Source organism: Papaver somniferum, chromosome 2, assembly GCF_003573695.1.
Source record: "Papaver somniferum cultivar HN1 chromosome 2, ASM357369v1, whole genome shotgun sequence".
NCBI classification, from domain to species: Eukaryota; Viridiplantae; Streptophyta; class Magnoliopsida; order Ranunculales; family Papaveraceae; genus Papaver; species Papaver somniferum.
This window is the reverse complement of record NC_039359.1, coordinates 69058763-69130851: the sequence shown is the minus strand read 5'-3', so window position 1 is coordinate 69130851 and position 72089 is coordinate 69058763. Positions and strand designations below refer to the sequence as shown.

At 37.0% G+C, this 72089-nt stretch overlaps 1 long non-coding RNA gene across 1 annotated transcript; it reads left to right on the top strand.

The window, feature by feature from the left end:
* Window positions 1–29003: 29003 nt before the first annotated feature.
* Window positions 29004–29897, top strand: LOC113347954. Its single transcript, XR_003359356.1, has 4 exons — window positions 29004–29171; window positions 29306–29388; window positions 29561–29618; window positions 29785–29897. It is a non-coding gene; the product is annotated as an uncharacterized LOC113347954 (long non-coding RNA).
* The last annotated feature ends 42192 nt before the right edge of the window (window positions 29898–72089 follow it).

The following is a 72089-nucleotide window of genomic DNA, read 5'->3' as shown; positions in this document are numbered from 1 at the left end:
ACCACCATACACATTGTAGTATTGTATATTTATTCTTGAAACTCTTGAAGTGTCCAAGCGATACCTTTTTAATTACTCACAGTGGGTCTTTACCAAAATAAGAACGTATCTGCAACACAAATAGACCAACCTGTTTCTCACAACGGTCTTGCACTTCAACTAGCTCCGATCGACTTCAAATGGTGTATAAAAAAACAACTCTTCGATTGAACGTCATCGACAAGAATCAAAAGATTACAAACTATCTAGCTTCTCCATCGGAAACAATACGAGAGAAACTCCAAAAAACATTGTTCAACCCGACATAATGTCAAACTTCAACACAGATAAACGAACCCCAACAAACTGTGTCGACAAACTGTTTCTTATACAATAATAAGAATCCATAGCTCCACCACAAACAATATCACATCTCATCCAATGATCCATGTCCTGCAACTTATTTGTAGCCACATGCTTCAAATACTAAGACTGAAAATCAAACTCTTCACTTATGGAACATATCAAACCCTGTCCAACGGAAAATATTTCCAAAACGAAACCTACTACGAGATTTCCCCAAATCCTTATTGTAACAAACAACTAAGGCAGAGCGAGTATGACTTCATCTTCACATTCTTCAACTTCAGGTTAAAGACAAGCAGCAACATAATCCAACTGATGACGATTGATAACCAAATTATTTTTTCCTTGGTTTGGAACAATAATGAGACTTTGACATGCTTATATTCCATCTTTACTTCCACAAACATACAAATAAATATTTGTATCCCAACTACAATATTCTTGCCTTCTTGTGTCTTGTCAAGCAAACACCGATTAATTGAAAACCAATCTACGCAGGTCTTTCAAACGGTTCCAAGAATAGTACGAAGTATAGAGAATAAATAAACTTACTTGAAGCAATGCATAGGGTTTAAGCTCCAATAAGTATCAATGTCAAATCTCCAATGTAGAGCACCACAAACATCAAGACAACAATTCTTGACCATATCGAATGCAGATCATCTTATATTAACTTGAAAACATCAAACTTTGTATCTTTTTTCCCCAAAACTGATGAAATCAAATCTCATATTAACTTGAAAACATCAAACTCTGCATCTTCGGAAGCTGTAACATCAAATCCTCACATACTTGATGAAAACAAATCCGTTGTCTTCGAAATTTTCTTCCAATCCAGAAAACCCAAAACTTCTCTCTTCAAATCTTTTATCCAACATATAGCTCTGATACCAATTGTTGGGGCAATTGGTATCCAACACAATGCTCTGATACCAATTATTGGGGTTCAGAGCCATCTACGTGCTAATCTTGCGGAAACATATTAGCTAACAAGAACACTTGATCTCTCGGATTTCTCCATGAACCTTACTATGATCTAGGATAAGAAGAAGAGAAAGAGAACCACATATATGCAAGCCATAAATAAAGCAACAAGAAGAAAAGTACTCATGGATTTAACGTGGTTCAAAAATATACATAACGTGTGTGATATTGTCTACATCCACCAAACAGCTACGATCTTTTTATTTATTACAGAATTACCACTGAGAATTACACAACTGATTGACTAAATCAATCCATCGACTCACCACAACGTGGCCGAACATAAGAACTCTCACAAGCACTCTATAAGATCCAAAGTAGCATCTTCACCCATACGGGATAATGTTTACCACATTATCTACCACAACGAGACGATCTTCTCTGCACACCCTGATATAGATTATCATGGATGCCTTCAACTCAACACCAATAATCTAATCCAGCACAACCAAGATGATCTTCTCCTTAACAAGATGTCTTACCAACATCGATAAGTATCCCATAAACACCATAATGATGTACTCCTTCCACCATTAGGTCTCTCATATAACCACCTCAATAGGTGGGATGAATCCCTCACATCTCTATGAGATTTACATTGAGGATTCCATGACTAAAACACTTAGCCTAGACCTCCTTATATAGGAGTCACAAACTTGGTTCCCAAGTACTAGCCTCCTTGGTTTAGGAAACCAACTCATACTAGGAAACCATGATCCATTAGGCAACCCATATGATATATGGAAGTTGACCGAATTTAGGAAACCCACCGTTTCCTTACAATTATCCACCTCGGATCATGCATTCATGCATGAGAAGATCAACTTTTATCCCTCTATCTTCTAAACATCGACTACACCATCACTGTTTGCCTACATATCCTCAATAGGAATCAAACCGAAATGTAGTTCATCCAAATTGTTCCATTGAACCTCCACCAGAAGAGAGCAAACCAAACTTTAACGTCACCAACTCAGACTTAACAATCCAACCTACCGGTGATTGTACAAAATCTCCACCACGGTGAAAAATCAGACCATCTCAACAACTATCATCATATGATCATCCGTTATGCAACATCTTGAGAAACACCTTACTCCTTTATGTTCACAACTCCATATTGATTGGCACCATTCTAGGTGTATTGCATGCCAACTCAATCATACCATACACGATCGTTGTCCATATGCTACCAATCGAACTTAGTTACAGTCATTATGCGCCTTTGAGCCTTCAGTACCTCTTGAACTTGCTCCACCATGAGCGCAGCTCCATCTTGTCCTACCTTGCTCCACCTAAGTTAATGTTCCACTATTCTGAGCCACTAACTCCAAGTTGCGCACCACATCTGTTAGGGCTGACATCCATAACTACTCGATAAACAAATGAAACTACCACAGTAGCCTCCATGCGTCTGCCTAAGAATTACCTTAGCAGAACCATAGTCTTCATCTTCGTCTCTAAATTCCCGCCGAGTCAATTGCTTATTTAAACAACTGATCACACACTTGCTCCTTTCCACGAGCATGTCCACGAAATCGAGTTAACGAGATACTTCAGGTTAGTTTATAATAAACCAGCCTCCATGTTAGCTTCCAAGAAACTAAATATCTTGTATGTACCAAAGCATATTGAGCATGACTCTAACTGCGCACCAAATACAACCAATCTATAGATCATTTCCCTTGCGTTCCAATCTCGAGCTCATCTCTATGAGTCTTTCTTTACAAGCCTATCTCCGATTGGATCATGATTCTACGACCATATTTCCCCAATTGATTTTTACTCCTTTAAAAAAAAACTAATCATATCTTCAACCATTGCATACATACCAAACACGTGTCCAGCTTCACAGAGACTTCAACAACTGATACACCAATCATCTTCTACATCACTTCAGCAATCTCAACGGGCTTTGACAACAATGTCTATTTTACGAGCTTTAACATAATTGTCAAGATAGTCTTTTATCAATTTCTTGAGCAAGCATGTAGTTTTGACTTCATGACAGTCAAACCACAATACAATCGTATTCGGATAGAACTGTGACCATCGTCGAAGAATTTACTGTTACCCTTGTAACAATACATAATGTCACACATTCTCTCTTGTGCATATCCATTTACCAATCTTGCTCCAAACGTACATCAATGTTCGAAATCTGATAGTCCGTCCTCACAAAGACCCAATCACACCCAGCCATAATCTGAAACCTTCGGTAACTTCCTCAAGCTCCAAGAAATTCAAGACGTTGTTGTTTTTATAACTTGACGGAAACTATATCGCTGCTGAACAAAATTTCTCAATAGAAATTTCTACCTTCATCTCTACAGGCTCTGTCACTATTGAAATCAATTTAAATAACTATAGAAGATGAGCAAACCCCCAAATATTATCATTGTTATGATGTTGCTCTCTCCAACAGAAAGTCTCACACTGATCATCGGGAAATAAAATAGCCAATGCATAATAAAAGGTTGATGGAAAAATACGCCAAAATTGTAGCCCACTCGAATTCATGCACCGTGTTTTCTCCAAGTAGTATGTGCTAGCTCCCGTAGCCACACCACCATACACATTGTAGTATTGTATCTTTATTCTTTAAACTTTTGAAGTGTCAAAGGGATACATTTTTAATTCCTCACAATGGGTCTTTACCAAAATAAGAACGTATCCGCAACACAAATATACCAACCTGTTTCTCTCAACGGTCTTGCATTTCAACTAGCTCCGATCGAGTTCAAATGGTGTATAAAAAAAATAACTCCTCGATTGAACGTCATCGACAAGAATCAAAAGATCAGAAACTATCTAAATTCTCCATCGGAAACAGTACGAGAGAAACTCCAAAAAACATTGTTCAACCCGACATAATGTCAAACTTCAACACAGATAAACGAACCCTAAAAAACTGCGTCGACAAACTGTTTCTTATACAATAATAAGAATCCATAGCTCCACAATAAACAATATCACATCTCATCCAATGATCCATTTCCTGCAACTTATTTGTATCCACATGCTTCAAATATTAAGACTGAAAATCAAACTCTTCACTTCTGGAACATATCAAACCCTGTCCAACGGACAATATTTCCAAAAAGAAACCTACTACGAGATTTCCCCAAATCCTTATTGTAACAAAAAACTAAGGCATAACGAGTATGACTTCATCTTCACATTCTTCAACTTCATGTTAAAGACAAGCAGCAACATAATCCAACTGATGACGATTGATAACCAAATTATTTTTTCCTTGGTTTGGAACAATAATGAGACTTTGACATGCTTATATTCCGTATTTACTTCCACAAACATACAAATCAATATTTATATGCCAACTACAATATTCTTGCCTTCTTGTGTCTTGCCAAGCAAACACCGATTAATTGAAAACCAATCTACGCAGGTCTTTCAAACAGTTCCAAGAATAGTACGAAGTATAGAGAATAAATAAACTTACTTGAAGCAATGCATATGGTTTACACTCCCGTAAGTATCAATGTCAAATCTCCAATGTAGAGCACCACAAACATCAAGACAACAATTCTTGACTATATCTAATACAGATCATCTGATATAATTTCATTCCTTTCGAAGTACGCTTTACTTTGCTTTTTTTTTTTCCCCAAAACTGATGAAATCAAATCTCATATTAAATTGAAAACATCAAACTCTGCATCTTCGGAAGATGTAACATCAAATCCTCACATACTTGATGAAAACAAATCCGTTGTCTTCGAAATTTTCTTCAAATCCAGAAAACCCAAAACTTCTCTCTTCAAATCTTCTATCCAACCTATAGCTCTGATACCAATTGTTGGGGAAATTGGTATCCAACACAATGCTCTGATACCAATTGTTGAGGTTCAGAGCCATCTACGTGCTAATGTTGTGGAAACATATTAGCTAACAAGAAACACTTGATCTCCCGGATTGCTCCATGAATCTTACTACGATCTAGGATAAGAAGAAGAGAAAAAGAACCACATGGATGCAAGCCATAAACAAAGCAACAAGAAGTAAAGTACTCACGGATTTAACGTGGTTCAACAATATACATAATGTGTGTAATATTGTCTACATCCACAAAACGGCTACGACCTATTTATTCATTATAGAATCACCACTGAGAATTACACCACGGATTGACTAAATCAATCCATCGACTCACCACAACGTGACTGAACATAAGAACTCTCACAAGCACCCTATAAGATCCAATGTAGCATCTTCACCCATACGAGATAATGTTTACCACATTATCTACCACAACGAGACGATGTTCTATGCACACCCTGATATAGATTATCATGGACGCCTTCAGCTCAACACCAATAATCTAATCCAGCACCACGAAGGTTATCTTCTCCTCAAAAAGATATCTTACCAACATCTCCATACGAATACTCCATAACGATATATCTTCCAACATCGATAAGTATCCCATAAACACCATAATGATGTACTCCTTCCACCATTAGGTCTCTCACATAACCACCTCAATAGGTGGGATCAATCCCTCACATCTCTATGAGATTTACATTGAGGATTCCATGACTAAAACACTTAGCCTAGACCTCCTTATATAGGAGTCACAAACTTGGTTCCCAAGTATTAGCCTCCTTGGTTTAGGAAACCAATTCATACTAGGAAACCATGGTCCATTAGGCAACCCATATTATATATGGAAGTTGACCCAATTTAAGAAACCCACCGTTTCCTTATAGATAGCACTAATATTACAAAGTGTCATTCCTACTTTTCAGATATTGGGATTATTTGGTGTGTGCACATAGAATTCTGCTCGTCAAAAATTTGCAACGACTATACCAGTTACCAATGACTAAAGACAACGTGATAAACAAAATAGTCAGACACGCATACAATATGGTCACATCACTTATAAGTGTAAAAGGCACTCAAAGTAGAAGATTGGACGAAGAAGAAAAAGAATAAAAAAGTCCAACACACATATTTATTGATCCCACGGTTTCATTGAAAATCCAACGAAAGAAAAAACATACAACAACATTAGAAAATTAATTAGACATGAGCAACCTACAAACAAACAGACGCAAGCAAACACAAAGATAACCATACATAAAGGATCACCAAGGTCGGAACGCAAGAAATTAACTCTTAAGAAGCCAATGCAAGGAGTTCTTGGTGATGTTCAAATTCAACCATGTTTTCCTCTTTCAAGCTTACCCGGGCTTCTATCCTATCCCCTGAACTTTTATAAAGTAGCTTAGGAATGCTAGCCCAACTGAGTTTTCCCCAACCAAAGTCTGATTCATATATGGGGTACCTACACCAACTGCTGAACATTAAAAATGTTTAATGATCATCATTTGATGTCCCTTCCTTAAACATCTGTTGCAACTTCATATGGTTGCATGAGATTGCAAAGTTGTTTTTCATGGCTTTCACGTGCTCATTGTCGACCAACTTTATGGAATCATTGATCTTGGACACCAATTATGGATAGTACTTCCTTTGATCATGAAAGCCGTTGTTACTAAGGCTGCTACCAGTTAGGTTACGTGATACTTCTGCAACGGTATTATCAGTCATATTCCCGAAACTTGTAGTTGCAGAAAATACTACAACCACATCCATACCAGAATCTAAACAATACACTAAGAAATCATGATGAAAATCATTTACTTATTCATTAAGATAATAAATTGGATACAAGATAAAGACTCGACTTGATCTCCAAATAAAATTTCTCTCTCCTATTTTCTTGTCTAACACACTCTCTGAGATCCCTCTCATTAAATGATAGCCCTTCCCTTTATATAGGATTTTACATAGTGGATAACAGCTAATAGATCCCCTATTTTCGGAATCACTGTGCGTTACAATCGCTCATATATATTCACTCAACTTCGCACACTTTATACTTCGCACAGATAATCACACTTTACTCGTGACTATGCTGACATCATCAAATACATCATCTCAATTTTCCTATGTGCGATGATCTTCGCGTGTATTAGATGATCTTTGTTTCGCATACATAATGAATGTGCGATATTTCACTCCTACATTTTGCCTCTTCTCATGTCGTTCTCTTTACAAAGTGAACAATATGAGAAACTTGAGATCCAAATTATCGCACATGTTCATTTTGATTTGCCGACACCTTTCCGCAATTCCAGCCTATTTATCTGCACCTGTCAATTCTTCTTCTTTTTATCGATATATCCTGTTTCTAACAGGTCATCTATTTTACCTATTTATTGATTTATCCTAGAGAAATAACTTCTTATTCTCTTCTGATTTCATTTTTTCTTTCTAACTTCTTCGAGGTTATTTTATATTTCTGCTACTGCTTCTATGATTCATTGCTGCTACTGCTGCTGTTACTGTTGTTCTTTCACTATTATCTTCATGGATCTCGACTCAAGGTTTGCATATTATATCAAAATCAAACCCTCGTTCTTCTGATAATCATAATTATTGATTATAATTGCTAATCTAAATCATGATTGTTGATCTTATGATTAACTTAATTCCCATACTGTTTGCAGGAAAAACTCTTCCTCAGGTGGCCTCAAAATAACCGTTTCCAACCCTAAATCCTCTTCAGACACCAAAGGCAAAGAATCTCTCAAGAGGAAGACTTCGCACAACAAAGGAGTAAAAAATATCTTATTTTTTCTCAAAAAATATTGTTGCCTCTATTTCTTATCTGCGTTGTTTTCGCAGGATTCCGATTGTGAGATGGGCGGTGGAAAAGGACCGAAACTTAAGAGAATTCGCAAACCTACAACTCTTAAATCAATTATTTATATTCTTGAATTTGGTGTTGCGAACGTCACCCCTCCAACTCCTTTAGAAAATACAGCTCCAACTAATGCTCATCCTACTCACGCGAATCTTTCCGTTACCCTCGAAGAAATGCTTTCTCCCGAAGAGAAAATTGTTGATCAAGGAATAAAGGACACCCTTACTCCAAAGTGTGATGATCAAGGAATAAAGGATACCCCTGCTCCTGCCTCTGCGGTTTCTTCGGACGCTGTTCAAACTATTTCAACCTTTGCGAACACTCCTTTGCTCGCGAACACTGATACCATACAGAATGATATAAATATACCTAACCCTGTGAATTTCACCATTCCTTCTCCTTCTATTTCTTCTTCCTCTTTTGTATTGGAACCTCTTTCTCTTGATAAGAAAGCTTTGGATAGTGTAAGATTTGCTTCTCAAACTTTACTTGGCATCATCAATTCTGCTCAATCGTCTACTAATGATCCTCACCAACTTCGCTTTTGTTTTTCTTTGAGTAAATTTCTATGCGGGTTTCCTTATGACAAAGATACTAGGGATGAGATCCATTCTCAAATTGATCCAAGTTTTCATACCGCTTTAGATGTCTTGGTAAGTGCCTCTTGTATATGTTTTCTTGATCATAATATCTCTATTACTTATCCTTATCTTTTTTCTTTTTCAGGAATCTCATCGTAGAACGATTTTAGCTGAAGGACGTTTTGAATCTAGCTGCTCCCAGTTAGAACTTTCGCACCAGAAAACTCTTCTACAAAAGGAAGTCAGTAGACTGAAAGGAGAGCTCCAAGTTGCAGTTCTTGATTCTGAAGGTCTTCTCAACGAAAACCAAAAACTTAGAGGTATTTTTCTCTTTATTTACTGTATCTTATAATGCATTTCTTCGCTTATGCACATCTTTTAAAATTGTTCATGCATTTATTAAGATTTAAACCAGAAGCGAGTTGCAGAGAGATTCACTTTTCAATATATTGTTGAAGATACCCGTGCGAATAATGAGAAGTTGCAGATCCAATTAAATCAATTAGATAACCAACATTCATATTCGCTTGACCAGATTAACAATCTAACTCATGAAAATAGTCATCTTACTCGAGAGATTGAAATATTAAACTCTCAGATTTCCCACTTATCTAAATTATTGTACAGTGTTGATTTAAGATATCAAACCTTATCAGAAGAAAACCATAGTCTTTTTATGGAGAAACGCTCCTTTCTAAAGAAGGAAGCAATGTTTTCGCATCAGTACTTAATTCTTCAGAAAATAAATGATGATCAAGAACAAGATCTTCGTTCACTAGAAATTCAGCACGAAGCATCATTTAAGTAATTAAATACCCAGAATGAAAAAATCATCCAAAGTAAAATAAACTTGACTGTGAAGATGAACCAGCTTCAAGAACAGTATGATCAATTGAAGCATTATCATGATGTCCTTAAGAAAAAGAATAGTTCCCTCTATGTTGATGAAAAGAAGATTCGATCCCGTCTCAATGGTTTGGTTGGTGATGATTTTGAAAAAGCTATGGAAAGTATGAAGAATAACACTCTTGCCTTTTCTAAACTATGCGAAGGTAGTCAGCTAGGGTTGACTGCATTATTTTGCTTGTCTTCTTTGTTTATTTCTTTTGATTTTATTTATGCGAATTTTTTCTTCCGAATTATGATCCTATACTACTCTTTGCAGGCTATGAAAAATCGAATCAATCCACTATTTCCCAGTTGAGGTCTGACTTAGATAAAGTTCGCAATGATCGTGCGAACCTGGAGATATCTTATTCAAATATGGAGGTTTCTATCACTTCTTCTCGGGACCGGGCGCCAAGAAGATTCTCATATATTCAAAATTTCATGGAAATTAATGCCAGAAATATTGAGAAAGAAGTTATTCGCAAGGCTCATGTTAAGGTTCAGACTCTCGTTAACCAAATCCTTCTGAGCAATTCCCCCTCTCTCCAGTAACTGTCCCTCCACTTAATGTAAGAGAGGACGAGGAGTATCCTGAGGCAGATAGTGACTATGAGTTTGTAAGAGATGATGAAAAAGATCATGAAGATAATATTGATGAAGAGGATCAACTTGAGAAGAACAAATCTGGCAATGTGGATTCTGTTTATAGGGATGGTGCTGAAGTTAAAGACCCGAATCCAAGCCACAAGATTGATGCTGAAAAGTCTTTAATTGAACAAGATGTACCTTCTGACAATGTTTAACTTTCGTACCTTTTATCCGTATTCCCTTATTATATTTTGACATATTTTGAACTTGTTTCTTGATCAAGAAGGATAATATCTTTTTATTTTAATTCCCATACTTGCCTCTTATTATATTTCTTGTAAGAAACAACTGTGCAAATTTAATTGTACTGTTATCATTTTCTGATTCCATGCGAAACAACATTAATTTATATATAACTTTTCTCTTGAGGTCTTATTTTTCCCGAATGTATCATTTATTTCTGTGCGACGAGATCGCAGACGGTCATTTCACCTAAATGTAAAGACCCATTGATCTCGCCTAATCATATTCTTGTATTATTACCTCTGCAGGTTTCTTATGTGCGTAAATATGATAAGCCTTAATACTCCCATGAGTAAAAAGCCTCATGACATTTACGTCTTTTGACACAATTCAGCTCCCTAATGGAGGGTACCGTCCTTATATTCCCCCTGGTTGCCCCTTCAAGGAAGCTTACCTCTACCGGGTTAATTAAGGTTGGCTCCTCTCATCCGGTAATACAACAACAAATTCATTTCGTAGTCTCTTATCTCTCCACCGATAAGGTTTATGGTTACGAGACTGCACCCTAAGTGGGGTATCTTCGGACCGAGTGCATCATAGTCAGGACTTGTCAAGAGTGGCAAGGTACGCTCCAGACGCCCCGGGCACTCTTGACTCAACCGTGTACCTCGGCGCCCTGATCCAGTTTCTGCACTCCTTAGGAAAAATATTATTACCCCAATCTTTCGATTTAGGTATCTTTCCTGGATGGGCATTTTCGTTTTTCTCACCCCAAATCTCCATGACTCAAGTTCCAGGGTCGATGTAGCTACCCTTTGAGTCATGCTTACCAGGTTTTCCCCGATTATGACGTGCGATAGGTCTTACTTTTTTCCTCTTGCATTTATGTGAACTAGGTTGTACGCCACATTCGGATGCCTAGCCTCCCTAATTAGAGTTTTTATTTCTATCACCTTCTATTAAGGTCTTACTTAAAGGTCTTACATTTGCCTTTTTCTTATGAAAGAATTTCTTGAAACTGAGTGAAATCTTCAAACGATCTGTCTACTAGTATCTCCCATCTATTTGAATTATGGTATGTCAATAAATCTTTAAGATTCTCATGTTCTTCATCTACATCCATCATATCTTCTACATATTCATCTTCTTCCAATGGAAATTTTCTAGGAACTCTGCAATAACCTGTGACTTAGGTGAAGATAAAACCTCATAACTAATCTCAGAATTCCCCACTCGAGCATTCCGTCTTTCAATTCTCCCCGATCTTTTTGAATTCTTCATTGCAGGCTCAATTGGCACCTTTGTGAACACCTTAATCTTATGAGCCTGGAAGTATATTCGAAGTTTGAAGGATGCATAAACCAGCGCGAGAATTAGTTTTTCAATCTTGGAATATTTTTTCTCTGCAGAGTTGAACATTTTACTTATATAATATATAGGCTTTTCTACTCGTTGATCCGAACGTAACAAAACAACACTTAACGCATATGGTGTTGATGCCAAATATAGCAACAGATCCTCTCCTGGATTTTCTTTCTGCATAATGGATAAATTCATCAAGTAATTTTTTATATGTTGTAGAGCTTTGTCGCATTCCTCTTTCCATTCAAATTTTGTTCCTTTATTTAATATATTGAAAAAGTGTTTGCACTTATCAGAAGAACGTGAAATAAATATCCCCAACGAAGCTATCAAACCATTTAATTTCTGAACATCTTTTACCGTCGCAGGAGGTGGCATATCTCGCACTACTTTTACATTTTCAGGATCAACTTCAATTCTTTCCTTTGATACTATGTATCCCAAAAAATTTCCCGACGACACTCCGAAAACACATTTTTCTGGGTTTACCTTTATATTGAACTTTCACATCTGTTCGAATATTTCCTTCAAGTTATCTACATGATCCTCTGCTTCTTTACTCTTTACTAGCATATCATCCATATAGACTTCCAATGTTGTATGTATCTGTTAGAGCATTGCTCGGTCGAACTCGCATACATTGTTATCTCAAGAATGTTTGTCACTGTTAGTGATCAAAACTATAAGTCTTGATTTCTAGTCTATTATAGCTAATCTCGGACTATGATAGAAAGGGTAGTGGAGCTCAAGGACTTCATGGCGATTCATCATACAAGTAGAAGAACTACTCAAGGAACCGGTGGAACTTCTCGACAAAAAGGTATGTGAAGACTTGAACTTATCTGTCACTCAAAATTTTATCTACTCTATCTCCTACTCTTTGAGACAAGAAGTCATATGCTATATATATAGACTTGGATTATACACATTTGGTATTTCGAGCCGAGTATATCTCGTCTATCTATATCTCGAAATATGTGTTGGTAAGCTTTTCGCTTTAACCAAGTTTATCTTTACCATGTGACGAAAGTCATAATATGTTTCAATCATCTTGAAAATTGCTTTGACGAGAAATGGTGTAACAACTATATAACATCTTCTAAGAATGTTTCAATGATTGAAATGGCGGCCACTCATTAAATATGTAATTTTAGAAATTTTCAAAATAACTTTTTTATCCATTAAAGATGTAATTAAGTCGGCGGTACAGGAGGTAAATTTTGATTGACTTCCTTCCTTAAATTGTGGAGCATATAAATTGTATACTTTTTTTACTTAGTTTTGATTTGTTTGGAGGGAAATTTCGTGATGTTTCGGATGGAGGTGTCGACCCTTTTCCTTCTTAGTAACTGACTAGCTAAATCACTTTTCTTGCAACTGTGCTTAGAAGTTAATTGTGGGTTTCCATATTTGTGCCAATTTGTATAGGATGACAGGAAAGGTTCGACCAATGATATATGGAGATGGGTCTGTGAAGAAAATGGTGCAGCAGTTAAGCATGGACATAAATTCCATGTAGGTTATAGTCATAATTTCGAAGGTGATGGTATCATGTACAATGGATCATAAGCTTAGTAAGTCAGAGGCAGAGATACCTGTCTAAACTCTTGATGATGATTTTCCTGAAATGGGTAAGTTTTAAAGTAAGTTGAATAATTTTATTGGGATCTGCTTATTTTATATACGAGTTCATTCTTTCTTTGGTGGACATTGAGTAAGGTTTTCTGTTTGCTTTGCTTAATTATTGTTTCGATTTTGTTTTATTATCAGTTGGTTCGCGAATGTAATGGTGAGAGATGATTATTTCAATACTAACAAGCACAAGAAAGAATAAGTTGGTTTTGATTTTTAGAAAGTAAGCCAATGAGCTTCTGCAACTTTCCCTATGGATTTTGTTTCTCTGGGTTGGTAGAGCATGGTCGTTTACTAACATCGCATCTTTCTTAGTTCTGCTGCATCTTTTAACCTCTCCAGATTTGGCAGCAATAAGCTTCTTGCTCATAGTTGAGGTAGGCATCGTTCTCTTTAATTACTTCAGCTGGACAACTGTGCTTAAATACTAGAGAAATGTTTAAGATTTTTTCTACTGGAAATTTGTTTGTTGCAGGTAGCTCCATGGTTCCTTATATTGTTTTTGCGCATCTCCAAATGTTGTATGTATGAAATATGGCTCGAGAAAGACCAGCCAGGTGTCGGTATCATTCATATGACCAGTCCTAATTGAACTGTGTTAGTGTTTCTATGTATAATCTATAGTGATCTAAGAGGCATTTGGATTCATACTAATCCAACTTTAGTTAGAAAAACAAAACAATAAGAGCTAGAGAAATCACTCGACGTTCACTCGGTGTTTGTCAGGTGTCGTTATCATTCCTAATTGAACTGTGTTATTGTTTCAATGTCTAATCTGTAGTGCTCTAAGAGGCATTTGGATTCACACTAATCCAACTTTAGTTAGAAAAACAAAACAATAAGAGCCAGAGAAATCACTCGACGTTCACTCGACATTTGCCACCATCACTTATATGTAGTCTTATTCATGCACTCATGGATCACCAAAGCATATCCTTTTGTTGGAGTATATGGATCGATAAACACCACATATGTATATCTAGGATAGTCTCATATGGAATAAGAGGAACACCATGTGGTGTCTAATAAGCTTGGGCATCTCCATACATAGCACTGAGTCCTTTTAGATTAAAGCTCCACACCTGCAGGTGGTCAAGTGGGGACAATATCGGTGTTATGTGGGCGGGCCCAGAAATAGGGTCCGACGGTCCGTGAAGATCTTAACAAAGCGCAGGTGGAGTCAGATTCAAGGTGGAGCAGGCAAAGCCCAAAATAGAGCTGGCGCTCAATGTGGAGTTAGTGTCGCACCCCATTAACTCAGGTGGAGCAGGGTTCTAGGCGGGCAAGGTTGTGCTCAAGGTGGAGTTAGTGCTAGCCTTCCCATTAACTCAAGGTGGAGTACGGTTCCAGGGTGCGTAGAGAAAATAATCATGTTCGATGGGTAGCACATACGGACAGTGATCATATGGTGGAGTATGATTGGTTTGGTGAGGTGGTTTAATCTCGCCAAGATGGAGATTGTTGGAGTATGTGGCTCGATAAACACCACATATGTATAGTTAGGATAGTCCCACATGGAATAAAAGGAAGTACATATGGTGCCTAATAAGCTTGGGCATCTCCTTACATAGCACCGAGGCCTTTTAGATTAAAAACCCCACCAGGTTAAGTAGAGCGAGCATTCATATTGTCTCTTTATTTTTGATGTTTGCAGGGTACACTTGAAATGTGATAGAAACAGCCATGGAAGCTATCACAAAGCTCAGTTCAACAATAATTTTGAATTAAGAATGAACTCACAGTAGTAGCTAAACTTTGAATTGCCAATTTATATAAGTCGAATTCATACTTTGGCCAATTCTTACATGTAAACTGTTTTATTAAACATACAGGTAAAAGTTATATTCCAAATTTTGTACGTGCTGATTACAGTATCCCTTCCCCCTTTCTACAAATTTTGTTCGTGCTAATTAATTAGACTATAGCATTCTCCAAAATTAGAATCTGACTAATTAGAATTTGATGAAATCCCATGGTAATTTTCTTTTAACTTATGATATACTCGAGTCGAACCAGTTCCAAGCTTAAGGATATGTGGTTGACATTTGCAACTTGAAGAATTCCCCTTAGGCTCTTATCAGTGAACAAATATGTGGTTTGTGAAAGTACATTTATATAATATGCTTAACTTATAATTAAACTAAGTGATTGATATTTACTTTTCATGGTTATCAGAAAATAGGTACCGTATTGAGCATGAATACACCTTGCTTCTTACCAAATGTGAAGTGGCCTCTTGGTTGGCAAATTGGAGGATACCTCGGTCCTCATGTAACCTTGGCCATACGTTTTGTGTTTCAATATCTTTTAACAGTTCGTTAATGAGTCGGTAACATTTGTAATTTCTTACTCAGGGTTCTTACTACCGTTTTGGCAGAGACATTTCAGATGCTCACCACAAAGCTTGCTTTTATATGCTGGGACTCACATTAGTGGCACTGATGGAGAAGCCGTATCTACACAGGTTTTATCTCTCTCTACCATTTCATCCTATTTATTACACATCGCATCACTATACATTCTTGAAATTCCACAATAAATGAAAGTATAGCATGACTATGATTCAGCTATTACAAGTACATGAAATGTAAATTAAAAATTGACCTTTAGCAGTCTCGATTTATACCACAGTTCTAACTTATTTTCTCTAGATACAGGTTTCATGATCTTCATCGATATTAAGACACTAAATTCTGATGCATTCTTGAGACTGGGTGTGGGAGCATCAAGTCGGTCTGGATGTGGCCATTGAAGCCGAAGACCATGTTCGGTGATCTGGAAACATTCTTGAGGTAATCACTTATATAGATTCTGAAGAAGTATGTTACTATCAACGTCATGCGGATCGGGGCATTTTGACTTTATTTTTAACGGCGGGGCATTTTCACAAAATTATCATCGAAATTGGGGCATTTTACCTCTTTGCCCTTCTTCAAAAAAAGCTGAGATAGAACATAAGGTGGAGTTCATTTTTAGCACTCTTATATAGATTTTGAAGAAGTATGATGATAAGAGTGCTAAAAATGTAAAGAAACACAAGGATTTTTTACATGGTTCGATCATTGTGATCTACATCCATGATTCTTCACTAGTGATTGTTGTAATTACATGAATAGAATATTTAGAATCTCCATTAATGAGTATTTGGAGCTCTAGATCTAGTTTTTGAGGAAGAAGATGATAAAGAAAATAAAGTCTCTCCCTCTACAAAACGTGTGTCTCCTCTCTTTCTCTCTCCTGCCTTTCTCTTTATATAGGTGTTTATATAGTGGATGACACGTAACATGTAGTGGGGTACAGCTAATAAAACCCATATTTTCGGATCTAACGTGTGCGATGTTCTTGCACGGTCACATTGGTACTTCTCGCACGTACTCTTCATGCTTTTAGTGTGACTTTGTGATATCATCATTGGTATCTTTTGTGCGATCGGCTTCGCTTGGTAATGAAGTGACGTTACCAAGTAATCCTTCTTCTCGTCTCTCACTGTAAAACCCTAAAGTTTTTTTTTTTTTTTTTTTTTTTTTTTTGTCAAAGACCCTTTTCTGGATTCCTTTCTTCCTTTTCCTTTTGAAAATGATTGAATGATTGAAACTAGAGGTGTAAGTGAAGCGTAGCTTATTCTCCTCGATGGTTAGAAAGTAAACCCCAGACGCGCACTAGAAGAGGGTTTGCCATTACAGAGTTGGGATTTGTCCCCAAACTTTTGAACCAAATTTTATTACTTCCATTTTTCATTGGGCAGTTGGGGATTATCATTAAGAACAGAACAGCAAAAATGAGCTTTAAGCTGGTAAAATTTATGTTCTGACAAAACTACGATTGTCCAAGAAAATTGTACATAAGAGAAGAACCATTTATGTTACTACTGATACAATTCTCAAACAAACACGAGAAAATTAAACACGAAAAAATAAAGTAAAAAAATTATCCAGCATTTCATATGGATGAAGATCAAAAAACTATCCTTACCTTTTCGCTTTTATCAGCAACTATCATCCCTAACTTCAAGTAACTGGATAAATGATTACCCGATTTCACAAGGAGAAATACCAAGAGGAAAACTCAAGAATCAGGTCCATCACTTTACACGTGTTGGTAATGATGCAACTTGTATATGAATACTTTCCCAGCTGCGATGCCAACAGCCATGAAACCTCCACCAGGACTAAAGTCCAGACAGCGAGGAAAATGTAAGGGCCTATTTGCAGGAGGCCGGTTCGAGAAAACAGTATAACTCGGAATGTGAACAAGTTTTAAGCTGTTCTTCTGCATGCTAGAACATATAGCCAATATCTGTGAATCATGGTTGAACTTCAGGAAATAAACTTTCGTGGTCAGATTCTCTACAGTTTTGACAGGTTTTCTCTTCCCCTCTAGGAACTCGCTTTTATTGTAAATATTCACTATCCCGCTATCTGAACCAGCGGCAAACAAGGATCCATTCGGGGATGTTGAAAGGGAATGTCCGGTCATGCAACCTTCATCTACAGCCTTGTGGATGCAAGTTCTTGTTCTCAAATCCCAATGGTAGATATGCCCGTCACCCCCGGAACTCAACAACTGGCGTCCACTCATTAAATATGTAATTTAGAAATTTTGAAAATAACTTATTTTAATAAATTGTAAAATTAAGTTCATAATTTAATCATTCGTACGTTCCTTTCGAAGTTTGATGATACACTTGTGCCCAACATAGGAATTGATGGTCCATTCTTAAAACTCCTAATCCGTACATACTAATTAGTGCCGAAATATCTCAATACAAAAATTCTTAACAAACTTGAATGTAGACTATATAAAAACAGCTCTCTCACAAAATTCGCAAAATGGTGAGGCCCAAAAGTGGCCTAAAGGATCCATACCTTCATGTGAAGAAACAGTTTTCACGTGTTTTTTTTTTTAATTTTTTTCTCGATAAATAAAATTATATTAAGAAAGAAGGGCAATTACAAACTTGCAATGCAGAGAGCTACCAAACAGGGAAAAGTAAACCCAAAATTAGTGCCACCAAACAAAGGAATGCAAGAATCTTTACTGGTAAGAAGAGATTGCAGAGGCTATCATCGTTAAGTCTAAATTTAGTGCCTTCCACTAGGCTACTACTATTTATTCCGTCGCTGGTTACCGTCTTAATGATGTAATATCCAACAGGAGGACTCTATTTTTTGATTCTTCTTAGTTAGTTTTGTCCGTTTTTTGGGTTTTTCTTTTACATGGTTTTTTTGCAGCGTTTCATATAGAAGTACTGAAAAACTTCCTAGACCTAAATGAAGATAAGGACAATCTACGATTACAAGAATCAAAACCCTAAAGCATGTTAAAGCAATCGAGATTATTCTGAGTATGAAAATAAAATCTAGATTGCTTTAACATGCTTTAGGGTTTTGAGTTGAAAAATAAAGAAGAAAGAAAAAAGGTGGAGGCCATGATTTAATTCTGTAAATCTGAATTTTTGTAGACCCAACGCTCTGGATGAAAATATCAACCCAATTGACATTCAACACAAAACTTGAAGAACTTTATTCCAAATGAAGCTCACCGTTATTTCTATTAATGCCTAGGAAATCTCCACAATTACATATACTTGTGCTTGGGTGATATATTACAAGAGGTGAGGTGGCATCAGAGTTGGAAGATGAAATTCTTCCATCCTAAATTTTGTATGTATTTAATCAAAAATTCTTCACCGTGGGAAAAAAACACACATGAACCGTGTACTCTTATCTTTCTCAATGGTGGCCAAAAAGTGGCCTCTGTTAATCCCAAAAAGGTGGGGCCCATCTTTTCATGTGAAAAGTTGCTTATGCGTGTTTTTTTTTGCGTTCCGAGAAGAACCTGTTAATTGACATGTTTGTTCGTGCCACAATTTTGTGTTACTTTATTATTATTACAGACGTAATTTCTTGCTTCCTCACGCAAGTAAGAAAGCTCAAAACCACCAGAAAAAGACACAACACATTACAAACACTCCGTCCCAATCAAGAATCCAACTAAATAAAAGACATACAATAACATATTAAGACTTATTTAGACAAGAGCAACTTACCAACAGTCAGACTTAAGCAAACACAAACATAACCATTCATAAAGGATCAGGATCAGAAAGATCGAAAAGAAAGAAATCAAATCTTAAGTAGCCAATGCAAGAAGTTCCTCGTGACGTTCAAATTCAACCATGTCTTCCTCTTTCAAGCTCACCCAGGCTTCTATACCATCCCCTGAACTTGTGTCGATAAACATAACACAATTTTTTAAAAGTAGCTTAGAAATGCTAGCCCAACTGGGTTTTCCCCAACCAAAGTCTGCTTCATATATGGGGAACCTACACCAACTGGTAAACATTAAAAACGTCTTATGATCATCACTTAATGTCCCTTCCTTCAACATCTGATGCATCTTCATATGGTTGCATGAGATTGCAAAGTTGCTTTTCATGGCTTTCACGTGCTCATTGTCAACCAACTTTATGAAATCCTTAATATGGGACACCAACTCCGGGTAGTATTTGCTTTGATCATGAAAATCTTTCCCCATTGTTGATACCAGTTAGGTCACGGGATACTTTTGTTATGGCACTATCAGTCATATTCCCGAAACTATTAGCTGGCAACGGTGGAATCGTCCAAGTCCTCAAATTTATTGCAAATGCTGATACATACTGCACCTGCTTTGGATCAGAAACAACATTTACATCAGTGATAGGGGTGACAGTATCGTCTATCTGTTTTACTATGAATTGATGATCCACATCCATGAAGCACATCCATATAAAGGATGTTAATGCTTCAAATCGTGTCGGTAGCTGCTGCACGTTATGTTCTTGCTTATCGAACTGATGATCTGATCCGTTATTGGTATTTACATGGATGCACTTTTCCTTAAGTTTAGCTATACTAGAATCCTTGAAAACAAATCTTTTTCTTAGTATTTAAATTCGATCTGGTACAAGTTGGACTTCTGCAGTTTCTTTATCTTCGTGGTCGTTGAAACTTGTTGGTGGGAAGATGGATGAAAACATGTAACAAGGCTTACCAACGGCTGCAACCTTTAGTTCATCATCATGTGTGCTAAAACCACCACGAGCTGTGGCTGCCCAATCCCTCACAAAATTAGCGAACGAAGACGCATCAACTATCTTGTGTGAGTAAGAGAGACAGACAACCATTCCACCACAATCGAAGACATTAACTTGGATTTTTAAGAGAGCATCGGAGTTCAAGTGTAATACCGCTCGCCTAAATGCTGACCCAGTCCATCCATAAGGCTCATAAGGTAATAACGGTTCCATAACCTCAATGTCGGAACCGGAGACTTGTATAACCTGAGAGACTACTCTACCGACCACTCTGGCCTCGATGTAGTGTAGGAGTGAAATATCGCACATTCGTTATGTATGCGAAATAACAATCATCTAATGTGAGCGAAGACTATCGCACATAGTAAAATTGAGATGACGTATTTGATGATGTCAGCACAGTCGCGAGTAAAGTGTGATGAACTGTGCGAAGTGTAAAGTATGCGAAGTTGAGCAAGTGTACATGAGCGATTGTAACGCACAGTGATTCCGAAAGTAGGGGATCTATTAGCTGTCATCCATTATGTAATATCCTATATAAAGGGAAGGGCTATCATGTAATGAATGGATTTTTTAGAGTGTGTTAGACAAGAAATTAGGAGAGAGAAATTTTATTTGGAGAACAAGTTAAGTCTTTGTATTATCTTATATCCAACTTAAGATCTTAATGAATAAACGAATGATTTTCACCATGATTTCTTAGAGTATTGATTCTTGTATGGATGTGGTTGTAGGATTTCCTGCAACTACATTTTGGCGCTAGAAACAGCTTGGGGTGATAAATCCTATTGGTTAGTTTATAGAATCTTGGAAAGTTAGATCTGGAAATTCTGGAGAAGATAAAGATGAAAAGTAAAGAATCTATAGAGAAAGTAAGAATCATGAGGATACGAGGAAGAGGTAGAAATATACAGTGTAATTCTATAACTAAAATGTCACTCTTCGATGCGGATTTTTAAGCAGGAATAACAGGAAAAATACACAAACGATATTATAAAGGAAAGAAAGTGGAGAAAACGGAGATAATGTTTGCAGCAAATGAAATTCCGGAAGAAAATTTAAAACGGACAGAACCGTTGGTAATTACAGTAACAACTGAGCGAAGAGAAAACAGTGAAATGATGAAGAAATCAGAGGAATGGGCGATTAATAGAACGTTGGTGGATACAAGAAGTGTTGTTGATATCTTATTCTATCGTACGTTCAAGGCCATGGGATACAAAGATGCCGATATGACATGTCCAACTTACAATGTGCATGGATTCAATAAAGCAGTGACAAAACCAAAAGGAGAAATAATGATGCAAATATTGTTGGGAGAAATAGAGACGAAGATAACATTATGTGTGATTGATATAGAATCACCATACAACATGTTATTGTGTAGACCATGGGTTCACGCGATAAAGGTTGTAGCGTCAACACTACATCAATGCATTAGATTCCCAATTCCAAGCGGAATAGGCGAAATTAAAGGAGATGTTATGAGTGCGAACACTACACCATTTTTCCCGATTAGCAACAAAATTGTGCAACAGCTCTTACGCAGTTGCGAATTCGCAACTAAATTCAACTGCTCAAATATTAGCAACTGTTTGTTGGAGTTACGAAATTTGTAACTGCAGACAAAAGTTGCGAATTTTTAAGCCATGTTGCAATTCACAACTGCTGACCATACCACATGTGCTTCCTGTTTGTGTGCAAAGTAACACTAGAATTCCACATTGCGACGAGTTTGAGTGGTTGGAAACACTATTTTTTACGGTTAAGATTTTCTATGAAATATTTGGACGGTTTGATCAAATATCTCACCTAAACCTTATATTTATCCCAAACGAGAGAACACTTCGCCTCTATCACTCTAATCCATCTTTCTCCTTCTCCCTCACCTTCACTCCATTTCAGTCTCTGCTTCAAAAAAAAAAAAAATCACGACTCTCAGTTCTGCTATCGCCGAAACACCACCACCATGAGAAACCCATTAAACGCAAACCATTTTATCTTCGATTTTTCTCTGAAAACCATTTTCTCTTCAGATAACCAACCACCAATAAATCTTCGAGAGAAATCTTTTTCTTGATTATATTGTTCTTCAGTCCTTCTCTTGAAAAACCACCATTATTTTCAGTTAGAAAAGAGTTTTTGGTGAATACTTCCACACAAACTATGTGCAGAGAGCGGTTCAATTTATATTAAACACTATCAAATAATCTGTTACAGATTTGGTAAAAGAATCAAAGACTGAGTATGCCAAAAATGTAGGCTTTAGAATCTGACACAAAACTAGGTCAAGAGACTTGGTGTGCAGTCTTTCTAGCAGAGTCTTCAGGAGTTGGCTTAACACCTCCCCTCAAGTTGAACTGCAGCTCGCGAAGTTGCAACTTGCTACGTAGAATATGAAATCTCGGCGATGGAAGCCCCTTAGTAAAGATGTCAGCAATTTGGTCCCGTGAACTGATGAACTTGACATGAAGTAGACCAGTAGCCACACGTTCACGGACAAAATGATAGTCAATCTCAATGTGCTTTGTGCGGGCATGGAAAATGGGATTTGAAGTTAAGTACGTGGCTCCTAAATTATCACACCAGAGCAATGGAGGTGAAATTGTGAAACCAAGCTCCCGCAGCAAGGATTGGATCCAGATTATCTCTGAAGTAGCTATTGCAATTCCTCTATATTCTGCTTCAGTACTGGACTTTGACACTGTCTTTTGCTTGCGTGCACTCCAAGAGATCAAGTTTCCTCCAAAATAAACACAATATCCACTAGTTGAGCGTCTGTCATCCAAACTTCCAGCCCAGTCTGCATCAGAGTATGCCTGCAAAGAGAATTCTGAGGAAGAACGAATATGCAGATCATAGTTCACTGTATTTTTAAGATAACGAATAATCCTTTTGACCAATTCCCAATGTTCCTCAAATGGGTCATGCAGGTATTGACAGACCTTGTTAACTCCACAGAAATATCAGGTCGCGTTAAGTGCAGATATTGCAGTGCACCCACAACACTGCGACACAAAGTTGAATCATGAAACCTTTTTGAACCTTGCTTCTGAATTTTCACATTCACTGCCAGAGGTGTGTTTACCGGCTTTACCCAATCTAGCTTTGTCTTGCGCAGAAGGTCTGCAACATACTTACGATGTGATAGAATCAGTTCAGAACCCTGCCTTAGGATTTCAACCCCCAAAAAGAAAGAAAGATCACCCAAATCCTTTAGTGCAAACACAACACTGAGATCTTCAATTAAGCCAGAGATCTCAACTGAATGTGAACCGGTTACTATTATGTCATCAACGTAAACCAAAACGTACAATGTGGAATCCTGCGTTTGACGGATGAAGAGAGAAGTGTCAGCTATTGAACCCTTAAACCCCAACTTGACCAGGTAGTTGCTTAGTTTTGAAAACCACGCTCTAGGCGCCTGTTTAAGGCCATAGAGTGATTTGTGCAGCTTGCAGACATGGGTTGGATGCTTCTCATCTACATACCCCTGAGGCTGCTGCATATACACATCCTCTTCCAGATCTCCATGCAGAAAGGCGTTCTCCACATCCAGCTGTTCGATATACCAGTTATGCATTACAGCAATTGACAGCACAAGGCGAATAGTGCAAGGCTTTACCACTGGTGAAAAAGTTTCACCATAGTCAATTCCTAGCTGTTGGTTATAACCCTTGGCAACTAGACGTGCCTTTCTCTTGTTGATTGAACCGTATGGATTCTGTTTAACTCGATACACCCATTTGGATCCCACCACATTCATACCTTTTTCATATTTCACCAGAGAGTATGTGCCATTTTTAATTAATGCATTGATCTGAACATCCATTGCATCCCGCCATTCTGGAATTTTCCTTGCTGCCGAGAAACAAGTTGGCTCCATGAAATCGTCATCAAGCAGAAGATGCTTGGATGCAGTCAATCACATTTTTTGAATAGGCTTGTGTATACCGGCTTTTGCACTTGTGACCATTGGATGGGATATTGTACTTTGGACTTCATCATGTATAGGTACAGATGTAGCTGGCAGAGTTGAAGCAGGTGCAGAAGTTGAAATTGCTGGACTAGCCACAGAGGAGATGGTTGCATCAGAGTAAGCCAAACTTTCTGAGGCCGATGCTGAAAGATGCAGGTTGTCTGATGTATGTGCGGCATTAGGCTGTGAAGCATTACCCTGAATTACAGTAGTATTTCCTATTACAAATGGATTCTTAGAGAAAATACTTGTGCTGGATTGTACAATACCTGGATTTGGAACTGGGGATTAATGCTTGAGAGGCAAGAATGGGAATGTAGATTCCTCAAAGCGCACATGTCTAGAGATATAGATTCTGTTTGTTTCTCTGTCTAAACACATGTACCCCTTATGTGCATTGTTGTAGCCTATAAAAACACATTGAGTTGACCTAGGTTCTAGTTTATATTTATTATATTTCCTGAAGCAAGGATATGCAAGACAGCCAAAAACTTTCAAGAAGGAATAGTCTCGTAGTTTGTTGAACAACAGTTCTAATGGTGTTTTCGAGATTGACACTGAATTTGGTAGCCGGTTTATAAGATAACATGCAGTAACAAAAGCATCTGCCCAAAAAGACCTAGGCATATGAGCATGAAACAGTAAGGCCAAACCAGACTCTGTCACATGTCTGATTCTTCGTTCTGCCAAACCATTCTGAGGTGAAGTGTGAGGACATGAAAAACGATGCTGAATGCCAGACTCATTTAAATAGGAAGTAAATTTTTGATACTCAAGAGCATTATCAGATTGAATTTTTTTTATCTTATCACAAGTGAGATTCTCAACTTGTTTGCGAAAGAGAATAAAAGTATGTAATGCATCAGACCTTAGAACTAGGGGAAATATCCATGTATAGTGAGAATAGACATCCATAAACAAAATGTAATAACGAAAACCAGTTCTTGATAAGGAGGGTGAGACCCATATATCTGAAACAATTAATCTCAACGGCTTATTATAAACTGTTTTACTCAAAGAAAAAGATAACTTCTTGCTTTTACTCACATGGAAAGAATGACAGAAGTCAAAGTTTTTATTGGTTACTGGAAGTGAAAATTGACGACATATTTTGGACACAGTGCTAATCATTGGATGTCCTAGTCGCTGGTGCCAAAGAGGAAGTGTATAGGTCACCATAGCTTCAGGTTTTATTGAGTGCTGAATCAAATCTACCCCTTCAAACATATAAAGACCATTCTTGTTAAACCCTCTCAGCAGCATTATCCCCGTGCGCTTGTCCTTTACAACAAAGAAACCAGCATGAAACTCAAAATAAACATTATTGTCTCTACATAATTGTGATACAGACAACAAGTTTGTCTTGATTATAGGAAAATGATAAATATGATTCAATGCAAAAGTTCGAGAATTAAGCGTAAAAGATGCATTACCAACATTGGAGATTTCCAGTGCATTACCATTGTCTACATGAACCTGCTCAGTGCCATTGTATTCATGAGGAATGGACAGATTTCTCATATCAGAAGTGAGATGGTGAGTTGCACCAGAGTCTGTCACCCACTGATTCCCAAAATGGTCTCCAGGTAAAGAAATATAGGCCTGCGCTGGACGCCGGTTGTTGGTTTGTCGTAGCGAAACCAACATCTGTCACCAAGATGGCCCTTCTTCTTACAGATCTGGCACTTGTCAACGAACTGAGGAGGTCTCTGATTCTGCTGCTGACGAGCATTCATATGATTGTTGGAATATTGATATTTTTTTTGGACTTGATTCTTCCGTTGATCACCACTGCTTGTAGAGGGAAAGTTTGTGACAGCTACATTTGCTACTGGAGACTGCAGTGATGACAACTGAGACTCTTGGCGCATGTCATAGGTGTTCATATGAGAGTAAAAGGTATCTATGGGCATATCCTCAATAGTGCTTAAAGCAGTGACAATAGGATCATAGCTTTGGTTAAGGCCATTACTAATGGCTTGTTTCTTTTCATTTGTTGTTACAGCACAGCACAGCCAGATTCTTTTCATTTGTTGTTTAGCATCATTCAAATAGGTTTTGAGAGTTTTGTTACCTTTTGACATGTTGTGCAGCTGCTTTTTCAGATTCATCTGATGATGAAAAGTTTTTGGGGCATATTCGGATTCTAGTTTATCCCAGACATCCTTAGCAGTTGTTAGGTGAGCTACATTACTTAAAACTTCATGTGTCAGAGTTGAATTGAGCCATCCAACTATGAGAGAATCCTGATGCTCATAAGCTGTATACGCAGGATTTATATCTTCACTTTCAGGTAACGTCTTTGCAGGAACTTGTTTTGTTCCATCTACAAATCCACTTAGATCATAGCCTTTTAAGATTGGTTTGAACTGTGCCTTCCAGAGGATATGATTTGTTTCTGTGTGTTTTAATGTGACAAGGTGATGAATCTGCACTTGTCTTAGGGTATTTGTTGTTTCTGCCATGAATTGTTTTGGTGTTTTGAGCGGAAGATGGCTTGGATCAGGCTGATACCAAGTTAGAAAAGAGTTTTTGGTGAATACTTCCACACAAACTATGTGCAGAGAGTGGTTCAATTTATATTAAACACTTTCAAATAATCTGTTACAGATTTGGTAAAAGAATCAAAGACTGATTATGCCAAAAATGTAGGCTTTAGAATCTGACACAAAACTAGGTCAAGAGACTTGGTGTGCAGTCTTTCTAGCAGAGTCTTCAGGAGTTGGCTTAACATTTTCTTTTCGTGCTTGATTTTCTATAGGAAAAGTTAGGGTTTGATTTTGAAGTTAGGGTTTACAATTGTTTCGGTGGAGTTTTAGGTCGATTTAAAAGAAGAAGAATCTTAATTGAAGAGTCTACACGGTGGTTTTGTTCTAGGGTTTATTTCTGGGTTTATTAGTAAAAAATGATTTTTTAGGGTTCAAATTTTGGGTTACTTTTGCTGTTTTGACTGTACTTGAAGTAAATTGGGTTTATAAGTGGTGGATAATTGAAGTAATTTGAGTTTATAATGATTTGTGGTGGATGTAATTGAAGTAGTTGGGTTTGTAATTGTATGAATTGTCTAGTTTTGCTTGTGAAATCATGATGTTCATATTTTTTGGGTATTTGATTGTTAACAAATTAGGGCTTATGTTTAGAAGTGTTAGGACATGTTTCTAGGTTCAGAAGGACATAGCAGGATGGGTAAGTCAGTTTCAATTTTGGGCTAATTTTAAACCATGAAATAAGTTAAACAAAGTTTGTTGTCTGCCATTGATAACAGGGATGAACGATTAAATATTAAAGGTGTTCGATTGTTTGAAACAGATTAAGAAAAGTTTCAGATTCTTCTATATTTTCATTGTAGAACAAATGAATAAGGTATTGAGATTTTTATTTTGTTGATTGGGTTTGGATAAAATGGTATAGGGAAGAATAGAACACTCAGCTGTAAATACCAACAAACCATTTCTCTTCTATCTCTTTTAATCTCCTTATTGATGTGTTTGATTAGTTAATATTGCAGATGTTTCTGGGGAAAAAAGAATCTTTGAATATGTTTCATGTGAAACCAAGTCTAGGTACCTTGGTAAGTAGCTGAAGAATCTACATTTTACTGGTAGAATCAAGTAGCAAAATTAAAATTTGGGTGTGTATTATCCTTGGTACTAAATTTGGAATGTGGTTTGATTTGTAGCGATCAAGGCATATCAGTATTCGTCGATTATGAGTGTCACATGGATTGCTAGACAACACCATAGGTTATGATCTTAACATGGATATTCAAAGGACTATATACTGTATAGTCTATGTCAGTTCTTTGGTGCATCTATATGTGTGGTTGGTCTTTGTTTGATGCTTTTGTCGGATTCGGACGGTAGTGGCTCATCAGTTAATTGCTTTTCTTAGTTCAATCCAGCTGATTAAGTGAGCAAGTGAATGGATTTATATAGACTTCAATGATTGAAATCGTGTTAAACAATATTGTTTGTACAGTTGTACATGTACTAATTGAAATCGCTTTCAGGTGGGTCGGCTCCCCTTCTTGGTGACGTGCTTGTCAACGCTGGAACGCTTCTTTGTGCACTAAGTAATGTTGGAGAGGTCAGAAGTCATTTTGGAGAGGTCAGAAGTAATGTTTGTGCACTAAGTAATGTTGGAGAGGTCAGAAGTCATTTTGTGCTCATTTTCATTCATAGCTTGTCACTTTTGAAAGTCCTCTGGAATTAATGTTAAGTCGATAGCTATTGTAATTTTCTTTACCTTCATAGTTTTTGGTGGTCATGAAAAACAACTTGTTGCTGTCATTTACTCGCGTAACTTGTGGATCCTCCTCGGTATATGCAGGAATTTTTTGCTATGAAAGAGATCTTACTGAACTTCTTGCAATTCTTGGTATATTCGGAAAAAAGGGCTTGAAGTGTACTGATGGACAGATTGATATACTTGTTGAGGCATCGCGGCAGTGTATTGACTATTTATACAAATTTGGGGATTTTGATTTTTTTTTTTTGTAGAGTACGTCAGTACACATAAAAAAAGAGAGGGAAAAACCCTCGGATACCCTTCTTTAATGGTTTTGTGGTTTTGTAGTTTCAGCACCTTGCTCAGGCACTTCATCAGCAAAAGAAAACCTTATCATGTTTTTATATCCATTTTGTGATTTGCAGGATGAAGCACATTCTCACTTCAATACTGTTGGGATGATTAACTTATGGAAAAGGAGTGTATGTTGCACAACATGGGCTTGTCAAGTATCTTCTGTGGTTTCAGGTATGAGCGTGAATGCTATTAACCGATTGGTTGTCTCACATGGTTGTAGCTCACTACAATTTTCCATCTTAAATATACCCCGAGTAACCAGGTATCTTAAAAGCTACTAACTGATTCCTGTCATCCTTTTGTAGTTAACATGCTTCGTTCTGTTATAGTAACCATGACAGATAGCAGGGCACATAAGTATTTTTACTAAGCAAATTCCGTTCTTCAGGTGCACTGCCTTCATAGCTTCAAAATAATTTCCTTATTGTTTTGCTAGCCTATCCTAGTTCTTTTACAAAGGGACGATTTCCATGTATATGATAGTTTCAGAGTACCAATTGTATCCCACAAGTTTTTTGGTACTTCATTTTGATGAGTATGTCAATTGCTTGTCACTGCAGATCCTGATGGGAAAATCACAAAGAACATGAAACAGGAAGCCAAAAGTGTAGGGATAAGGTACACGGATTATATTATTATAGTCATTAAACAATCTTTGTTGCATTGTGTCTGTCTTAGGCGTTGAAGTATATTTGGTTCTTTACTTTTACTGCTCTCTTCTTCTTGTTTTGCATGTCTTTGACTTCAAATTATATATGATGTTCTTCTATTTGTCTGCTTGCAGGTTGCAAATCTCACCTTGGATACTGCAGAACACACAACTAGTATATTGAGAAGTTTGCTAACCACCAAAGTGAGCAACGTGTCATTCTCCCTTTGTTTATTATTCATTGTGCCTAAGTTCTTTTTGTGGCTTGTTCAAATAGAATACTTCTTTTTTTCAAACCCACTTAATATCTCTTAATGAGTTATGTTGATGTGTTTTATATATTTTGGCCTGAAATATATGCCTGAATATGCGGGTAATTTGGCATGAAAATGGAACGCTTCTTTGGTTAAAAGGCAGTTAATGTCTCTCTGAATAAGTTACATATATGTGTTCACTATTTTGGCCTGAAATTGGCCTTCCAAGGAACTCTTGACTAGGTCAACCAATGATTGACTTGACCTTTTTCTTTGTTGTTGCAAAACTTTAGCAACGGCAGTAAACAATTACTAAATTTAGAACCAGAATAAAACTATCCTGTCCGATTAAGATGGTCCGGTCTAAGTTTTTTTTGTTCCAAATTTCGCAACTGCTTGAAGCTGTTGCGACAAAAATATAGCAACAGCAGCCAACAGTTGATAAACAAATTCGCAACAGCCAAAACCGTTGCAAAGCCAGAAAAAACACATGGGTGAACCGGAAACCGTTGCGAAAAATTTCGCAAGGCCTAGAAGCTGTTGCGAAAAATATGCAACGCCAGTTTCGCAACGGCTGGCTGATGTTGCAAGTCCCTTTTGCAACAGCGTGTATCCGTTGCTAATCCTGGAAAAATGGTGTAGTGAAAGATTTGCAACCAAGTAGATGTAAGAAATTATGAAGTACGTGCAAAGAAGCGAAAGGATCGCTTGAGAAAAGTGAAGGAGTTAAAGAAGGAAGAAGAGTTTCGGATATACATGATTAGAGAGAATGAAGGAAAAGGAATACCAAGCGAGATACCAGAGAAGGAAGGTGAACCAATTCAAGAGATTAAGGAGTCAACACCAATGGGAGAACCAAGAGAGAATTTCACTACTTCAGAACCAACAAAAGAAATAAATGTTGGCACAAAGAACCAAAAATATTAAAAATAGGAACCAAAATGGATAAAAAAGAAGAAGAAAGAACAATAAATATCTTGCGAGAGTATAGTGACATCTTCACATGGGGTATGGAGGAGATGCCAGGAATAGATCCGTCTGTTGCATGCCATAAATTGGATACTAAAAAGAATGCAAAACCATTTAAGCAAAGAATAAGGAAGATCGCAACAACATATCATCCTCAAATAGAAGCAGAGTTACAAAAACTGTTAGAGGCAGGGATTATAAGACCAACAAAATATCCGGAATGGATAGCAAACATGGTCGTGGTGCCAAAGAAAAATAAGGGGATCAGGATTTGTATAGACTTCAGTGACTTAAATAAAGCATGCCCGAAAGACAGTTCTCATTTTCCAGACATCCCGCAGATGGTAGAATCAACATCAGGAAATGACAGACTCTCGTTGTTGGATGGATATAAAGGTTATAATCAAATTCCTTTGGCTGAAGAAGACCAAGAACATACTTCCTTTTTCGCACCAAGAGGATTATACGAAAATTGCCATTTGGATTGAAAAAATGCGGGTGCGACGTATCAGAGAATGGTATAGAAAGTGTTTGCGAAGTGGATACATACAACATTGGAAGTCTATGTAGATGATATGCTTGTAAAGAGTAAAGAAGCAGAGTATCATGTGGATAATTTGAAATAAATATTCGAACAGATGCAAAAGTTTAATATCAAGGTAAACCCAGAAAAATGTGTCTTCGGAGTGTCATCGGGAAATTTTTTGGGTTACATAGTATCCAGGGAAGGAATTGAAGTTGATCCTGAAAAGGTAAAAGCAGTGCGAGATATGCCACCTCCTGCGACGGTAAAAGATGTTCAGAAATTAAATGGATTGATAGCTTCGCTGGGGAGATTTATTTCTCGTTCTTCTGATAAATGCAAACACTTTTTCAATATATTAAAGAAAGGAACAAAATTTGAATGGACAGAGGAATGCGACAAAGCTCTGCAACATATAAAAAAATTATTTGATGAATCTATCCATTATGCAGAAAGCGAAGCCAGGAGAGGATTTGGCATCAACACCATATGCACTAAGTTTTGTTTTATTACGTTCGGATCAAGGAGTATAAAAGCCTATATATTATATAAGTAAAACGTTCAACTATGCAGAAAAAACTATTCCAAGATTGAAAAATTAATTCTCGCGCTGGTTTATGCAGCCTTCAAGCTTCGCATATACTTCCAGGCTCATAAGATTAAGGTGTTCACCAAAGTGCCAATTAAGCCTGCAATGAAGAACTCAAAAAGATTAGGGAGAATTGAAAGATGGAATGCACAAGTGGGGAACTTTGAGATTAGTTATAAAGTATTATCTTCACCTAAATCACAAGTTATCGCAGAGTTCCTAGCCGAATTTCCATTGGAAGAGGATGAATATGTAGAAGATATGATGGACATTGGACGTAGATGAAGAGCACGGGAATTTGAGAGATTTATTGACAGATCGTAATTCAAACAGATGGGAAATACTAGTAGATGGATCGTCAAATATAGAAGGAAATGGAATTGGTATTGTATTCATGTCACCAACAGGAGCGCGAATGGCTTACTCATTCAGATTAGAGTTCGCATCCACAAATAATGAAACTGAGTATGAGGCAATCGTACATGCATTGAAGTTAGCAATTGAAATGGAGATAGAAGATGCGTGAATAACTAGTGACTCACAATTGGTAATTCGTCATATAGAAGGTACATATAGTACAAATGAACCATCTTTACAGAAATACAAAAAGTTGGTCATGGAATTAGCAGCACGAATTCCAAAAATAAGTTGGAGACGCATAGGCAGAAAGGACAATAGGTTCACAGATGCATTGGATTTCATACCTTCCATGTTAGTGGATCCAGTTGCGCGAGACATAAGGATACACACACTCTTTTTAACATCTATAAAGAAAGAAGAAGAAATAGAAAAAGATATGATGATAGTAGAAGACAAGGAAGAAGAACAAGTGAACTAAGACAAAGATTGGAGAACTGAGATTCATTTATATCTAGACAAGGGAGAAGTACCAAGAAAAAGGTCAGAAGCATACAAGCTAAAAAGTCGTGCGACGAATTATGAATTAAGGGAGGGTATTCTATATAAAAGATCATTTCTTGGACCTTTGCTCAGATGTCTTACGCGAAAAGAAGGAATGGAAATCTTAAATGCATTACATTATGGGGATGCTGGAAACCATACCGGAGGAAGGTCACTCGCATATAGAGAAAAGATACAAGGATATTATTGGCCATACATGCATGAAGATGCAAAACAAGTATCAAGGCCATGCGAAGAGTGTCAACGTCATGGGAAGAAAATACACGCACCTGGACCAATGATAAATACGTCAGCAAATTCATGGCCATTTGGAAAATGGGGAATTGATATTGTGGACCCATTTATACCAGGTACAGGACAAAGAAGATATATATTTAATCGTCACAACAGACTACTTCACAAAGTGGGCAGAAGTAAAAGCAGTTCAACATATTCGTGATAAAGACATATTCACGTTTATTTTTGAGAATATCATATGTAGATTTGACATCCCTTCACAGTTAGTATCTGATAATGGAAAGAAAATTGAGGGAGAGAATATAGAGATGTTAGTCAATGAATTCAAAATTCAAAGTGGAAAGTCTACCCCTCTATACCCACAGAGTAATGGACAGGTAGAAGCAACCAATAAAACAATCGCAGACATATTGAACAAGAAGTTGGAAGGACACAATAAAGGGTGGTGCGAACAAGTACATAATGTAGTATGGGCATACGTAACAACAGTGGGAGAAGAAAAAGGAATGTCACCTTTCTTTTTGACATATGGGGTAGAAGCAGTGTTACCAACAGAGGTCATTATCCCTACAACAAAGAAAGAATCTTGGGAGAAGAATCTAAGTGCGGATTTAATTTTTAACAAAACTTGATGATCTGGAAGAAGCTAGAGAGGTCGCGCTGCAACATATGGAAAATTATCAAAGAAGATTAGCTCGAGAATACAATAAAAGAGTTAATATAAGAGAATTTTAACCAGGAGAATTGGTGTTGCGCGAAATACTGGTTTATCAGAAAGGAGGAGATGGGAAGTTGGAAAAGAAGTGGGACGTACCATATATAATAAAAAGAATTGTTGGAAATGGAGCTTATGAGTTGAGGGATCCTGAAGGAATAAATGTAGGATGCATATTAGATCGTCCTTGGAATAGGTTATATTTGAAGAAGTATTATCCATGAATACTTGCGATACAAATCGCACAGATGAAAAGAAAGTGAAGTTATGAATGAAAGATCAGATTTTTGAACATGGATGTAATATTCAAGTCAATGAATTAGTTTGAAGATTTCGCTCATTCTCAAGAAATTCTTTCATCAGAAAAAGGCAAATGTAAGACCTTGAAATAAGACCTTAATAGAAGGCAACAGAAATAAAAACTCTAACTAGGGAGGCTAGGCATCCGAATGTAGCGTGCAACCTAGTTCGCATAAATGCAATAGGCAAAAAGTAAGACCTATTGCACGTCATAGTCGGGGAAAACCTGGTAAGCATGACTCAAGGGAAAGCTACATCGACCTTGGAACTTGAGTTATGGAGATTTGGGGTGAGAAAAATGAAAATGCCCATCCAGGAGAGACACCTAAATCGAAATATTGGGGTAATAAGATATTTCCTAAGGAGTGAAGAAACTCGATCAGGGCGCCGAGGTACTCGGTTGAGTCAAGAGTGCCTGGGGCGTCTGGAGCGTACCTTGCCACTCTTGACAAGTCCTGACTATGATGCACTCGGTCCGAAGAAACCCCACTTAGGGTGCGGTCTCGTAACCATAAAACTTATCGGTGGAGGGATAAGAGACTTCAAAATCAACTGGTTATTGTATTACAGTATGGAAGGAGCTAACCTTAACCCGGTAGAGGTAAGCTTCCTTGAAGAGGCAGCCAGGGGGAATATAAGGACGGCACCCTCCATTAGGGAGCTGAATTGTGTCAAAAGACGTAAATGTCATGAGGCTTTTTACTCATTGGAGTATTAAGGATTGTCATATTTACACACATAAAAAACATGCATAGGTAGTAATACAAGAATATGATAAGGCGAGATCAATGGATCTTTACATTTAAGTGTAATGACCGCCTGCGATCTCGTCGCACAGAAATAAAATATAAATTAAGGAAAAATAAGACCTTTACTTAGGAAGGAAAAATAAGACCTCACGAGAAAAGTTATACATAAACTAATGTTGTTTTGCAGGGAATCCGAGAAAGATAACAGGATAAATAAATTCGCACACTTGTTTGTTACAAGAAATATAATAAGAGGCAATTATGGAAATAAAAGATATTATCTTTCTTGTCAAGAAACAAGTTCAAAGTGTATCAAAATATAAGAGGGGAATTAGGATAGTTAAAAAATAAGAAGACTAAGCATTGTCAGAAGGTACATCTTGTCCAACCAAAGACTTTTCAGCATCAATCTTGTGGCTTGGATTCGGGTCCTTAACTTCAGCATCAGTCTTATCAAAAGAGTCCACGTTGCCATATTTTTCCTTCTCGAGTTGATCCTCTGAAAAGGAAACATCATTATCATCTTCATGATCTTTTTCATCATCGCTTACAAATTCATAGTCACTATCTGGCTCAGGATACTTCTCGTCCTCACTTATATTAAGTGGAGGGACAGTTACTGGAGAAAGAGAGTTGCTCAGAAGGATTTGGTTAACTAGAGTCTGAGCATTAACATGAGCCTTGCGAATAACTTCTTTCTCAATATTTCTGGCATTGATTTCCATGAAATTTTGAAGGTATGTGAATCTTACTCAAATAAAGAGTTACCGAACACAAAGAATCTTAATGAACCAGTAAGATTCTAGTTCACTATTAATTGTGAAAACCTGGTATAATATTCCACATTTACTAGTATAAGATTCTAGTTCACATTTAGAAAGAAGACAAACAAATCATAAGAGAAACAAAGACTAATTGTGAAAACCTAGTATAAGATTCTAATTCACTATTATTTAATCAAACATGACATTTCAAAACAGTATTGAAAAAACGTTCTTGAAAACAACAATCAATCAAAAAGAAACTAATGCAATTGATCATCAAGTAGTTATAGAATTCTACCTGAGCACTAGCATTGCTGGTGCTAGGATTGCAGCTTAAACCAGCCATTAGTGTCTCAACAGTGACCTCAAGAGTATGAACACGATCTTCCACAGCTCTAGTCTTCAGCACCTGTTGGCGTAACTTCTCCCTAGGAACTGTAGAAGCAATCAGTTCAGTCTTTGATATCCCACCTCCCATTCCTCGAACAAAGCCTCTATCATCTTTTCCATGCACCTACGAGGAAGTAAAAAAAAATCATTTATCTAGCAACTGACAAGTTTTTTTTTTTTTTGCAAACTGCAATACGAAATCATATGCACCCACCGTGGCAACTGCATCTTTGTCCAAATGGTTTCCTCTTTATACTGCTCAGTTTCGTTCAATTCCCTTATCTTTTCCTGGAAAGTTACTCATATGATACGTAAGTGGAAAACAAATTTCAAAGAAAACAAATATATGCAAGTCAATCAAAAACCAACAAAGAAAAACCACAGGACTTGCAACATATTCTTTGCATTTTATTTCATAACAATCCGGGTCCATTAAATCAAGTTCTTCTTGAGGGATTTATTTGTAAACATGGGTTGCCAAGTATGCAGCAGATCTTGAAACACTGCCGGTTGGACTTTGTTGCTCCATCACATGTCGACGACGAGCAATGCATCCTTTCCAGTAGTATGCAGAACTTTCACTTGCTTTCTTGATTCCTTCTCTATTTCCCTTAGTTTCTGATCCTTGGCAGTAGCATACATATCAACAAAGGCTTCCCAATGCTCTCTCCTAACACCTACAGGTCGATTGTGATTTTTCACAGCAATAGTATCAAACTTATCACTTCAATTTCTTAGTTTAGTCTTTCTGTTTTTCCATGACTTATTTTCCATCCTTAAAGCCTTCACCTTGATGATTTCAGGTACCTTGTACTCATTCTTAAGGCTCCTCCAAATTTCTTCCTTATATTCCGAAGTTACTATCCTCCAATCCTCATAATGTGGTGAGACGACACTCCTATCTATCACCCCAAGTATGGAAGCATATGGCTTAGAAATATCTTCTATTAGTTGGCCCAAGGAATTGAATGAGATTTCTGGAAGTTGATCATCTACTGAAAACACAACAATTTAGATGTTAATTTATAACATAACATATCACATAAAGGAAACTGAAAAAACAGAGTTGTATATTATACCGTTCATGTTTTCCTCGGTTTCGCCAGGATCATCATCTTCCTGATGAAAAGTCTCATGCCATTCATGTACTTCAGGTTGATTTCCATTACCTTGGATTGGAGAATGGTCACCATGTGACGAAGACACAGGTCGACTCCCTACACTTGGAGTTGCAGTTGTGTTTGCATCATCAGTTGATGGAGAGCATTGTGAATCGAGCAAACCCCTCGGCCAGTTAACTTCATTTGAGGTAGGAGTAGTACTTGGCGACCTAGTACTAGCAGACCTAGTACTTGCATAACGGAATCGGCTGGTACCTCCAACATGAATTCTCATATCTGTATATCTGTATACATGACAACATAACACAAAATCTTAGTCAACTTGGATTAAACAAACTAAGCCAACTAATATCCCAATACCAGTTTCAGTAATCATGTTTGTAATATTTACATTTTAGACTTCCATACCTAAATCAATAATTTCAGCAATTGGAGCATAAAGTTAAGAACTAAAAGTAATGCTAAAGTTAGAGGTTGGGCTACAGCAATTAAGCTACACCAAGGACCTTAATTGAAGATATAAGTCAGGCTCGATGGTTTGTTGACATACAAGCATCATTTCATGCAATTGTGTTAGCTATTTGGACTGTGGGAAAGGTCAGAGGTTAGCAACCTGCCTTAATGCCGATTTCTATTCTTAAAATTGATTATATTTGTAGGTACAAGTTGGTAAATTTTCCCCATACAACATCATTTTAGGCAGGTTTTAGATAGATGGGGTGATTCATAGCTTATCCTTGCAAAATATAATAGATGAGAGACCAAAATCATTATACCTGTAAAGATCTTCCTGCAGCTTAAGCTATTGAAGATCAAACTGAAATCTACAAAAAAAAAAGGATAATAATTAGAACCCACTGAAAATAATCAACCAAATAGCAAAACAAGTTAAAAGAAAATAAAAAATTCAAACCTCAAATTCAAACCCTAATTACTATACCTGATTTTGTTTAGAAAATCAAACCATAAAAGCACTAAATTCACAGACGTAGAAGGTTAATCGAGTTTCTATTCGATAATTAGATAAACTTAATGGTGGAGTTCTGATTCATGGTGAAAGGTTTCAGAGAGGTGGGTTTTTCTGCTGCGGCTAGGTTAGGGAAGGAGACGTAAAGAGAGAGAGAAATGCGAGGGGATTTATATAGGGTCGATAAAAACGAAGTTGATATCCAACCGTTCATAGGTTAGAAAGATCCTGACCGTGGGAAATGGCGGCAAATTTTCCCGCTCAACAAAACTATCAGAACTGCAGCTCACGGTCGGGTGTCTCTGAATCGGAGCTCCAAGAGGGGTAAAATGGTAAATAAATTTTGTTATTCAGAGACGGCTATTTAAGCTCCCAAAAATTTTCCGGTTTTTTACAATATCAGAGACGGTTTTTAATGGTCAACGGCCCAACTACGGTTACCGAGGGTCTCTGATGTGGGTGGTAAAACATCCCTTTTCCACTAGTGGATATATCCAGGTTCGTACGATCTTTGCGAACTTTAGCTAAGTCAGATCTCAATTGCGAAATATTGGATTGTTTCAACTTTTCGGAACCTGCAAAGAGTAATATAGAATCATAATCTGGGAAAAAAATTCGCATTAACAAAGTCCAAAGAAATAAATAAAAAAGGCAAGTAAAATAAGGCAGTCAACTCTAGCTGACTACCTTCACCAACTAAACCATTAGGCGGGAGCCAATCTTCTTTTCATCAGCAGAGAGGGAATTATTCTTTTTCTTAAGGACATCATAAGAATGCTTCAATTGATTATACTGTTCTTGAAGCTGGTTCATCTTCACAGTCAAGTTTATTTTACTTTGGATAATTTTTTCATTCTGGGTATTTAATTCCTTAAATGATGCTTCGTGCTGAACTTCTAGTGAGCGAAGAGCTTGTCCTTGATCATCATTTATTTTCTGAAGAATTAAGTACTGACGCGAAAACATTGCTTCATTCTTTAGAAAGGAGCATTACTCCATAGAAAGACTATAATTTTGTTCTTACAAGGTTTTATATCTTAAATCAGCATTATACAACAATTTAGAGAAGTGGGAAATCTGAGCATTTAATACTTCAATCTCTTGAGTAAGATGACAATTTCCATGAGTTAGATTGTTAATCTGGTCAAGTGATGAGTGCCAAATATTGTATATATTTGCACCTTTTTATTGGCATTTAACTCATCTTTTGTGCACTAACGCTCCATTTTATCCCATATTCTGTGTTTTCGTTGTTTTCAAGAATAAATACTTTTCTTAATTAATTTTGAATTTTTAGGTACTAAATAAAGCCTGGTTATCTCACGTAGCGAAAAGAGCAAAGAAACGGCAAAGACTCCCGCAGAAAGGCAGCAAAGAATGATGTTTGCAAGAGCCGGTTCAATTAGAAGTGGGCTTGAAGAGGAAGAATTGTTCTTAAAGAAGATATGGTCTTGGCATACCCAAGGCCCAAAACCCTTACCCAAATCCATTTCCATTACCCATTTCCATGAGAGCCGTCAGATTGGATCCATCTCATCATCCAACGACCGCCTCATCATTGTGCATCAAAATCCGAAGCTCCTGTCAAACACCATGGTACCTAACTGATGAGTGCTAAAAAGTGCATTTTTTTATATATTTTTCTTGGCATTTAACTCATCTTTTGTGCATTAATTCTACATTTTATCCCATATTCTGTATTTTCATTGTTTTCAAGAATAAATATTTTTATTAATTAATTTTGCATTTTTTGGTAATAAATAAAGACTAGATGAGTTGCGGAGGGAAAAGTGCAAAGACACAGAGAAAGCCGGCGGAAACTCTAGAGGAAAAGAAGTGCAGAATGCGGTATGGAAGACTCAAGGATGAAAATGGGCTCACAAAGGAAGAAATTGTTCTTAAAGAAGAAGTGGGCTCAAGATTGTTTAAACCCAAACCCATTTTCTAAGCCTAAAATCAATACCCAAACCCGTTTCTCTCCTTCACCGTCAGATTGAATCCATTCCATCATCCAACGGTCGCTCTATCAGAGTGCATCGAGTTTTGATGTTCCTATCTAACACTATAGCACCTAACTCCATCTCAGACCGTCAGTTTTGATGTATCCCATATCCAAAGGTCGCTTCATATCCATTTCCATCGAGCCGTTGGATCATTCTTTCATCTTTTCGTCCTACGCCTTTCACCATCCAAACATCAAGACTTGATGAGCCTTCTCAACACCCAAGAACCCAAATCTATTAACCCAACCAAACACCCCCTACTCCAAAAATATCGAACCCATCTTCTTCTCCTCCCTTCTCTACACAGCGACGCTGTCGCCATCACCACCACCTGCTCCTTCTGCCACCACCACATCCACCACCAAAGCCATCATGGATCCTACCAACTAAACCCATCCCCTATATCACGTCCTATATCCCTCTCAACGACTAATTTCACCCATTTTCACACCTCTAATCCCTAGCTGTGGAGTTGGTGAAATAAGTTGATGAGATGGATGTAATTGAAGCATGGGAAGGAGCAGAAGACGTTGAGGAAGGATGGGTCGAGACTATTGGGAAGAAATCAGAGCTGTTAGGTGAGTAATTTCGTTTCCTATTTTACAAATTGAGGATTCTTAGGAATTGATGATTACAACTAGAAATAGAGGAATGGGTGAGTGTTATTGAGTAGATTCAGTGACATTAGGTAGGATTATTTTGATTTAATTTTGATTTTCACCAAACCCTAATTTCACTGTTTTGGGGAAAAGGGTGTTAACCCTAATTTTGGATTGTTGTATAAATAGGGATGATGGGTGTGTGTTAGAAGTCATGCCTGGGCTAGCCAGAGCTTCACCCAAGGGGCCTGGAATAGCCAGTGCTTCCAAGTTGTTTTCAGTTCATGTTTTGAAGTCAATATTATTTCAATTTCAGCTATTAATCATTTCCAGCATGTTTTAAGTATCATGTGCTAGGGTTTAGATGAAACTCTTGATTGTATGTTAAGATAGTTAGTAATCATGTCATTGTTCTTGTAGTGCTAAAAATGAGTTAGGACTGCTAGTAGCCATTTGAACAAGTAAGCCTGTGATCAGTTGTGCTGTAGAAAGACAGCTGATGCTAGGGGTAAGTGAGTGATAATGGTTAAAAATTCAGTACATTAGAAGGATTGTGCACAAATGCCTTAGAGTTGATAGATTAATTGGTTGTGCAAGTAAACCTGTGATCAGCTGTGCTGTAGAAAGACAGCTGATGCTAGGGGTATGCTAGTAAAATTAGTTGATAAATCACCCATTATAGTATTTCCTGAGATGAAACAAGACATGATTCGATTAGATGCTGCCTTAGCTTAGGATCAAGAAGTAGATTCAAAGACCCTAGTACCTTCATTCTATACTTCACTGCCTTTGGCTCATTGCCATTGTAACTGTCATTTGCCACTGTCACTCTTTGCTTCATTAGTTCACTGCTCAGAGAATTAGCTTAGGAAACTTCAACTCACACCCTAGTCCCAGTGGAATGACCCTGTTCTTGCACATACATTGCTACAACTGACCCTGTGCACTTGCAGGTATCACTGTAGGCTGTCTTTGCTCTTATTTTATACATATCCCAAAGCCTACCAAGTTTTTGGCGCCGCTGCCGGGGACTGGTGCTGTGTTGAAGTTGTTTTCTTGCTTACATTTCTGCATCATAACTTGCATATTCATCTTTGCATTGCATTCCTGCATGAGCATTTAGTGTAGCATCTTGTGTAATTTTCCTGTTCTTTGTAGCTTGCTCTTAACTGATAACTCTGTTGAGTAACAGGTGCCTTCTCCAACTGACTTGTTGCTTGCCAAGGACCTGTTGCTGCTTTACCTGTGCTCAACCCTTGGTGGTGGTGCCAACCTGAGCTGCTGTGGCTCCTGCTGTTGCTGGCTGCCTGGTGCTGTTGTTGTTGCTGATGTACTCCTGTTGCTGTTCCCTGTTCCTGTTGTTGCTGCCAGCCTCTGCTGCTGCCAAGACTGCTGCTGTGCTGCTGCTGCTGTGCTGCTGCATGTTGCTGCTGCTGAGTGCTGTGTAGCCCTGCTGTTGCTGGTGCTACTGTGCTGCTGAGGAGAAAATCACAAGCCCAACTGGGCCTGCTGAAGTTGCTGCCAAGCTTAACAAGTTGAGCCAAGCCCAACTGGGCTTCAACAAAGACAAAAGCTTAGGATGATCCAAAGCCCAACTGGGCTTTTGCAACCAAACTGAGCAGCTGGGCTGTGCTTAAGCAAGTAAGCCTAAACCCATTAAGAGAACCCGACCTGTGGGCTTCCATTTTTAATTTGTGGGCTTGTAATAATTTTTTTTCCATTTTTTTTGTTGGGCTTGTAATTTAAGTTAACTTTTGGGTTTGTATTTGAGCTTAACTGTGGCATTGTCCCTATCAAAATTTTGGGTTTCAAAAACCCAACAAACAACCTAAACAAGTTTAACTGAACCTGCCAAGACAAAAATGGGCCAAAACTAAATTTCAAAAACAAGGTTGTGCTTAGTTTTAAAAACAAATTTTGGGCTTCACCAACAGTGGGCCTACAAAACTCAAAGTTTTAAAACAACTCCCAAACCCAACAGCTAGGGCCTCGATCTTTGGCTAAATGAGAGCCCAACAATAAAAAAACTCGCAGTTGGGCCTCGTCTCACTGATTTCAACTCGTTAGTTGGGCTTCGTCCAAACTTCTCAGCTGGGCCGTGCATCCTCCATCAATGTGGGCTTTGCTCCCTTTAAAAAAACCAAAATTTTTCTAAAACCCATTAAAAACCAAATTTCTTTTTCAAACCCGACAAACCAAATGTTACCCATAAAAACCAAATTTTTCCCAAAAATCCAAACCCATTAAAAACCAAATTTTGGGCTTTGTAACATAGTTACTTAGCTTTTGAGCCAAATCATGTCTAGATCTTGGTCTACAGTTGGGGAATACAACAAATCCCTTAGAGAACTTGCGTATGGACATACTCCACGTTATGAACCTCCCATAGACCATGATGTCAATAGTTATAGGAATTATTATGGACATTTTCAAAGTCCCGAGCCTCAATACATGAACCCTAATAACTATTCACACATGCATCATTCATCACAACGTGAAAATGAACATTTTGCTAGTGCCTCACTCACACAATCATCACTGATCGATCAATTAGAAGCTCGAATCGCAGCTTTAGAAATGCAATCACATGAGGAATCTGTCACATCTAATTTTCTTAGGCAACCTGAAATCTATGCATATCCCGCATGTGGTAGTTTAGACCACCCTGTTGAGAATTGTCATATTTTGCATAATTTTAGGCAATCTAGAGAAAATCCAAGGTATGAAATGCCCATAAATTGTGAGAATGATAGTCATTGGGACCATAATCAATCCTTTGAGGGTTGCGATCAATATTTTGTAAACCCTAATGACCATGCACACATGTACCATTCACCACAATTTGAACAGGAAGAATTTTGTACTCCCATGAATTTAGACTCCACCGCTGAAGCTTTCAGACTCAGTGAGCAAAACTTTGATAGATCTACATCACGAATTCAGGCATGTTTAGATCAGATTTTGCTTCACCTACAAAAGGAGGAAATTCATGAGGAAATGTATGTTGTCCCTAATGAAGTGTCTAGTCCCATTCTTGTAAATGATGTTGAATATGAACCTAATTTAGAGGAACATGAATTGACTAATGACACCACCACTGTTAATGAGGACCAATATGCATGCTACCATGATGATGATTATGATGATATGTTAGAAGAACATGAAAATATTGTGGAACCTGTTGGTTCAAAAACATATGGCTTCTCGCCCTCGACCTTCATGAATGTTGTTCTTTCTAATACTCATTGTAATTCATATGATTTTGATATTGACATGGGATTCGTACAATTATTCTGTGAAGATGAGCATGACATAGGAATAGTTGAATCTTCTGTAGACACTAATGCTAATATGCATGAAAATATATTTGATGTGTCTGATTCTCTACCTAGGTCACATTGTGATATTTCTCCTGATTTGCCGATGCATGAGAATAAATTTGTTGATGATGTTGATGACTCTGATTGTGATCTAGCCATTTTGTTTGATGATTGTGAGCATGTTGTGACACGTGTAGAAGACTTAGGAGATGTTGATGTGATTAGTAATGATGTGCCTATCGTCCTACATAAGTCACAATCTGATGGCCTTCCACCCAACCTAGATTTGGTTTGTACCCATATTGTCAAACCGACTTTTCTGAGAGTCCCTAATCTAGGTTTGGAACTGTGTGCTTCCCAAGTCCTTTTGGACTATTTTGCATCTAAGTATAATATCTTTGAGGAGCCATAGTTGGAATTAGCATGTTTGCCCGTCTCTAGCACAGTTCACTTTGAGTTAGACCTTGTACATGATGAACCCCCAAAACTGCGAGATTTTGTTTCCAAAATTTTATCCGTTGAAAAATCCAGGTTCGGGGGTAGCTCATTTTGTTTCACAGGTTCACTTGCGTTTATTTCCTGTTATATTTGTGTGAAGCTGTTGAAACCTCTACACTTTGTCTTTTGGGTTGATCCTCAACTCTTTAGATTGTTAGTGTATGGTGAATTTTTTGTATATAATCCAGTAGATAAAATTTCTTAAAACCCTTTTGTTCCTTTTGTATATATTTTGCTAATCCAATATGATCTCGGCTGACATATGTTGGATTCTTGCCTTGAATAACGGAGTTCTAATATTACTTTCGCCGAAATCGGGTATTCTCTTTCCTTTTTCTCTACTCAACATGATCCTCTTCATATGTTGTATTATAATTTTGTTCATATTTTGAAACATTGAGGACAATGTTTAGTTTAGGTTTGGGGGTATAGAGTAGATATCCCGATAACATGCTATATTGAAAAATTTGAACTCTTCCTTTTTGAAAAAAATGAAAAAAATCAAAATAAAAAATTAGAAAAATGATAAAAACATAAAAATAGAGCTCATTTACCTTGAAATGTTGACTCTTGTGCAAATATGTATTTTTCTTAGGATTCTTAGTCTAGATATTTAGGCACCCGTGATTCTAGCACAATTTACATGTGATAAGAAACTTGCACGCGCACGATCTACCAATACATGTATAGCCTCGATCTTCAAGGTGTTTGATAGGAAGTTAGATTGCCAATCACTTTAGAATACTGAATGAGACTTGACTAGCTTGTTCTTTGGTTGGCTGGGATAGAAGTTGGAGGATACGTTAAGAAAAGCAACCATAGAATTTGACCGGATGCATTCGATAAGGGCCACCTCTTGCTAAGAGTCATGTAATTATGTTTTTCTTTTTGTTCATGTATCAAAAGTGTCACTATGTTGTAAAGATCAAAGCTATTTCTTACAAAAAAAAAAAAAAATAAAAAATTATATCCAAAAAAAAAATAATAATAATAATAAAAAAAATCAAGTATTTATTCCATGTTTTGTCATGTTAAAGACAGTAGTTCTCTCTTGTTCCAAAAATAAAAGAGAGTAATCAATGTAAATAAGAGTCATGTAAAGAGTCATCTTTTTGTTGTAAATAGTCTTGTAATAAGCAAGGAGGGTGCAGCCATCGATGTATAACGCGGGTAAACTGAAATATCACCAACTCATTGGGTGAACATTCACAATTATCGTAAAGCCGGACAGCTAGTTGGCTTAGAATTCGGTTCTTAGCCTAAAAACTATCTCTTGGTGATTAGTAGTCATAACTTCAAGTCATTCTAGAAACATGTGTAGATACACTTTACACTCTTATCACGTGTCTTTAGTTGTTATCAGTGCTAGGATTGTGCCTTAGATAGCTAGATTGACATCTCCATTTTGCTGTGAGCTTCTACTGTCTTGCACATGTCACATTTGATGGAATCTGAGCTTATATTTTGTCCTAGAACTTTGTAGGTACGTTCTAAGCAAACCTTCACGAGATTTCACTCGTCCACTAGGGACACTTAGTGGTTTAAAAGGCTTAGTGCATATGCTAAATGCATTCGAGAGACCAGCGACAGTGGTATAGGTAGGATTTCCTTAGTTTTGTTTTACTTGAGGACAAGTAAAATTCAGGTTTGGGGGTATTTGATGAGTGCTAAAAAGTGCATTTTTTTATATATTTTTCTTGGCATTTAACTCATCTTTTGTGCATTAATTCTACATTTTATCCCATATTCTGTATTTTCATTGTTTTCAAGAATAAATATTTTTATTAATTAATTTTGCATTTTTAGGTAATAAATAAAGACTAGATGAGTTGCGGAGCGAAAAGTGCAAAGACACGGAGAAAGCCGGCGGAAACTCTAGAGGAAAAGAAGTGCAGAATGCGGTATGGAAGACTCAAGGATGAAAATGGGCTCACAAAGGAAGAAATTGTTCTTAAAGAAGAAGTGGGCTCAAGATTGTTTAAGCCCAAACCCATTTTCTAAGCCTAAAATCAATACCCAAACCCGTTTCTCTCCTTCACCGTCAGATTGAATCCATTCCATCATCCAACGGTCGCTCTATCAGAGTGCATCGAGTTTTGATGTTCCTGTCTAACACTATAGCACCTAACTCCATCTCAGACCGTCAGTTTTGATGTATCTCAGATCCAAAGGTCGCTTCATATCCATTTCCATCGAGTCGTTGGATCATTCTTTCATCTTTTCATCCTACGCCTTTCACCATCCAAACATCAAGACTTGATGAGCCTTCTCAACACCCAGGAACCCAAATCTATTAACCCAACCAAACACCCCATACTCCAAAAATATCGAACCCATCTTCTTCTCCTCCCTTCTCTGCACAGCGACGCTGTCGCCATCACCACCACCTGCTCCTTCTGCCACCACCAAATCCACCACCAAAGCCATCATGGCTCCTACCAACTAAACCCATCCCCTATATCACGTCATATATCCCTCTCAACGACTAATTTCACCCATTTTCACACCTCTAATCCCTAGCTGTGGAGTTGGTGAAATAAGTTGATGAGATGGATGTAATTGAAGCATGGGAAGGAGCAGAAGACGTTGAGGAATCATGGGTCGAAACTATTGGGAAGAAATCAGAGCTGTTAGGTGAGTAATTTCGTTTCCTATTTCTCAACAGGAAACCCTAATTTTACAAATTGGGGATTCTTAGGAATTGATGATTACAACTAGAAATAGAGGCATGGGTGAGTGTTATTGAGTAGATTCAGTGACATTAGGTAGGATTATTTTGATTTCATTTTGATTTTCACCAAACCCTAATTTCACTGTTTTGGGGAAAAGGGTGTTAACCCTAATTTTGGATTGTTGTATAAATAGGGATGATGAGTGTGTGTTAGAAGTCATGCCTGGGCTAGCCAGAGCTTCACCCAAGGGGCCTGGAATAGCCAGTGCTTCCAAGTTGTTTTCAGTTCATGTTTTGAAGTCAATATTATTTCAATTTCAGCTATTAATCATTTCCAGCATGTTTTAAGTATCATGTGCTAGGGTTTAGATGAAACTCTTGATTGTATGTTAAGATAGTTAGTAATCATGTCATTGTTCTTGTAGTGCTAAAAATGAGTTAGGACTGCTAGTAGCCATTTGAACAAGTAAGCCTGTGATCAGTTGTGCTGTAGAAAGACAGCTGATGCTAGGGGTAAGTGAGTGATAATGGTTAAAAATTCAGTACATTAGAAGGATTGTGCCCAAATGCCTTAGAGCTGATAGATTAATTGGTTGTGCAAGTAAACCTGTGATCAGCTATGCTGTAGAAAGACAGCTGATGCTAGGGGTATGCTAGTAAAATTAGTTGATAAATCACCCATTATAGTATTTCCTGAGATGAAACAAGACATGATTCGATTAGATGCTGCCTTAGCTTAGGATCAAGAAGTAGATTCAAAGACCCTAGTACCTTCATTCTATACTTCACTGCCTTTGGCTCATTGCCATTGTAACTGTCATTTGCCACTGTCACTCTTTGCTTCATTAGTTCAATGCTCAGAGAATTATCTTAGGAAACTTCAACTCACACCCTAGTCCCTGTGGAATGACCCTGTTCTTGCACATACATTGCTACAATTGACCCTGTGCACTTGCAGGTATCACTGTAGGCTGTCTTTGCTCTTATTTTATACATATCCCAAAGCCTACCACTAACTCCATCTGAAGCCGTCAGTTTTGTTGTATCTCATTATCCAACGGTCGCTACATACCTCTCCATCGTAGCCGTTCGATTCAATCTATATGAGATCATCCAACGCTCTTTACTTGTTGTTCGTAAAAGTTCTCTATCCCTGCTTCACACCCTAGCAACCGAACACCTACACCCCAAACAAACAGACCCTAATCTCATTATCCATCGAGATCTCTTCTCCCCAAATTTCATCTTCTTCTCCCACTGCAACTTCTTCCCCGACCATGGCAGAACTGCTCTCTGCCTCCACCTCGAGCTTCACCACTTCCACCTTCACCCGACATCCCAGAAACCAAGACCCATCACTCTAAACTCTATCTCTCTCACCTCTATCTCATTCATCCTATGAGATAAATCTAAGAGAGCTAGGGTTTGAGCACCAGTCGACATGAGCATCAGAGAGTGTGGGAAAATAAGGAGAGGACGAGAAGGAAACATGGGTCGAGCACAGGGGAGACAAATTCAGAGAATCAGTGAGTTTAATTTCCAATTTAAAAATTAGGGTTTCCAATTTAGGGTTTCTGAAAATTTGGGTATTTTGTAATACTATAAAAGGGAAGTGTTAGGGATGTAGAAAGTATGCCTGGATTAGCCAGAGCACCACCAAGAGGCCTGGAATAGCCAGGACCTCAACTGTTAATTTTGTTTTCAATATCAGTTCATTTTAATCTTCAGTTGTTTCATGAAATTCATCATGTTCTAGTTTATTTGCTAAGGGGGAGATGAAATCATGATGCTTCTGCTAATTTAATCCAAGCTAGATATTGTGCTTGTTGTGCTGAAATGTTTAGGATAGTCTTAATCAAAGCACTTTAGTTGTGATTAGAACATCCTTTAGGTTGTTAAAACACCTAAGTGGCTTCTCTGTGGGTAGTTGCAGTGTGAGATCCCCAACTACTACTAGGATTAGAATTATCTTAGTGCCTTTAGATTCCTTTCTAACCCAACCCTTTGATGAGCAGCAGGCATAGAACCTCCACTGCCATCTAGTTAGTCAGTTGAGCCAAGAAGCTCATTGATAACTTTAAAAGGGACAAGAGCAGTATTGAACTGAGATTAACTTAGTCTAGGTGAAATGGTGGAATCTAATCCCTAGTCTTCACCCAAAATCCCTCTTTCCTTTACTGTTTCTTGTTTTTATTTGATTCCCTTTACTTCTTTGTTGTCACTTCACTGCCTTAGGCTCATTGCCTTTGTTTCATTAGCTCACTGCCACTGCTACACTTAGAGATCTAGCTTAGCTAGGAAACCTTCAATCACACACACCTAGTCTCTGTGGTTCGACCCTGACTTGCACACATCTACTACAACAGACCCTGTGCACTTGCAGGTATAACAAGTAGGCTTCTTTCTTGCTCTTATTTTACACTCTTAAAAGCCTACCAAGTTTTTGGCGCCGCTGCCGGGGACTTGGTGTCGTGTAGTGAAGTCTTTGCATCTTAGTATAAGCATTTAGTGCATCATAACTTGCATTTTCATCTTTGCATAATTTTTCATCTTTGCATCATTTTCCCTTGCTGTTCTTGCTGTTCTTGACAGCTTCTGTTGAGCTTTCTAGGTGCTCCTGTTGCTGTGCTGTTGTGACTCTGTTTTGCTTGGCTGAGCCCTTGCTGTTGCTGCTGATTGAGTTGCAGCTGGGCCTGCCACTTGCTGCTACTTTCTTCCTCTTCCCTGTGCTGCTGGCCTGTGCAGCTTGCTTCTGTGCTGAACCTGTAGAGCTGCTGCTGCCAAGCCTGCAACATTGCCCATGTTCAGCTACTGCTTGTGGTGCTGCTGAACTTGTGGTGCTGATGAGCTGCTTCTCCTGCTGCTACCTCATGCTGGAGCTGCTGTTGCTGTGATCCAAAGCCCAACTGGGCTTTTGCAACCAAACTGAACAGCTGGGATGTGCTTCACAGGTAAGCCTAAACCCATTAAGAGAACCCAACCTGTGGGCTTCCATTTTTAATTTGTGGGCTTGTAATAATTTCTTCCATTTTCTTGTGGGCCTGTAATATTAAACCCAATATTTGGGCTTATATTTTCTGTTGGGTTTGTAATTAATTACCTGTGGGCTTTACCCAACAACATTTGTAAAACGTTTTCAAAAGCCCAAGTGGGCCTTGTCTTTCAACAAACTGAGAGCCCAACAGCCAAAAACCCAGTTGGGCCTCACACTTCAGTCACTGAAAACCCAGAACCCAGCTGAACTCAGCTGGGCTTCGTTAGTTTCTGGGCTTGCTGAAGTCGTTAGTGGGCCGTGTACCCAAACTCTAGGCCGAGAGTTGGGCTCGGTTTCACAACAATTTTTCCAAAACCCAACAGTGGGCTTGGCCTTTTATCCCATAAAACCAAAGTTTTTCAAACCCGACAAAACCAAATGTTACCCATAAAAACCAATTTTTTCCCAAAAATCCAAACCCATTAAAAACCAAATTTTGTGCTTTGTAACATAGTTACTTAGCTTTTGAGCCCAATCATGTCTAGATCTTGGTCTACAGTTGGGGAATACAACAAATCCCTTAGAGAACTTGCGTATGGACATACTCCACGTTATTAACCTCCCATAGACCATGATGTCAATAGTTATAGGAATTATTATGGACATTTTCAAAGTCCCGAGCCTCAATACATGAACCCTAATAACTATTCACACATGCATCATTCATCACAACGTGAAAATGAACATTTTGCTAGTGCCTCACTCACACAATCATCACTGATCGATCAATTAGAAGCTCGAATCGCAGCTTTAGAAATGCAATCACATGAGGAATCTGTCACATCTAATTTTCTTAGGCAACCTGAAATCTATACATGTCCCGCATGTGGTAGTTTAGACCACCCTGTTGAGAATTGTCATATTATGCATAATTTTAGGCAATCTAGAGAAAATCCAAGGTATGAAATGCCCATAAATTGTGAGAATGGTAGTCATTGGGACCATAATCAATCCTTTGAGGGTTGCGATCAATATTTTGTAAACCCTAATGACCATGCACACATGTACCATTCATCACAATTTGAACATGAAGAATTTTGTACTCCCATGAATTTAGACTCCACCACAGAAGCTTTCAGACTCAGTAAGCAAAACTTTGATAGATGTACATCACGAATTCAGGCATATTTAGATCAGATTTTGCTTCACCTACAAAAGGAGGAAATTCATGAGGAAATGTATGTTGTCCCTAATGAAGTGTCTAGTCCCATTCATGTAAATGATGTTGAATATGAACCTAATTTAGAGGAACATGAATCGACTAATGACACCACCACTGTTAATGAGGACCAATATGCATGCTACCATGATGATGATTATGATGATATGTTAGAAGAACATGAAAATATTGTGGAACCTGTTGGTTCAATAACATATGGCTTCTCGCCCTCGACCTTCATGAATGTTTTTTTTTCTAATACTCATTGTAATTCATATGATTTTGATATTGACATGGGATTCGTACAGTTATTCTGCGAAGATGAGCATGACATAGGAATAGTTGAATCTTCTGTAGACACTAATGCTAATATGCATGAAAATATATTTGATGTGTATGATTCTCTACCTAGGTCACATTGTGATATTTCTCCTAATTTGCCGATGCATGAGAATAAATTTGTTGATGATATTGATGACTCTGATTGTGATCTTGCCAATTTGTTTGATGATTGTGAGCATGTTGTGACACGTGTAGAAGACTTAGGAGATGTTGATGTGATTAGTAATGATGTTCCTATCGTCCTACATAAGTCACAATCTGATGGCCTTCCACCCAACCTAGATTTGGTTTGTACCCATATTGTCAAACCGACTTTTCTGAGAGTCCCTAATCTAGGTTTGGAACTGTGTGCTTCCCAAGTCCTCTTGGACTATTTTGCTTCTAAGTATAATAAATTTGAGGAACCACAGTTGGAATTAGCATGTTTTCCCGTCCCTAGCAAAGTTCACTTTGGGTTAGACCTTGTGCATGATGAACCCCCAAAACTGCGAGATTTTGTTTCCAAAATTTTGTCCGTTGAAAAATCCAGGTTTGGGGGTAGCTCATTTTGTTTCACAGTTTCACTTGCGTTTATTTCCTGTTATATTTGTGTGAAGCTGTTGAAACCTCTACACTTTGTCTTTTGGGTTGATCCTCAACTCTTTAGATTGTTAGTGTATGGTGATTTTTTTGTATATAATCCAGTAGATAAAATTTCTTAAAACCCTTTTGTTCCTTTTGTATATATTTTGCTAATCCAATATGATCTCGGCTGACATATGTTGGATTCTTGCCTTGAATAACGGAGTTCTAATATTGCTTTCGCCGAAATCGGGTATTCTCTTTCCTTTTTCTCTACTCAACATGATCCTCTTCATATGTTGTATTATAATTTTGTTCACATTTTGAAACATTGAGGAAAATGTTTAGTTTAGGTTTGGGGGTGAAAAGTAGATAATATGCCATAATTGAAAACAAGAACTCCTTCTTTTTGAAAAAATTAAAAAAATCCAAAAAAATTAAAAAAAAAAAAAATTAAAAAATGATAAAAAAAATAAAAATGGAGCTCATTTACCTTGAAATGTTGACTCTTGTGCAAATATGTAATTTTTAGGAGTCTTAGTCTAGATATTTAGGACCCTGATTCTAGCACAATTCACATAGTGATAAGAAACTTGCACGCGCACGATCTACCATACATGTATAGCCTCATCCTTGAGGTGTTCTATCGGAAGTTTTAGTTGCCAATCACTTTAGAATACTGAACGAAACTTGACTAGCTTGTTCTTTGGTTGGTTGTGATAGAAGGTGGAGGTTACATTAAGAAAGACAACCATCGAATTTAACTGGGTGCATCAAAAAGGGCTACCTCTTGCAAAGTGTCATGTAATTTTTTGTTTCCTTTTGTATATGTATCAAAAGTGTTTCCTTATCAAAAAAAAAAAAAAGAAAAAAAAGAAAAATCAATCAAGTATTTATCAATTCCATCCTCTTTTGTTCCAAAAATAAAAGAGAGTAGTCAATGTAAATAAGAGTCATGTAAAGAGTCATTTTGTTGTTTCATTGTAATAAGCAAGGAGGGTGTATGCCATTGATGTACAACGCGAGTAATTGTGAAACACCTCCAACTCATTCACAATTCTTGTAAAGTCCGGACAGCTAGCTAGATTTCGACCTTGGTTCTTAGCCTGAGAAACTTTTTCTTGGTGATTAGTAGTCATAACATCCGATCTTTCTTTACACATGTGTAGATACACTTTACACTCTTATCACATGTCTTTATTTGTTATCAGTGCTAGGATTGTGCCTTAGATAGCTAGATTGACATCTCCATTTTGCTGTGAGCTTAAACTGTCTTGCTCATGTCACATTTGATGGAATCTGAGCTTATATTTTGTCCTAGAACTTTGTAGGTACATTCTAAGCAAACCTTCACGAGACTTCACTCGTCCACTAGGGACACTTAGTGGTTTAAAAGGCTTATTGCATACGCTAAATGCATTCGAGAGACCAGCGACAGTGGTATAGGTAGGATTTCCTTAGTTTTGTTTTACGAGGACAAGTAAAATTCAGGTTTGGGGGTATTTGATGAGTGCCAAAATGCATATATTTGTATTTTTTGGCATTTAACTCATCTTTTGTGCATAACGCTCATTTTATCCCATATTCTGTGTTTTCGTTGTTTTCAAGAATAAATACTTTTCTTAATTAATTTTGCATTTTTAGGTACTAAATAAAGCCTGGTTATCTCACGGAGCGAAAAGAGCAAAGAAACGGCAAAGACTCCCGCAGAAAGGCAGCGAAGAATGATGTTTGCAAGAGCCGGATCAATTAGAAGTGGGCTTGAAGAGGAAGAATTGTTCTTAAAGAAGATATGGGCTTGGCATACCCAAGGCCCAAAACCCTTACCCAAATCCATACCCATTTCCATGAGAGCCGTCAGATTGGATCCATCTCATCATCCAACGACCGCCTCATCATTGTGCATCAAAATCCGAAGCTCCTGTCAAACACCATGGTACCTAACTCCATCTGAAGTCGTCAGTTTTGTTGTATCTCATAATCCAACGGTCGCTACATACCTCTCCATCGTAACCGTTCGATTCAATCTATATGAGATCATCCAACGCTCTTTACTCGTTGTTCGTAAAAGTTCTCTATCCCTGCTTCACACCCTAGCAACCGAACACCTACACCCCAAACAAACAGACCCTAATCTCATTATCCATCGAGCTCTCTTCTCCCCAAATTTCATCTTCTTCTCCCACTGCAACTTCTTCCCCGACCATGGCAGATCTGCTCTCTGCCTCCACCTCGAGCTTCACCACTTCCAACTTCACCCGACATCCCAGAAACCAAGACCCATCACTCTAAACTCTATCTCTCTCACCTCTATCTCATTCATCCTATGAGATAAATCTAAGAGAGCTAGGGTTTGAGTATCAGTCGACATGAGCATCAGAGAGTATGGGAAAAGAAGGAGAGGACGAGAAGGAAGCATGGGTCGAGCACAGGGGAGACAAATTCAGAGAATCAGTGAGCTTAATTTCCAATTTAAAAATTAGGGTTTCCAATTTAGGGTTTCTGAAAATTTGGGTATTTTGTAATACTATAAAAGGGAAGTGTTAGGGATGTAGAAAGTATGCCTGGATTATCCAGAGCACCACCAAGAGGCCTGGAATAGCCAGGACCTCAACTGTTAATTTTGTTTTCAATATCAGTTCATTTTAATCTTCAGTTGTTTCATGAAATTCATCATGTTCTAGTTTATTTGCTAAGGGGGAGATGAAATCATGATGCTTCTGCTAATTTAATCCAAGCTAGATATTGTGCTTGTTGTGCTGAAATGTTTAGGATAGTCTTAATCAAAGCACTTTAGTGATTAGAATATCCTTTAGGTTGTTAAAACACCTAAGTGGCTTCTCTGTGGGTAGTTGCAGTGTGAGAGCCCCAACTACTACTAGGATTAGAATTATCTTAGTGCCTTAGCTTCCTTTCTAACCCAACCCTTTGATGAGCAGCAGGCATAGAACCTCCACTGCCATCTGGTTAGTCAGTTGAGCCAAGAAGCTCATTGATAACTTTAAAAGGGACAAGAGCAGTATTGAACTGAGATTAACTTAGTCTAGGTGAAATGGTGGAATCTAATCCCTAGTCTTCACCCAAAATCCCTATTTCCTTTACTGTTTCTTGTTTTTATTTGATTCCCTTTACTTCTTTGTTGTCACTTCACTGCCTTAGGCTCATTGCCTTTGTTTCATTAGCTCACTGCCACTGCTACAGTTAGAGATCTAGCTTAGCTAGGAAACCTTCAATCACACACACCTAGTCTCTGTGGTTCGACCCTGACTTGCACACATCTACTACAACAGACCCTGTGCACTTGCAGGTATAAAAAGTAGGCTTCTTTCTTGCTCTTATTTTACACTCTTAAAAGCCTACCATCAAGCGAGTAAGAATGCTGGTTATTTAATTGATTTAATTGAATCTGCAACTTCTCATTATTCGCACGGGTATCTTCAGCAAGAAATTGAAAGGTGAATCTCTCTGCAACTCGCTTATGGTTTAAATCTTAATAAATCCATGAATAAGTTTAAAATATGTGGATAAGCGAAGAAATGCATTATAAGATACAATAAATAAAGAGAAAATACCTCTAAGTTTTTGGTTTTGGTTGCGAAGACCTTCGGAATCAAGAACTGCAACCTGGAGCTCTCCTTTCAATCTACTGACTTCCTTTTGTAAAAGAGTGTTCTGGTGCGAAAGTTCTAACTGGGAGCAGTTAGATTCAAAACACCCTTCAGCTAAAATCATTCGACGATGAGATTCTTGAAGAAGAAAGAAGATAAGGATAAGTATTAAGATATTATAATCAATAAAACATATACGAAAGGCACTTACCAAGACATCTAGAGCGGTATGAAACCTTGGATCAATTTGAGAATGGATCTCATCCCTTGTAGCATTATTAGAAGTAAACTCGCATAGCAGTTTACTTAAAGCAGAGCAAATGCGAAGTTTGTGAGGATCATTGGTGGATGAATGAGCAGAGTTGATGATGTAGAGTAAAGTTTGAGAAGCAAATTTTACACTGTCCAAAGCTTTCTTATCAAGAGAAAGTGGTTCCAATAAAAAAGAGGAAGATGAAGAAGGGGAAACAGAAATAGAAGGAGAAGGAATACTGAAATTCGCAGAGTCAGGAACATCTATATTATTTTGTATGGTATCAGTGTTCGCGAGCAAAGGAGTGTTCACAAGGATGAAAATAGTTTGAACAGCATCCGGAAAGACCGCAGAGGCAGGAGTAGGGGTATCTTTCATACCTTGATCAGCAAAAATTTTCTCTTCGGGAGGAAAAATTTCTTCGAGAGTAACAAAAACATTCGCATGAGTAGGATAAATATTGGTTTGAACTGTCTTTTCGAAAGGAGTTGGAGGGGTGACGTCTGCGAAACCAAATTCAGGAATAGAAATATTTGACATAAGAGTCGTAGGCTTGCGAATTCTCTTGAGTTTCGATCCTTTTCCGCCACCCATCTCACAATCGGAATCCTGCGAAAACAACACAGATAAGAAATAGAGGAAACAATATTGTTTAATAAAAAAGAGGATATTTCTTACTTCTTTGTTGTGCGAAGCCTTCCTCTTGTGAGAATCTTTGTCCTTAACATCTGAAGAGGATTTAGGGTTGGGGACGGTTATTTTAAGGACACCAGAAGAAGACCTTTTCCTGCAAACAGTATGGGAATTGAGTTAATCATAAGATCAACAGTCATGATTGTGATTAGTATGGGAATTGAGTTAATCATAAGATCAACAATCATGATTGAGAAGAAAATGGGGTTGATTTTGATGGAGTACACAAACCTTGAGTTGGGATCCATAAAAATAATAGTGATAGAACAGCAGCAGCAGGAAAAGATGAATCAGAGAAGCAGTAGCAGAAAGATAAAATAGTCTTGAAGAAGTTGAAAAGAAAAAATGAAATCAGAAGATAAAAAGAAGTTATTTCTCTAGGATAAATCAATAAATAGGTAAAAGAGATGACCGGTTATAAACAGGTTATATCGGTAAAAAGTAGAAGAATCGACACGTGTAGATAGATAGGCTGGAATTGCGGAAGAATGTCGGCGAAACAAAATTTGAAGAAATGAACATGTGCGATAATTTGGATTGAAAGTTTCTCATATCACTCACCTTATAAAGGGAACGACATGAGAAGAGGCAAAACGTAGGAGTCAAATATCGCACATTCGTTATGTATGCGAAATAACAACCATCTAATATAAGCGAAGACTATCGCATAGTAAAATTGAGATGACGTATTTGATGATATCAATACAGTCACGAGTAACGTGTGATGAACTGTGCAAAGTGTAAAGTATGCGAAGTTGAGCAAGTGTACATGAGCGATTGTAATACACAGTGATTCTAAAAGTAAGGGATCTATTAGCTGTCATCCATTATGTAATATCATATATAAAGGGAAGGGATATCATGTAATGAAGGGATTTTTTAGAGTGTGTTAGATAAGAAATACGGAGAGAGAAAGTTTATTTGGAGAACAAGTTAAGTCTTTGTATTATCTTGTATCCAACTTAAGATCTTAATGAATGAACGAATGATTTTCACCATGATTTCTTAGAGTATTGTTTAGATTCTTGTATGGATGTGGTTGTACGATTTCCTGCAACTACATGTAGTCCACATCCTCATCATTACACTCAACATATTTATCATCTTTTATTATTCCGGCTAACGGATAGTATCTGGTTAATGTCTCAGCTAAGGATTTCTTGAGAACATCACAGCGACGACGAGATGATGCTGAGATGGTCATGTTCTTACCTTCATCATCATCGTCAAGGCTGATGCCATTACTCTCTAAGTTTGAATAGTAAAGGAGGTGATAAACATACAATGGAGGAAAAAGATGATCTAAATTGGATAAAATGTGAGTTTTGACGTTATTGGGAGTCGGAAATGAGGGTTTAATGGACTATTTTGATAGTACTTCAATCCTCATGGTATCACTCATGGTGTATATATTTTTTTCACTTTAAGGAACCTAGATTTGATGCTGAGGAACATGTGGTGTTTTAGGGAGACTACTTGGTCACCCGTGCTACGCACAGGTCAGTATCTCGCTTAAGAAAATTTAAGAAATTAACGAAAATTCAACAAACTCGTGACCCTAAAAATTAATAAAACACTTATGAAAATTCAATTCAATAGAAAAACTGATTACAAACGGTGAGCTTGCATTTCAACATCTTCACAACTTACGAGCTTCTATTGCTTCACAAACTAACTAATTTAAAGTTATGCGAGTTTAGTTTTCTCCAGTTTTTAATATTTTTTAAAATTTTGGAGCTTATGCTATTTCCTTTTATATATTCTTGCCTCTTTTTGCTCATCATCTAATCATTTTACGCCATGCGACATCGAGATTGTGATGTATTATATTCTTAAAAAATTATCATCATTCTCTGGATTTTCAAAGATTCCTTTGTCTCAAATAGAATGAACTCATCGAAAAGTTACACAGAGATACTCAAATAGAATGAACTCATCGAAAAGTTACATAGAGATACTTAATGAGAATTTACCTACATAGTGCAATAAAATATTCTCTAATTTGATAAAATCAAATTTACGCAATGGAATGTTTTCGTCGTCTTTGGAAACCGCAGTAATACGTGTTTGATCGGCAAAGTAGAATATTATATTTCTCGAGACATACATATAATTATTGCTGAAAATCGAACCAAAAAATCTTCCATGATTATTATATTTTGATACTAAAAATTTTTCTTTATGATTTTCATAGTGACCTTTTTGGGACAACTAAACGTAATTTTTCTCAATGTTACTGTTTATTGATTGGTTTTCCTCCGAAAGAACCACAAAAAATAGTAGTAGCTAGTTACATATTCGTGGAGTAAAATTATGTTGACCGGAAGTGCACTTCTTTGTTCAATCTTGTTTCCTGCTTTCTAAGTACTCTTACCTTTTGAGAAGCTATAGTTGATCTTCCTGCGATGTCTGTTGCAAATGGACTTTGCAGTCACTCGAATAAAAATTCATTATAAAATTGAAGTTATTATCAAGATTAAGTAATTATTATTATGGAGTACCTTACATATAATATCTGATTTTCTCTATTTAGATTTTCGTTAAGGCCCATGATAAATTTGAACTATGTCAAAAAAAAAATCACAAACTAAGGTTACTAATGACTGTTATAAAATAATATATTATTTTCATAGATAATAATATACTTATAAAAAATTTCATTGATTACATATCTATCTAATTCTAGTTAAAAAAAAAATTAAAATAATTTCATAGTTTAAGAGCAACTTAAAGTATAAAAATACTTATAAGATGCAACGAAAAAAGAATGTAAAAAACACTAATGTTCATTCTCAGACCACTGTTGCATTAATTTCATTTCTTCTAGTATACTCGTGTCCTTTTTAGCATGTTGTTATCCCTTACTTCATAAGCAATTTTTTTTCTTCCATCAGAGAACTTGGAATTTGTTAAATCCGTGAATTATATAGATGTACCCGTGTGAATTATTACACTATGACAATGAGTATATGCGTTCCCGTGAATTCAGTGGATATTGTGAACTATATTTAAAGGGAACGTATGTTTCATTTGTGAGTCCTGATATTAGGTGGGAAGAAGCCCATATGCAGAGGGAAAGATTTTGGCCAAACTGCAGTCAATACATGGTCAAAGTCAAACACTTATTTTAAACACTTATTGTTCTCAATCCACCCAAAGATCCTTCAAGTTTATCTATTCCGTCCCCAAAAAAACAAAAAAAAAAAAAAAACCTTCTTTATTAGATACTCATTGGTGTGATTAGATTACTAATGTTTATTTGTGTCGGATGATTAAGAATCTCTGTCTTTATCAGTTTTACTAAGTTCTAATTTGGATTTATCAGTTTTATACCGTCATCTGAGTTCTAATTTGGATTGAAAGGGTTAGGTGATGTTTACATAAAATTAATTAAACAGTTTTGGTATTATAGGACCATTAATTCTTATTTGATCACTCCTTGCTCTGCGTCTGTCTGTTTGGAGTCATTTGATCATAAACAGGAAATGCAGAGGTGCATATTATGTGGATCTGTAACAATGGTCGATATGAGGAAGAAGGCCGAGCCTATTTCATTTTTAGTTGGGTCTTGTTTGGTTTGTAAACCTAATTATAATTAAGGATGTAATAGACATTTTATCATTTATCATCTTCTTAAAAGAGTCAAGCTTTCCTCAAAAGTTTTATTCCTTCCCCTTAATCCTTCCCTCCTCGAATCAGAAGATCAAGCAAAACACTATAAGAACCTCATGGATTTATCGTTGTGAGAACCTCTTGTGTAGAATAGTTGTAGAAAAACAGAGAACGGTGGTCAGTAAAAATGGAGAATCTGAGCGAGAAAAAAACACTCGTGAACTATGAAAAATACCGTCGTAAGAACATCATCTTTCTATTTGTCTTAATTAAAGCATAGAGTAAACCACCACGGTTGTGGTAGACCTCAAGTGAGTCACAATCAGAAACAATATATATCTGCAAAATAAGATAACTCTATAGGGACTATATCCAAATGTAATTTCCAATTATATTATCTTTTTTCAGCAATGTATATTATAGGGATTATATTTGTACATGTAAATTACGGAATGTTGATTTGGCGCTTTCTGTTTGCTCATTACGCGAAGATAGACTCTACAGTAGTCAAAAGGGTTATGTGGATCATCTTTCAGCATCACCATTTCAGTAACCTTAAATAAACACTACTGATCTGCATCGCCAAGTTTATGTACGTAAAAATTATGTACGTAACAATCAAGTAAGTGAAATTTCGACATCTTTTACTTGGACTACGACTATCTAAAAAGATGACTGGTAAAATACATTCTGCAAACTATGGTATGTGGCCAACATAAAAAAAAATGGCATGGCATGCACTTGATTTCAAATGAAAATGACATGCACATTCATGGAAGCTCTATGCTGCTCCATTTTGACATGCTTTACGAAGTTGTACATTCATGGAAGTTCTATACTGCTCCATTTTGATATGCTTTACAAAATTGTGTTGTAAGCTTACTTTTTTTTTTGATCGGTTACTGTAAGCTTGCATTGCATCAGTGCTTTCTTTACCAAAAATATCAGCAACAAAAACAGACTTTAATACGCACATTGAACGTTCTAACATTTTAACTTATATAGATAAGTATAGACCTCAGTTCCTTCTTGAGATACAATGTTTTCATTTGGACAACGGAAGTATCAATCGCAGCAAACCAGTATCAATATATATATATATGATAGATAGAAGAAGGATAGATAAGTATGACATTGTTAAGAGTGGAATAATTTGAGAGTGAATTGGAAAGAATATAAAGTTAGTTAATCTATCTTTAGCATAAAGTTTTGCTATTAATTTTTCTTATACAAATTTTATTATTATATTATCATCGATGCCTATATATTATATTATCATGAATGATATACAGATTCCATTAAAGTAATTTTTTATATAAGATAAAACTTGAGTTTGGAGAGTTTTAGATTGCTCACCAAATAGTGTCGCATGAAATGTCAAACGGTTTCATTGCTAGATTCTTCGTTCTTTTTAACAGAAGCCTTCTCATCAACCTATTACATCTTTTGATTTCATACCAAGATCCCCTTAATAGAGAAATAAATAAACAAAATTTGCTTTCAAAAACTACGTAAACAATAATAAGAATTTTATGCATCAATAAGCCCGTAGTAAAATTAAATAAATCATAAGTTATTGACTGAATAATTTTTACAGACCATAGTGTTTCTTCACGATTTCGTACACCGGCCGATTCTCCCTTTATAGATACTTTGTTTCTTTTAAAAAACAAAGGAAAGAGAAATCGTTAGAAAGCGAGTAAAAGAAAAGAGAGATCCGGAATAAAGAGATGTGGAGCGGCCGTAAAAAGAAAAATATAGGGTTGAGAGAAAAACTTACATTATCTTAATTCTTAATATTTGTTCTCATTATGTGCTTGATCATATTCACTTTATTTCGATTTATTATATCTTTAACAAAAAAAAATTTAGTAAAAATCAAATCAAAATCAAGAAATTTTTTTTCAAGATTACAAGAAAAAAAACAGGATTTCACGATTCCATACCTCTCATGACTTTACTATCAAGGCTACAAATCTACAAAATAACGGTTTCAATAGTCATGAGCTCCCACTGCCACACCCATTGATCACATTTTTGATCTTTATACAAAACAAAAAATGAATAGATTAGACAATAAAACTGTAAAGCGGAAGAGAAAGAAAAACAAAAGCAACTGAACCCTAGCAAAATAAATCGCAAGATGCAAACAATCGGATTTCTTGTTGGCTAGATCCCTTTACCAAGGTTTGAAATTCCAAAAAAGAAAAAGAAAAAAAAAATATTTTGGAAATAATATTATCCACGTACAAAATTTTATAGAATTTTCTACAATTTTATATGGCGAATATATTTTTTGATAGACAATATATTTTTTTATAGCCTTATTAACCAAGAAAGTATCTGCGGACAAAAAGATATGGCCCATCTTTTATATTCTAAGAATAGAAACAAAATTAATTTTCTTTTGGAATGTAAAAAGAACTATTTCTTAGGAAATAATATCCGTATAATTTTATTTTGATATCCACATTTATTTCGTTATGTATCGGCATCATATTCTAATATTATTTATTTTTGTTATATTTTGATATCCACATTTATTCTGATATCTTAGATATCCTTTACCATTTTTTGGCTTGAGTTTTATTTCTTTTTTCCCTTCTTTGAAAGATTTATTATTTGGTGATTCTTACTCCTAATGGTGTTGTATAATTTTTATTTGTACAGGATTAACATACCTTTTTTAATCCCTCGAAAGAAGATTTCTTGATTCATGTGTGATCTCCACAAATCAGGTATTTTCTTTTAATCATCAATCTAAATTTTGTATTTTTTTTAATTAATCATTAATCCAAATTTTATCAATGGTCAAGTTATTTAATACCAACAGAAAGTATAATTGCAAGTATTTGTTTTACCCGTTGTTTGGAGTTGTAATTAGGCGGATTTTATTACAAAAACTGTAAATGGACATTGGACATTGGATTTTTTCTTTTTTAATTCATGTGATTGATCTAATTTTATGATGATATCATGATGAATATTGCATATTTAATTTTATTTAAGTTGTTTATATTTGTTTTGCTATGTTTCCAAGATTAATAAGATTTAGTAATTTCAGTTAATTATTTGTTTTGTTATGTTTCCAAGATTAATAAGATTTAGTAATTTTAACTAATTATTTTCAAAAATGTGATTGGATAAATAATATTTTGCGGGTCTAAAAGATTCTCCTAAAATTCTATTGGCTGAAATTTAAAATGATGAGATCAGAATCAACCAGAAGCTCCGATTAACCACGTCGCTCGAAAAAACTCTATTTTTATATATATATATATATATATATATATATATGATAATAGTTGAACGTCGTATATAAACTGAGCGGACCACATATTGGTAGGTTAAGACTTGATTAGGAAATCACCTAACAATTAACACGCTTAACTGCATGTCCGTATTGTATAGGGTATATATTTAAGTACTGCCAGGTGCGAGTGGGCCAGACACCTCAATTAAACTCGATCAAGGACTGTAAGCGGCCTGAATCAATCCACATTCCCTTAAAAGAGGGCGGCAGAATTTGCATGGTTATGTCTGACAGACTTTAGAGATTAGAATTTTACAAGGAGGCATTATCTGTAGGAGTGAAATATCGCGCATTTATTATGTATGCGAAGTAAAGGTCATGCAATATGAGCGAAGATCATCGCATATAGTAAAATGGAGATGACGTATTTGATGATGTCAGCATAATCATGAGTAAAGTGTGAAGATCTGTGTAAAGTGTAGAGTGTGCGAATCTGAGTGAATGTACATGAGCGATTGTAACGCACAGTGATTCCGCAAATAAAGAATCTATTCGCTGTCATCCACTATGTAAGTATCATATATAAAGGGAAGGGTTGTCATGTAATGAGGGATCCCAGAGAGTGTGTGTTAGACAAGAATTAAGAGAGAGAAAGTTTGTTTGGAGAACAAGTAAAATCTTTGTATTATCTTGTATCCAATTTAAGATTTCAATAAATAAACGAATGATCTTCACCATGATTTCTTAGTATATTGTTCATATCCTTATACAAGTGTGGTTGTAGGATTTCCTGCAACTACATCTGGCGCTAGAAACAGGGATGAGTGATATATCCTGTTGGTGAATTTGCTTAGAAATCAAGTTTACAGAATTTTAGATCTAATCTTTTTGTTTAAAAAATTGAGATTTTCATCGTTAGAATCTTTCAACTCTTCTTAAAATAGTCTTTCATTTGTTAATACAAAAAAGTAGAGATGGTACGAATTGGATCTACTGCTGAACAAATGGCGACAGCTAGGAGGAGTAAAAGAATTGCTGAAAGAAGAAGAGGTGAAATTCCTGAGCAACCAGAGGAAGGAGAAAGAGAAAATAGACCTCAGCGTACACAAGAGCAGAATAATGATATTGATTACGATTGAGTGAGTATCCATACTACACGTACGAATTCAACCGAAGAAGAGGAACAGAGAACTGGAGATCCAGGAAGGATTGAAGGAAATGAAGAAAATATGACAATTGCAGAACTTAGACAAAGATTGGTTACACAACCGCGAAGAGAAGAGGAAGAGCGTGCGAAATTGATACGTCAAATGAAGATCTAAGAGAAGAGAACATCAAATTACAAGAACATAGATCAAGAAGCGCTACACGGTCAAGATCTAAGACAAGCAAAAGTTCATCAAGACGAAGTCAATCCTACCAAGGAGGTGCTAGGAAAGAACAACCTTTAGATAATATTGATGAGAACTTACAGGTAGGTGATAACTTACAAGATCAACGCAAGGAGAAACGCATAGAAGATGATCGATACGAAAAACCGCGTGAGCATCATCACCAACAAGAAGGCCAAAGGAATAACAGACGTCAAAATCTAGGCGAATGACATCGCGCACGCTATGAGTCAGATAATGATGAAGAAAATGATCCAAAACAAAGGAGAATTTTGTTGCATGGCAGAGAAATATTAAGAGATCAGTATGCACGCGAAGAAGAGGATGAAAGAAATAATGTTATCCGAGAACGTATCAGAGATGAAAGAGAACGACGTAGGCGAAGAAGAGAAGAAGCTGAAGAAAGAAAGATCCAAGAAGCCATGCGACAGAATAATCATGAAAATAGGTTTAGGAAAGAGAGATTAAAAAGACCAATGCAACATGATTTAGATTAAACTATGAGTGAAGAAATTCTTAGAGAAATGGTAGAGCTAAGAGAAATGATGACTGCGCGAAGGAATGGTGGAAGGAGACAGTTAGAAGAATCAGTGGAGGAAGCTGGGAAAACACCCTTTTCGAGGAAAATCCAAAGTGCAATAATACCACCTAAATGCAATTTACCAGTATTCACAAGTATATTTGATGGAAGTACATGTGCAGTAAAACACATTAAAGCTTACATTCGATCTCTGTTGCAATGGGAGGATAATGATGCAGTTTTGTGCAAGTATTTCCCTGCTAGCTTGACAGGGGAAGCCTTGTTATGGTTTTAAGGGTTTCCAGTAGGAACCATTAGATCATTTCGCCATTTACAGAACGTCTTTTTGGGACAATATATCAGTTTTAATATGTCAAGACCCGGGATTGAGACAGCCTTTAGACTTCGCAGAAGGATCAAAGAGAGTTTGCGTCATCTAACCACACATTGGAGAACCATGTATAGTGAAATGGAAAGAAGGGTAGATGAACGAAATCTTAGACTAGCTTTTATCAATGCTCTTTTTCCTACAGATTATTATATACACAAATCTTCAGGATAAAAGACACTATAACAATGTCAGAGTTGCGCGAGTTTCAAGAGGAATATATAGCACTTGAGGAGAAGCAGAGAGAAATGGAATCTTACCCGGTTGCGATAACCAATGCGAATAATGGGAACCCAAGTTTTCTGCCAAGAATTACAAATGCGGTTGCGAGTACATCTCAAGGAAATCAAGGAAAGAACATTAAGGAGGTGGAACAAAAGCTGGTAGCAATGGGTAGTGCAGATCAGGAAGAATTCGAAAGAGAATACAAAGAAAAACAATTTCAAGATCGCGGAGGAAATAATAAGATTCAAAGAATGGACAATCCACCATAAGGTTACGGGGGTCAACAACCATATTATAATAAAAGACAAGGAACTGGAAAGGTGGTCTGGGAACAGATAAACTTGCCAAAGTTGAATACTACAGTAGCCAAAATCTAGGAGGCTGTTATATTAATGGAAGAAATTCCTGAACCACATAATGTAGGAGATGACCCACCCTTTGGGATAAGGAGCAAAGAATTTTGTGTATACCACCGCTTTCATGGTCACACAACAAATAATTGCAGGAACGTGAGGAAAATCATATTGCGAATGATTGAGCAAGGAAAACTGAACCACTTCTTAGCAAAGCAGACATAGAATTTACCACCACCACCACCACCAGGAGGAAATGAATATGGTGCAGAGAAAGGAAAGAATACATATGTAATTGAAGTTGGTGCGAAGGCGAGAAACTTATACTATAATTCTATTATACATTCGTTCAAGAATATAGAAGACTTTCATGGCAACATCTTAAGTCGAATGCATGCGAGAGATAGTGATGGAAAATATATCTTTAACCTTGCGAAAGTGTCACCACTTAAGGATTGGCAAAAGAAAACTATTTCGTTTAGTGCGGAAGAAACACCAGGAGCAGGAGAACCACATGAATGTCCATTAGTGGTGAAGTTAGGGATTAACCCGAAAGCAAAAGTAGAAGATGATGAAGAAGATGAAGCGAATACTTGGGCTATAAACAGAATACTCATAGATACTGGGAGTTCTGTTGATACACTCTTTTATCATACATACAAGACTATGGGTGGAAGATATGACGAATTAATTCCTTCAACTTATAAAATTTACGGCTTTAATGGTGCTGCAAATAAGCCAAAGGGAGAAGTGACAATGCGAATTCCTTTACAAAGTCTTCCAACAGAAATCGTATTATGTGTTGTTAATGTTGAGTCTCCCTATAATGCTCTGATAGGGAGACCATGGATGCATAGTATCTTGGGCGTGGCTTCGACATTTCATCAACGCATAAAATTCCCTTTACCTCAAGGTCTTGGAATAATAAGAGGAGATATTAATGAAGGTAGAAACTGTCTGGAAATTGATATTGAAAAGTGTGAAGAGCGAGAATGCAAGCGAAGAAATTGGAAGCAGAAATTGGAAGATAAATGATGGATGTGGTGTGTACAATTGGAAAAGCAGATAAGAAGGGTACTGAGGCAGAACCTTCTACGAATAATAACACTAAACGAACCAGAGAGAGTACTTCTGAAGAAGGAGAAAGAACGCAGAGGTAGAAGTTATGTTCTCAAGAAATATGCGAAGCTTCTCGCACAGAGGAGATAAGTGAAATCATGCGAAGTAATATTCTGAAGAGCATCTGCGAACTTAAAGAGATGCAAAAGGAGAATAAAGAAAGTGATTAGTACGAAAGGCGCAAATGTTTTTTTTCATGAGTAAGAAATTAATAAGAGCTCTATGTACTATAGTTGTATAACTTGAGCATAAGAATGGGAATGAAAAATTTTATTTGCATATCAAGAGAAGGCAAATGTAAGACCTTGAAGTAAGGCCTTAATAGAAGGCAATAGAAATAAAAACTCTAACTAGAGAGGCTAGGCATCTGAATGTGGCGTGCAACCTAGTTCTCATAAATGCAAGAGGCAAAAAGTAAGACCTATCGTACGTCATAATCGGGGAAAACCTGGTAAGCATGACTCAAGGGAAATCTACATCGACCCTGGAACTTTAGTCATGGAGATTTGGGGTGAGAAAAACAAAAATGCCCATCCAGGAAAGACATCTAAATCGAAAGACTGGGGTAATAAGATCTTTTCTAAGGAGTGTAGAAACTCGATCAGGGAGCCGAGGTACACGTTTGAGTCAAGAGTGCTCGGGGCGTCTGGAGCGTACGTTTCCACTCTTGACAAGTCCTGACTATGATGTACTCGGTCCGAAGATACCCCACTTAGAGTGCAGTCTCGTAACCATAAACCCTATCGGTGGAGGGATAAGAGACTGAGAAATCAACTGGTTGTTTTATTAACGGATGGGAGGAGCCAACCTTAACCCGGTAGAGGTAAGCTTCCTTGAAGGGGAAACCAGGGAGAAGATAAGGACAACACCCTCCATTAGGGAGCTGAATTGTGTCAAAAGACGTAAATGTCATGAGGCTTTTTACTCACGGGAGTATTAAGGCTTGTCATATTCACGCACATCAGAAACCTGAAGAGGTAATAATACAAGAAAAAGATAAGGCGAGATCAATGGGTCAATACATTAAAGTGTAAAGACTTCCTGCGATTTCGTCGCACAAGAGTAAAGAAAATCTTGGGAAAATAAGACCTTTAATTAGGAAGGAACAATAAGATATATGCTAACTTTATTTTGCAGGAAAATGATTATACTGTGAATAACTTCGTATGATGAAAAGCATAAATAAAGCAGAGGACGGCATTATGTTCATTAGCCTATCAGTACGCGACAATTAACAGAGGCAAGAATGGGAATCCAAACATAATAAGAATGTTATTTTCCCCATCTGATAGTCTCATGCACATGCGAGAAAGGTGTACAAGGGAAACATATATTAAAAGAGCAAAAACTAATACTTAAAAGGTGTACATTGAAGTAGAAATTCCAAACATGAAGATATACAAGAGGCAGAGAAAGAATTTACAGCAAGCAAAAAATGATTAAATTTTACCTAAATTATCTTCATCATTTCGCTCAGCCTCAGAATCACTTACTTCTTCTTCATATTCTTCCTCACTATCCTCACTATCAGGAACATCTTCATTTGGGGGAACGTCTGCGAATATATACTTTGAGAGAGGAATATCATTATCAATGCAGACTTTCTTAACAGCAGCATCACGAGTACGAGTGGCATCCTTGCCATTTTTCGAAACAGTGACGATATAATTCTTCTTTAACTGCCGATACTTGGCATCAACATCTTTGCCCTAAACATAAGGACCTTCTAAGACAATAGGACAATTAAGCCAGCATGTGTCATTAGACCTGCGAGCCGTGCTATTGGATTTGTCGTTCCAACCTACGTCTCGCATAATCTTCTCATCTTCAGAAATGCCATCTTTTTGTCTTAAGCGAATGGCCCACTTGGTTGACTCATTCTTCGTGATCGCAATGTAGTAATGTTTGAAGAAATTCTAAAGAGTATAATCAACAGGGTTAATAGCTTTATCACGAAACATTTCATTTCGCACTTCGTAAGCATAGGAAGTTCTTAATCCTGCTGCGCGACGCGAATACTCCAAAATTATTCTAATAGCATCACCACTTAGCTGAAATATTCCCCGTGCGAGCCCATCATCAGCCAGAATTTCATAGAACAAGGGAATTTCTGGGTTATACAGTGGGATAGGAAGATTATTCAGAAGCTGTCCTAGTGATACGATAATCTTCTGATTAGTCCATTGTTCGGAATTGATTAACTCAAGATTGAGTTTGAACAAATAATTAGAATCAGAAGGAAAGGAAAGTAAATAACCTTTGGTATCAAAATCTTTCTTGAGTCTGGTGAATTCTATTTCCATCTTTTTTCAAGAAGGATCTATTGAAGGAATGGGAATGATGAGTTTAAAAGTAGAAAATTCTTGATCAAGATCAAATCAGTAAAAGTGTGATCAAATTAGTGAAATTGAGATTAAGTTAGGAGAAGAGAGGAAAAAATGGATAATGATAAAGAGGATGGGGAAGAAACGATAGACTGTAAAAAAGAAAAGGTGATGAAGAAAGTTGCAGTAACAGGTGAAGAGGAAAGAAGAAGTAAAAAGAAGAAATAAGAAGACGAAGGAAGATATGTAAGAAGATTTACTCTCGATTTTCGAGGTTTATCTCATTTAATGCGAAGAATAAACAGATAGGAAGAAGCGGTTATAAAGACGTGTCAGATAATGAATAGTCAAGAAAACACGCGTAAATCAAGAAAACTTAAATTCCGGAAGTATGTCGGCAAAGCAGAATACGAAAAGTTGAACATGTGCGATACTTTAGGATGGAGATTTCTCATATCGCTCACTCTATGAAGAGAGTGAAATGAGAAGAGGCAAAATGTAGGAGTGAAATATACCACATTCATTATGTATGCGAAGTAAAGGTCATACAATATGAGCGAAGATCATCGCACATAGTAAAATGGAGATGACGTATTTGATGATGTCAGCATAATCACGAGTAAAGTGTGAAGATATGTGCGAAGTGTAGAGTGTGCGAATCTGAGTGAATGTACATGAGCGATTGTAACGCACAGTGATTCCGAAAATAAAGGATCTATTAGCTGTGATCCACTATGTAAGTATCCTATATAAAGGGAAGGGTTGTCATGTAACGAGAGATTCCAGAGAATGTGTGTTAGACAAGAAATTAAGAGAGAGAAAATTTATTTGGAAAACAAGTAAAACCTTTGTATTATCTTGTATCCAATTTAAGATTTCAATAAATAAACGAATGATCTTCACCATAATTTCTTAGTATATTGTTCATATTCTTATACAAGTGTGGTTGTAGGATTTCCTCCAACTACACTATCAACCAATTAATCCATGAAAATGAAAATATGTATATCGTCTTTAAGGCCGCTTGCGACGTCCTGAACACCAAAACCTTTCCCACCTTCTCAATTATTTTCTGTCGTCCTCGCTCTTCTTGACCCTTCCAATCTTTAACTGTCTTTGTTAATTATATCCCACCAAGCCTATCCATTAATACATATCATTCAAGTTTGCTTCCCTTTTCTCTCCTTGCTAAGATAATTTAACCAATCAATCTTTTTATATATCTCAAGTCCATTCAAGTCATGCCGACAAATCCAACTGGGCTCTGATCGTATAAAAAAGAAAAGGTCATGCTGACAACACCAAATTAAAGTTATTTTTCTTTCATCAAATTTTAATGTGAATGCGTTAAATGTGGTTGAATTACGGGAAGAAAGGGTATATGTTGATGATCTGGATCAAAATCAAGACTGTTAACAAAGACATAATGAGCAGTCTATTTGAGTCTATTTCCACCGGAAAAACTGATTCCTACAAAACAAGTTCCTGTAACAATTTCTGCAATTTATTCAAGCAAGGACCCATCATAACTTGGTAATGCCTTGAATCATGACCAATAAATCCTCACTGCATCCAAAGTAATTTTTCCATCAGATATAATGCCAAGACAGCTCTTGGGTGGTTTGGAAATTCTTACATTCCAGAATCCCTACTGATGATGTGGTTTCGGGAGCTATAGCTGCAATTTTGTGTGTTGTTCATCAAGTCATAAAGGTGAGGAGTCATCCCAGCATAGTTTCCTGTCCTGGGACTTCGCTAGACAGCTTCAGGGTTGGATTGCTGGCATCTAGCGTTCCATAAAGTTTTGGGATACAGGAACTGGGCAGGTCATTTCAATTTTTTCAACTGGCATATGTGGTTAAACAAAATCCTGACGATGATATATTTGCATGCATGCCAAGGGCATGACCGAGACGCAAAAGTTGTGAGCTTGTTCAAATATGTATCAGTACTATTATAAGTTGGCAACCTGAGTCACGTTTAGCAGGGACTCTAAACCAAATTAACCAATTAAA